The 70928-nt window shown below is 47.1% G+C and overlaps 2 protein-coding genes across 7 annotated transcripts in view; one reads left to right on the top strand and one right to left on the bottom strand.

Moving 5' to 3' along the window:
- LOC146333956 (CUGBP Elav-like family member 5) overlaps positions 1-12313 on the top strand; it is a 126584-nt gene extending 114271 nt beyond the window's left edge. Inside the window, exons 8-12 of the mRNA XM_084825399.1 lie at positions 1095-1241; positions 2673-2735; positions 5099-5182; positions 6866-7009; positions 12186-12313. Of these exons, the coding sequence (XP_084681525.1) occupies positions 1095-1241; positions 2673-2735; positions 5099-5182; positions 6866-7009; positions 12186-12313 (566 nt within the window). The remainder of the gene's footprint in view (positions 1-1094; positions 1242-2672; positions 2736-5098; positions 5183-6865; positions 7010-12185) is intronic.
- Positions 12314-34075: 21762 nt separating this feature from the next.
- LOC146333955 (BOS complex subunit NCLN-like) lies at positions 34076-66057 on the bottom strand. 6 transcript variants are annotated; one of them, XM_084825323.1, is made up of 15 exons: positions 65510-65877; positions 62215-62405; positions 57114-57258; positions 55512-55606; positions 50717-50797; positions 49374-49477; positions 49165-49253; positions 48144-48283; positions 46734-46924; positions 44317-44404; positions 43481-43519; positions 43197-43360; positions 41200-41253; positions 40392-40470; positions 34076-38301 (listed from the first exon to the last, which is right to left on the bottom strand). In XM_084825323.1, exons 1-15 carry the CDS (start codon positions 65694-65696, stop codon positions 38242-38244), a joined length of 1707 nt encoding a protein of 568 aa, XP_084681449.1. In that variant the 5' UTR covers positions 65697-65877; the 3' UTR covers positions 34076-38241. The 6 variants fall into 6 exon arrangements, with proteins under 6 accessions (XP_084681449.1, XP_084681450.1, XP_084681451.1 ...); XM_084825324.1 differs by having other exon boundaries at positions 46746-46924; XM_084825325.1 differs by lacking the exon at positions 40392-40470 and having other exon boundaries at positions 65510-65878.
- Positions 66058-70928: the final 4871 nt, after the last annotated feature.

Below are 70928 nucleotides of genomic sequence, written 5' to 3'. Positions count from 1 at the left end.
TGAGCCATGGGGGCTATCCTTGTTCCAATATGAGCATTGGAGGATTTTTTTAAAACCTGGATCACATGACTGGATCGCGAAGCAGGAACAAGTCTTCTCCCACCCACCCAAAATATTTCAATTTTTAACTTTGTGTGTTGCCCCTGATCGATTTTTCCTGTGGACAGGGCCAGCCCTACCATGAGGCAGAGAGAGGCAGCAGATTTAAAGGGGCAGCAAATTGTTAGCTATTGGGTTTGCTAGTATTGTATTTTTACTGCTAGAGATGAGGAAAGGCGCTTGTAGGATTTTCTGCCGCATGTGTCCAAATAATGTGCCTGGTTTGCATCCTATGCACCTTGACTTGGTGGGGGAGGGGCACCATTTGCTGTTCCGTCTGAGGCAGCAAAATGCCTTGGACTAGCCCTTCCTGTGGGTCAATGGCTGCTGATAGGGAAAAGGTTCCCTGCCCCAGTGCTAGATGGACAAATAGTATGCCCTGGTATAAGGCAGCTTCTGATGAGGAAAGGTACATTTGGATTGAATCAGGGCTATTGCTTAGGCCTGGGGCCATGGGGACTCCAGCCTGAATCTATTTCCCATGGCCCTGGATCTGTTCCTCCAAGCTCTAAATGTCCATTGTTGCCAGTGGAATTTTTTTTCTCAGTTTAATTGCCATGCAGGGGGCAATTTTTAAGGGGGATTGTAACTGGGGAGAGAAGAGTTAATCCCCCTCCCCACATTCTGCAATGGCCCCCCATCTCTCCACCAATTAAGCTTAGCAAAACATCCTTCCATTGCTCCCAATGGGTGGTTTATCCTGAGCTTAGCTGATATGTAGAGGGGGATTTCTAGGAGGGACACCATTGGGGTGCAAGGGGTTTACCTTCCTTTTCTTGTGCACTGTAGGACCCCCAATTCCCCCCTCCATTTGGTGATTAAGCTTGGGGGGAACCTTTCACTGATGCCAGCAGAAAGAGTGGTCCCAAATCTTTTTAAGTGCCTAGCAACACTCTGAATTGAATGCAGTGGGGTTGAGTCCCAAATTCCCCCCATAGCTGTAAAAAAAAGTTGCATCCATCATCAGCCTTTCTTTTCTTGTCTCCAATCTGCAGGGTTACACTTGCCTCCTCTTTTGGGCACAACTGCTGTTCCGGGGCTGGTCACACCCATCAGCAACAGCTTTGCTGGAGTGCTGCCGGTCCCTAGCAGCCATCCCACCCTGGAAGCAGTCTATGCGAATGGGCTTGTGCCCTGCACAGGTATAAGGGGAATCTTCTGCTTCACCAATCAAGAGCAGACTTGGGGTGCTTCCAGATGGAGGGCTCCTAGCACTAACCGTCAAAAGACATTGTACACCTTTTCCCCCCTCTTGGGTTTTTTATTGTAGGAAAAAAGGCATGGTTTATAGATTAAGTATTTATTTAAAGTATTTTCCATAAGTCCATCAGAAGAGCCCTGCTGGATCAGACCCAGGGTCCATCCAGTCCAGCATTCTGTTCACACAGGGGCCAACCAGCTGTCAACCCACAAGCAGGGCATGAGCGCAACAGCACCCTCCCGCCCATGTCCCCCAGCAACTGGTGTACACAGCCTCGCTGCCCCTGGCACTGGAGGCAGCACCTAGCCGTCAGGACCAGTAGCTATGGACAGCCTCCTCCTCCTCCAGGAATGTGTCCACCCCCCTTTTAAAGCCATCCACATTGGTGGCCATCACTGCATCCTGGCCTAGCGAATTCCACAGCTGAACTCTGCGCTGCGTAAAGGGGGACATCCTTTTACCTGTCCTGCATCTCCCACCCATCAGCTTCATGGGACGACCCCGCTGGCTTCTCGCATTTTGAGAGAGGGAGAACAATGTCTCCCTCTCCACATTCTCCACACCAGGCATAATTTTGTACACCTCTGTCAAGTCTCCCCCAACCCTCCTCTTTTCCAAACTTTTTCCCCTGCTCCTCAGGTTAGAGTGGGTTATATAGAATCTGTAAAACGAGACAGTCCCTGCCTGCAGGCTTACAATTGAAAAAGGCACAACACACAAGGAAAAAGAGTGGGGAGGGAAGAGGAAAAAAATTGCCTCAGCATGGATGGTGGAATGGCCCCACTTCCCCCCTCTCAACTTCCTTAGCACAGCCTCTCTGTCATCATCTGGAAAATCCCATGAATGGGGCAGGCAGTTGCACCATAAAAGCCTCGTCTGGAAGCACCCTTAGTCTTATTTTGGGAGAACAAAGTATAAATTTATCTGAGAGCCACCAACACTGTGATCCAGGGATCCATATGTGTGCCATGCTGCACTCAGATCTCTGGCGGGGAGGGGCTTCCCCCTTCATGGCAAGGCAAACATGGAAATGAATGCAGAAGCCATTGTGGGTGGCAAAGACCCCTCATCCCCAAGCAAGCATCCCAACTTGGAGGATTGGGGTGCAAATGCACCCAGGAGATCCCCAAATGTATTATTATGATCCTTTGCTCCTGATAGTGCCCCACTATTCTAAGAACTTTGCCCCTAGCAAAAGTTACTTAAATAGAGTTTTGGATTCAACTGCTTTGTTTGAGCAATGGAGAGAAATGTCATTGCAAATCCAGGTCCAGTTCTGAACTCCCTGGTTTTAATTTTTGGGAGTTCCAGCTCATTTGAGTCACATGATTTCCCTTCTCCTCCTTTAAACAAAAATTCTCTCTTGCTTTAGCCCAGAACCCATTGGTAGCAGAGACTCTCCACCCAGCCTTCACTGGAGTGCAGCAGTATGCAGGTACCTTTGCTGATAGAATACTCTTCTTTTGACACTGTTGGGGCTACTTTACATAAATCACTCTAATAGTAAACTCTGATGGTTGAGTGCTGACAGGACTGGAGCCTAAAATAGGACCACTGAGAAACAAGGAGGAGATGTCAACATGATGGGGAGATATCCGCATGCTTGGGAGAACCTGAGGTTTGCAGAAATACAACAAATCATTAAAAAAAATCTAAGGGATTAAAAACCCTACCCCCACCTGCCCAGCCCAATTAGGCCTTAGCATGCTCAGCTGCCATTGGAAAAGAAAAACAGAAAAAGCAGGGATAATGCACTGCTTGACCTCCATACACCTTATAGTATCCTGGCTGGCTGGAATCCTGAACAAATGCATTCCTCTGGGTTGAAGATATGCTGCAACATTTTGTTGCAGGTGCCACTTCTTCCCTCTAATAGTGAACACAGATGGTTGAGTGTTGACAGAATTAGAGCCAAAATGGGGCCTCTGAGAACAAGAGTGAGGTAACTCAGGGGACCCCATGGTATGCCAAAGTCCAAAACATTTTGAAAAAACAAAGGAGGGGGGACACTCTACACCCACAAGAAAAAACAGCCCAATGAAGAATGAACATGCTTGGAGGCCTCCAAGAGCCACAGAATGTTAAGTGTCAGTTGGAAAAGAAAAACAAAAAACTGAGAAGGGCCTTCTTTAGCACCAAACAGTTTATAGTGTCCTGGAGGAGGGAATGTCTGGCTACCTATCTGGCCAGCAACAAAGGCACTCCTTTTAGGGGCTAAGGGTATATTGCAGCATTTTGTTGCAGGGCCCCACTTGCATTATTTGATTTTCTTGTGGTGATTCTTTCTGCTACAATGTGTGTAGCCAGCACCTCCTGTTGTGCTAAGCAATTACTTGAGCAATAACATCTGTGCAGCCCAACCCCTTACATGGAAAGTCTTGGTGATGGCGTTCTGGTGGTTTGGAGGTGTCCCAGTAAGGGACACCTCCAAACATCCACTGTCCGTCACTGAGAGTTTCTGTGCAACAAGCGGGGCTGTACATATGTCATTGCTCAAATCACCTCTTTTTGGTGTCTCCTTTCCACCTGAGCCATACAGGTTAATGTGGATCCCATTGGTTGGTCAGTGGGTGGACTTCTACAGTGGCAGTTCTTGGGCTATTAGGTTCTTCCCTGATTCATGCAGGGTGGGGGTCAAAATGGTTGGGGTACTTCCATACAACTGAGAAAGCTGATATTTGGTCCACAAGTAGATCTCCAGATAACTAGACAGATCTTTAAGCAGAGGCATTTGTGCATGGATACGCAACATGGGGCCCTCCAGATGTTTTGGACTACAGTTCCCATCATTCATTCATTCATTCATTCATTTACAATATTTATATAAAAAGGTAAAGGCGTCCCCAACCAGTCGTGTCCGACTCTAGGGTGCGGTGCTCATCCCCGTTTCTAAGCCGAAGAGCCAGCGCTGTCCGAAGACGCTTCCGTGGTCATGTGGCCGGCATGACTGAACACCCAGGTGCACGGAACGCTGTTACCTTTCCCGCCGAGGCGGTACCTATTTACCTACTTGCAATTTCTTGCTTTCGAACTGCTAGGTTGGCAGGAGCTGGGACTGAAGACGGGAGCTCACTCCGTCACGCGGCACTCGGGTCTTGAACTGCTGACCTGCCAACCTTCCAGTCTGCAGTTCAGCGTCTTAACCACCAAGCCACTGCGGCCCCACAATATTTATATACCACTCCACATTAAAAGATTTCGGAGCAGTGAACAGCAAAGATACAAAAATAAAACTTCATGTTAAAACAATCAAAACATTTTAAAAGAAACAAATTCTGAACTTAATAAACTGTGGCCAGTCACTGCAGGAAGGCCTCTCAAAATAACAATGCCTTCAGGAAGCGCTGAAAGCAACACAATGTTGGTGCCTGCCTGACCTCCAGAGGCAGGGAGTTCCACAGGAAGGGGGCCACCATGCTGACAGCTCTTTCCCTGACCGTAGTATACATGACCTAGGAAAGTCTGAAACAGTGACAAGTTTATGGATCTCTGCCTGTAGAATGGAAGCTGAATATACTACCAACAGCAAGGATGGCTATAGCACTTCCTGGGTGTTCTAAATGCCTCACACGCATTGGCAATCCATATCACAGGCCTGTACGGTAGGCCACTAGTATCCACAGACAGGGGCTTGAAGTTAGGAGAACAGCAGCAGCAGCTCACCTCAGATTACCTCAATGAGTTTATGGCCCTTGTGGGGTTTGAACTGGTGACTTCCAGGGTTGTCAGCGCAGTCACTCAACCCCAACACTACAGTAGCTTCCATGAACACTGCCTTTCCTTTCTTGCCCCATGCAGCCGTTTACCCAGCCACAACCATCGCCCCAGTAGCTCAGGCAATTCCACAGCCACTTCCAATAATTCAGCAACAGCAGCGAGAGGGTAAGTCCACTTCTGGGTACAAATGCGTGGGGCATTGAAGGGAAGGGTGGGTAAAAAAGACCAAGTTGGCATCCCACTACTACCACCACGACTGGGTGGCTCAGCTTCCTGTCTTCCCAGGGAGCTGTCCAGCAGGTCAGAGGGCAGCGTTTCCTTCCTGTATAGCAGGGCTGCTGTCCAGCTAAAGAGTCACTGGGAGCTGGGCAGGATGAGGCACTGCTTCAGCAACTGTTGGTCACCAGCTAAGCAGATTTATTACTGGTCCTGCTGACCCATGGAGTGTTGGCAAGGCCCTAATCTGGAGCATATGGCACATCTGGCTTTCTCCTCGTGAGCAGGCCTTGGGGTTGGGAGGCCTCATGCTGCCAGACAGGTACACAGACTTGCCACCACCTCTGCTGTAGGGGACCTTGGAGAAGGAGACCATGCTGGACCTGAGGAGTGGGTGGGACCTCTCAGGGTGTGAAGTTTCCCCTGAATCGGCACCCTCCCTAAGCAGGGCATCTTCCTGGGTGGTGACATTGGGGGAAGGCAACAGGCAGTGTCCCCTGACTCCCCCTATGGGTTTCAGACAGCAATAAAGGCCTCCTCCTAGGAGATCCCATCCTGTTCCAGGTATGTCCTAAGTGAGAGGTGGAGAGGCATGACAATTGGGGCACATTGTGGAGAAAAGGACCCCCCACCCCTTACACACACAGGCACGCGCATGCACACACACTTATTTAAGCTTTTTGTGACATTTCTCGACACTTGCCTGCCACATCGGCTTAGCAATTCCTGCTACAAGGCTGGTGTGTCTGGTTGCTTTTTTAACAGCTGATCTTGGTCCTCAACCTCTTTGGGTAAGGGTCAGCGGAGGCTGGTGGCTCTGATGTCAGTAGGGTGGTGAATCTGCTCCAGGTTTCAGTCAGAACTCTGAAAGAGCTCTCCAAGGTGCAAAGCAGGAGGAGCTCTCAAAGCACCTTGGATGGCTCCTTTAGAGTTCTGACTGAAACCCGGAGCAGATTCACCACCCCACTGACACCAGCCTCCACTGGTAAGGGTTTAATGGGCCTTTGCTCTGCTGCAACCCCTAATTTTACACTTTTATTCTAGCCTTTCTCTGCATAGCTCAGGGCAGTGTGCATGGTTCCATTCCCCCCTGCCCTATTCTGTCCTCACAATAGTCCTGTGAAGTAGGTTGGCCTGAGAGAGAGTGCAACTGACCCATAGTCACCCAGTGAACTTCATTGCTGACCAGGAATTCAAACCTGGGTCTCCCTGGTCCTAGTCTGGCACTCCTAGAAGCACAGAAGTGGAAGGTTCCTCAAAGAACATCTAGTCTAACCCCATGCCAATGCAGGATATCCAAAACCAAAGCATTCCTGATGGGTGGCCATCCAGCTTCTGCTTAAAAACCTCTAATGATGGAGACTCTGTCACCTTCTGAAGCAGTCTCTTCCATGGTCAAAGAGCACATACTGTTCTTCCTAGCGCTTAGTTGAAATCCCCTACTGTGTAATTTTAAACCTGTTGGTTCGGGCCTTACCCTCTGGAGCGACAGAGGACAAATTTGCTCCATCATCTTTGTGACAGCCCTTCAAATATCTGAAGAAGGAAATCATGCCTCCCCTTAATCTTCTCTTCTCCAGGCTAAACATACCCAACACTAACCATTACACCATACTGCCTTTCTATCTACAGGTCCAGAAGGATGCAATCTCTTTATCTACCACCTCCCTCAAGAGTTTGGTGACAATGAGCTGATGCAAATGTTCCTTCCCTTTGGGAATATCATCTCCTCCAAAGTGTTCATGGACCGGGCTACGAACCAGAGCAAATGTTTCGGTGAGCAAGCCAAGGAGGGAGGGAGAAAAATAGTGTTGGTGTGTGTGTGTCGGGTGGCAAGGCGGTGGGCACAGACTGGCAGACCTGGAAGACTCCCACAAATGCAAAACCGTCTTTTGTGCTATTGCAGAAGCCATATTAAAGCAAAGATAGCTGTTGGGTTGTGTGTGACCTCACTTGTCTGTGGCTTCACCTTTTGGGGGTTGGAGATTTGATAATATCTCTGCATCAGTGGAAAACGTGAACCCTTTATATACAAATAACCTTGATAGCCTTGGCAGCAGCCCCCCTGGGTTGAAAATACTGTTGGTGAATGCCAGGTTGGTGAATGGTACGACAGCAGCCACCCAGGACTTGATCCTGGATGAGCATGCCGACCTGGCATGTATTACAGAGACCTGGTTGGATGAAGCTGGGGGTGTTAATCTATCTCAGCCTTGTCCCCCAGGGTTTTCTGTAGTACAGCAGGCTAGACCTGGGGGGCAGGGGGGGCAGAGTTGCAGTGGTCTATCCTGATACTATCCCCCTCACCAGGTGCCCTGGACTACACTCTACTGGGTTTGAGTGTGTATACTTAAAAGTGGTTGCCCGGGACAGAATAGGGATTCTGTTGGTGTACCACCCACCCCGCTGCCCAACAGTCTCCCTTCCTGAGCTAGCCGGGGTGATCTCGGTGGCGGTGAGTCCCCTTGGCTTGTTCTGCTGGGAGACTTCAACATCCATGCTGAGGCTGCCCTGTCGGGAGTGGCTCAGGACTTCATGTCCTCCATGACGACCATGGGTCTGTCCCAAGTTGTTTCTGGCCCCACTCATACAGCAGGACACACTCTAGACCTAGTTTTCTATGCTGGGCAGGATGACGGTGATCTGGGTGTGGAGGAACTTTCTGTTGTTCCGTTATCATGGACAGATCACTACCTGGTGGGGTAGTGGAACTCAGTGCCTCTGCAGGGGTGGGGGACCGATTAAGCTGGCTGATGGATTCAGATGGTTTCCTGAGGGCTCTTGGGCATTTTCCTACTGCCTCGGCAGGCGATTCTGTCGAAGCCCTGGCTGATCTCTGGAATAAGGAGATGGCCAGGGGGTGGACACAATTGCTCCTGAGTGTCCCCTCTCACGGAGTGAAGCCAAACCAGCACCCTGGTTCTCTAGGGAACTGGCAGCGATGAAGCGAATGAAACGGAGACTAGAGCAACGTTGGCTGAAAACTCGGAACGAGTCTGATTGAACACGGGCTAGAGCTTATTTGAATGCCTACTCTGTGGCAGTGAGGGCAGCAAAGAAGTCTTTCTTTTCTGCCACCGCTGCATCTGCAGGGAGCTGGCCAGCGGACTTCTACATCCTGGCCCATGTGATAAAAATTCTGACCACTCAACAGCCCTCTGTGAACAATTTGCTCAGCACTTCGCTGATAAAATCGCTCGGATCCGTTCTGACTTGGATGCTGTAGTTGATGCAGATCCTGTGGATGTCACTTTGGCTCCTGCTTGTTCAGTGTTGATGGATTCTTTTCAATTTGTGCAGCCTGAGGATGTGGACAGGATCCTTGGAGCGGAGAGAGCCACCATGTGTATGCTGGATCCTTGCCCCTCCTGGCTTCTTAAAGAGGCCAGAGGAGGACTGGCTGAGTAGATAACGGGAGTGGTTAATGCCTCTTTGGAACAAGGTATTGTTCCATTATGCTTAAAAGAGGTGGTTGTGAAATCTCTGTTGAAGAAGCCTTCCCTGAATCCCACCATACTAGAAAACTATCGTCCAGTCTCTAACGTCCCATTTTGGGGCAAGGTATTAGGGCATGTGGTAACTTCCCAGCTCCAGGGGTTCCTGGATGAAACAGATTATCTTGATCCATTTCAATCTGGTTTCAGGCCTGGGTATGGGACGGAGACAGCTTTGGTCGCCTTGGTGGATGACCTACGGCGGGAACTGGACAGGGCGAGTGTGTCCCTGTTAGTTCTGCTGGACCTCTCAGCGGCATTCGATACCATCGACCATGGTATTCTTCTGGGATGCCTCACTGGGATGGGGCTTGGGGGTACTGTTTTACAGTGGCTCCATTCCTTCCTAGCGGGGCAAACTCAGAAGGTGGTGTTGGGGGATGCCTGTTCAACTCCGTGGCCGTCAGCTTGCGGGGTCCCTCAGGATTCTGTTCTGTCCCATCCCCCATGCTATTTAATATCTACATGAAACTGCTGGGAGAGGTTGTCTGGAGTTTTGGAGTTCGGTGCCACCAATATGCTGATGACACCCAGCTCCACTACTCCTTTCCACCAGATTCCAAGGAAGCTGTTACTGTCCTTAACCAGTGCTTGGCATCAGTAATGGACTGGATAAGGGAGAACAAATTGAAACTTAATCCAGACAAGACAGAGGTGCACCTCGTCAGCCAAAAGGCAAACCAGGGAATAGGGATTCAGCCTGTGTTGGATGGGGTTCCACTCCCCCTGAAGACTCAGGTTCGCAGTTTGGGGGTGCACCTGGATTCAGCCCTAAGCCTGGATGCTCGGGTTTCAGCAGTGGCCAGGAGTGCCTTTGCACAGTTAAAACCAGTGCGCCAACTGCGGCCATTCCTGGAGATGTCTGATCTGGCCACGGTGACACATGCCTTAGTTACATCCCGTTTGGATTACTGCAACGCGCTCTACGTGGGGCTGCCTATGAAGAGTGTTTGGAAACTGCAGTTTGTTCGAAGAGCTGCTGCCAGACTGGGGCTGGTTACAGGGAGCATACAACTCCCCTGTTAAAACAGCTTCACTGGCTTCCGGTCTGTTTCTGGGCACAATTCAAAGTGCTGGCTATGACCTATAAAGCCCTATACGGCTCTGGTCCAGGTTACCTGAAAGACCATATCCTCCCTTATGAACCTGCCCGTGTCCTGAGATCCTCTGGGGAGGCCCTTCTCTAAGTCCCACCACTGTCACTGGCACATTTGGTGGAACCCAGGAGAAGGCCTTCTTGGTGGCTGCCCCACGGCTGTGGAACACCCTTCCCAGGGAGGCTAGGATGGCTCCCTCCTTGATGTGTTTCTGGAGGCAGACTAAAACATTCTTGTTCCAGCAGGCCTTTGGGACATAGTTGGCACCTGGGGGCAAGCTGCTAAAATGCTGTTTTAAAATGCTGTTTTAACGTTTTAATATAATTTTAATTACATTGTTATTTAATTTATATTTTAACTTTTGTGTATTTTCATTTGTTTTAATTGTATATGTTTTAATTTTTGTAAGCCGCCTTGTGTCCCAGTACTGGGAAAAAGGCGGGGTATTAATAAATATAATAATAATAATAATAATAATAATAATAATAATAATAATAATAATAATAATAATAATAATAATATAAAGATAGGTTTCTGAAAAATGTGGGTTACATTTCATAATTCTATAGACCAGCCTTTCCCAACCGAGTACCCTTCAGATGTGTTAGCCTACAACTTTCATAGTTGATGGGAATTGTAGTCCAACACATCTGGAAGGTGTCTGGTTAGGGAAGGCTAATGCAGACTCTAAAAAGGAGTCATACAGAAGACTGGAAAGTTCGAAATCTCTATTTTGTCATCAATTTTCATAGAATCAGAGAATAGCAGGGTTGGAAGGGGCCTACAAGACCATCGAGTCCAACCCCCTGCTCAGTGCAAGAATCCAGGTCAGAGCATCCCCGACAGATGGCTGTCCAGCCTCGTCTTGAATGCCTCCGGTGTGGGAGAGCCCACCGCCTCCCTGGGGAATGGGTTCCATTGTCATACTGCTCTGACAGTCAGGAAGTTTTTCCTGATGTTCAGCCGGAATATGGCTTCCTGTAGCTTGAGCCCATTTTAGTAGACTTATTAAAGGTTCTGACTGAGTGTAGAAAAGGAACATTCTCTCTTATACTGTATTGGCTCTGCTGGCTAGGGCTGATGGGAGCTGTAGGCCGAAACTTCTGGAGGGCCACAAGTTGCCCACCCCTGTTGCATTTCAATGCTAAGTATTTAGGGGACTGTAATACTCTGATTTTGTCAGCTGCAATTATATAATTCCCTCTAATGCCACATTTAAGTGGTAAGTGCAGACAGGATTGGATCCAAAACAGGGCCATGGAGAAAAAGAGGGCAGTATCAGCATGCTCTGGGGAACCCTGAGGTATGCATAAATACAACACCCACACACAACTTAATTGGACAAAAAAATACACCCCAAAAACATCTCAATGAACACTGAGCATGGCCAATCCCAAAGGATGTTGATTATCAGTTGGAAAAGAAAACAGGTCCTATTTATTTTGATGGAGTTAACTAGGCTGAATCTACACATAGCAATTATACCGTTATCATACCTCTTGGTACACATGACATGAATGGGCACCAATAGTTATGATAACGGTACGATAACGGTATAACTGCTATGTGTAGATTCAGCCTAGGACAGCAGTCCTATTTTAATTTCCAGTCTAGAACTTGTTTATAATGTGCATGTGAATATTGTCTTCAAGTGACCACAGCTGTCCAGCAACAAGGGCCAGACAATCTACTTGTTGCAGAGACAAGCATTGGCCTCTATTATTTATGAGGTTTTTTGACCCCACTCTTCTTCGGAGGTGCTCAGGGAAAGATACATGGCTCTTCCCCTGCCCCCATACACACGTTTTTAACCTTCACTATGAATTAAGTTAGACTGAGAGACAGTGAGTGATTCCCCCCCGCCCCGATTTCTTGTATGCCTGCAAATCTTGGGGTTCCCCCAGTCCAGCTGATACCTCTCTCTTGGGCGTGGATGGTGCAATTTTGGCACTATTGGGATCGGCACTTGGAGAATTGAGTTTGCTATTAGTCTATAGGATATTTTTTAAAGGAAGAAGGAGGTGGAGTTTCCATCGCTGTTCAGTTGCACCAGTCCCAGTAATTCCCAACAGCCTTCAGAACCCCCAAAGTCTGGCATTATCTGGAGCAGCAATAAGTGGAACAAAGGAATTCAGTTTGGAGTGGATTATAGGACCCCAAGTTGGATTCTCAAATGCCCAAAGACATTCAGTATGTGCCTGTGTGTCAGTTTTTCTGTCTCAACAGGGGCTCAGCATTCTTGAGGGCAGAATCTCTAGGTGTATTCCTAAAGAAAATTAATTGAAGCATCACACACACACACACACACACACACAGAAAGGGGGGACGGCTGTTGTTGGATAGTTCTCCCCTCTCTTTCAGGTTTTGTGAGTTTTGACAACCCATCGAGTGCCCAGACAGCCATCCAGGCTATGAACGGATTCCAAATTGGCATGAAAAGGTTGAAGGTGCAGTTGAAACGGCCCAAGGATGCTAGCCACCCCTACTGATGGGTGCGTATGTGGATTTGCAATGGGAACTGTGCAATGCAACCTTCCAAATGACTTTTCTCCTGCTTCCACTAATGGGCAGTGAACACGAAATGGCCCACTGTGCAAAAATGGTTTTAAACATCTCTGTGATGTTCTAGAGATCTCATCCAAGGCTCTGGCCCTCAGAGGTCATTGGGTAAGTCAGTCAGCCTGTCCACGGAGTCCAGACGTCCTCCCAACATTGGCCAAAAGTAACCTTCTGCCAACCCCTACTGAGTTACAGAGAGCAGCAGGTCAGGTCTCTTCCTTTCATAAGAACATCAGAAGAGCCCTGCTGGATCAGGCCAGGGGTCCATCTAGTCCAACATTCTGTTCACACAGCGGCCAACCAGCTGCCCATGGGAAACCCACAGGCAGGAGAGGAGTGCAACAGCACCCTCCCGCCCTTGTTCCCCAGCCACTGGTGTACACAGACATCCTGCCTCTGATACTGGAGGTAGCACAGAGCCATCAGGACTAGCAGCCATTGATAGCCATCTCCTCCAGGAATTTGTCCAACTCGGCTGTATAATTCAAAGCCAGCATGTGGGGTTGAGAGATGCTGACTTCAGCATCCCCAAGACTAGAACACATTCATAGAATCATAGAATAGTAGGGTTGGAAGGGGCCTGTAAGACCATCGAGTCCAACTCCCTGCTCAATGCAGGAATCCAGGTCAGAGCATCCCTGACAGATGGCTGTCCAGCCTCGTTTTGAATGCCTCCAGTGTGGGAGAGCCCGTCACCTCCCTAGGCAATCAGGTCCACTATCGTATTGCTCTGACAGTCAGGAAGTACTTCCTGATGTTCAGCCGGAATCTGGCTTCCTGTAACCTGAGCCCATTATTCCATCTCCTGCACTCTGGGATGATGGAGAAGAGATCCTGGCCTTCCTGTCTGTGACAACCTTTCAAGTCCTTGAAGAGCGCTATCCTATCTCCCCCCCAGTCTTCTCAAGGCTAAGCATGCCCAGTTCTTTCAGTCTCTCCTCATAGGGCTTTGTTTCCAGTCCCCTGATCATCTTTGTTGCCCTCCTCTGAACCCTCTCCAGTTTGTCTGCATCCTTCTTAAAGTGTGGTGCCCAGAACTGGACACAGTACTCCAGATGAGGCCTAACCAGTGGTGAGTAGAGGGGAATTAGTACTTCCTGGGATTTGGAAGCTATGCTTCTATTAATGCAGCCCAAAAGAACATTGGCCTTTTTTGCAGCCACATCACATTGTTGGCTCATATTCAGCTTGTGATCAACAACAATTCCAAGATCCTTCTCGTTTGTAGTGTTTATGTGCCGTGTATCCCCCATCTTGTAACTGTGCATTTGGTTTCTTTTTTCTTGGTGCAGAACTTGGCATTTATCCCTATTAAATGTCATTCTGTTGTTTTCTTCCCAGTGCTCCGGTCTATCCAGATCACTTTGAATTTTGTTTCTGTCTTCCAGGGTATTAGCTATCCCGCCCAATTTTGTGTCATCTGCAAATTGGATCAGCATTCCCTGCACCTCCTCTTCCAAGTCATTGATAAAAATGTGGAAGAGCACTGGGCCCAGGACTGAGCCCTGTGGCACCCTGCTCGTTACCTCTCCCCAGTTTGAGAAGATCCCATTGAGAAGCACTCTTTGAGTCCCATTCTGTAGCCACCTGTGGATCCACTGGATCGTTGTTTCCTCTAGCCCACTTTGAGCTAGTTTGCTCATCAGGATATCATGGGGCACTTTGTTGAAAGCCTTGCTGAAGTCGAGGTATATTATGTCTACAGCATTCCCACAGTTCACAAGGGAGGTTACTTGATCAAAAAATGAGATCAGAGTTGTCTGGCAGGATTTCTTCTTGACAAATCCATGTTGGCTTCGAGGAATCACGGCATTGTTTTCAAGGTGCTTACAGATGGATTGCTTTATCATCTGCTCCAGAATTTTCCCAGGGATTGATGTCACACTGACTGGTCTGTAGTTCCCAGGTTCCTCCTTTTTACCCTTTTTGAAGATAGGGACAACATGAGCCCTCCTCAAGTCATCTGGCACTTCCCTCGTCGTCCATGATTTCTCAAAGAGAATAGACAGCGGTTCTGAGAGTTCTTCTGCCAGTTCCTTTATTACTCTAGGGTGCAGCTCATCTGGCCCTGGAGATTTGAACTCATTCCAAGTAATTAGGTGTTCCTTGACTGTATGCCTATCGATCTTAAGCTGCAATCCTGCCCCTTCAGCCTGTACTTCGCCTTTGCCAGGAGGCTCATAGACCCTCTTTTGGGAGAAGACTGAGCCAAAGTAGGAATTGAGCACCTTTTCTTTGTCATCTGTTATCATTTTGCCATCCTTATTTAATAGTCGAACCACCATTTCCTTCCTCCGCCTTTTACTATGCACGTAGCTGAAGAAAGCCTTTATGTTGCTTTTGGCATCCCTCACTAACCTCAGCTCGTTCTCAGCTTTAGCCTTCCTGACGCCATCCCTGCAATTCTGTGCTACCTGCCTGTACTCTTCCCTTGTTGCTTGGCCTTCCTTCCACTTCCTCTACGTGTCCTTTTTTGTTTTCAGGTCATCGCTAAGCTTTTTGTGAAGCCACATTGGCTTCTTCTGTTGTCTTCTGCCTTTTCTTCTGGTTGGAATTGTTTGTAATTGTGCCTTGAGAATTTCCTTTTTTAAAAGCTCCCACCCATCTTGGACTCCTTTTCTCATTAGCGTCACTTGCCATGGGACCTTACTGATCATTGTTCTGAGTTTATTAAAATCAGCTTTCCTAGAATCCAGGGTACAATCCCACGCGGCAAGGAGTCTCCCCCTCCTCCCCCTCTTCTCTTCCTGTTGTCGTAGGCCTGGGTTTCAGGGCCTCTGCTTGGCTGACCTTCAGCCTCTTGCTCGCGCTCCTGCGGGGTCCCCCGCACTTCTTCCTCCACAGGCTGCCCCCCAGTCTCATCCCCAAGTACCTGGGACCGGCTCCACAGCCCCACTGCCTCCACTGCCGCCGAGCGACGTCTAGTTCTTCTGCTCCTAACAGTCCCCCTTTCCCAAGGAGTATCCTCGCGGCATTTTTCCTCGCCTCAGCGCCTTCCTCTTGTGCCTCAGCTTGCTGTTGCTCTTCTGGCTTCTGCTCTTTGCTTTGCTGCCGCAGGTCCACCGCTCTGTCCAAGAGCTCTTCGTCTTCCCTTATTCCCCGCAGGGTCGGCAGTCGCCGCTCCGGTCCCCTTCCTTTCTCTTCCAGCAGCGTGATCAACTGCACCTGTTGCGCGTGTGTGCCATGCTGGCCTCGGGCACGGAAACAAACACGGCACAGGCCTTGCAGGTCACCACCACCACAGAGTCTTGTCCTTCCGTAGCCTCTTTTCCCCTTTTTGTGTCTAGCTTTCTGATGGTACTGGGACAGCCTGTGCTGTGTCCTCTGTTCACTGGAGGTTAACAACGGAGTCCCACACTTCGCCTTTGTCTCCTCTTCCACTGCAACTCCCCTGGCCAACTCCTGTTTGCTCCCCCTGTCTGCTCACTCTCTGGGAGCTTCCTTCCTTGTATAGCCCCTAGACCAGCTGCAGCAGCTGCCTCTGCTCTGCTCAGCTAGGAGACAGGAAATAGGAATTTCATGAATTGAAATCCAGAAGTAAGAAAATAAAAAGAGCTGTGTTTGATCAGACCAAAGGCTATCTGTTCTATTATTGTGTTCCCACAGTGGCCAACCAGATGCCCCAATGGGAAGCCCAAAAGCAGGACATTAGCACATAACACAGTCCTGCACATGTTCCTGCAGCAACTGATATAGCTGTCAGGACAAGTAGCCACTGATAGCCTTCTCCCCCATGAATTGTTCTAATTCCCTTTGAAAGCTGTCCAAACTGGTGGCCAGCACTACATCCTGTGGTAGTGAGTTCCACAGTTGAACTCTGCGCTGCATGAAGAAGTCCTTCCTTTTATCTGTCCTGAATCTCCCACCAATCAGCTTCATGGGAGGACCCCGTTGGGTTCTAGCATTATGAGAGAGGGAGAAAAATGTCTCCCTATCCACTTTCTCTACCCCGTGCAGAATTCTAAACACCCTCTATCATGTTCTCCCTCATCTCTCCTTTATTTTAAGCTAAAAAGCCCCAGCTGCTGCAGCCTTCCCTCATAGGCGAGATGCTCCAGCCCCTTGATCGCTTTAGTTGCCCTTTTCTGCCCTTTTCCAGTTCTGCAATATCCTTTTTGAGGTGTGGTGACCTGAACTGTACACAGCATTCCAAGTGTCTCTGCACCATCAATTTGTGTAAAGGCATTAAGGGCACAATCCTATGTATGTTCAAACAGAAAAAAGGCCTTCAAATCCCAGCATGCCCCAGCCAGCAGGTAGGCCCTTTTTCTGTCTGAACATGCATAGGATTGTGCCGTAAGATATTGGCAGTTTAATTTTTGATTCCTTTCCTACTGATCCCAAAGTATGGAATATGACTTTTTCACAGCAGTTGGACACTGCTGGCCATCACTGGACATCGATGTTGGACATGGATGGAAAATAACAGCCAGAAGAAATAGTCACTTGATTTGTTGTTGTTAGTCGTTCAGTCGTGTCCGACTCTTCGTGACCCCATGGACCATAGCACGCCAGGCCTTCCTGTCCTCCGCTCTTTCCCGGAGGGTGCTCAAGTTCATATTCATTGCATCGGTGATGCTATCTAGCCATCTCATCCTCTGCCGTCCCCTTCTCCTTTTGCCTTCAGTCTTTCCCAGCATCAGGGTCTTTTCCAGAGAGTTTTCTCTTCGCATTAGGTGGCCAAAATGTTTGAGCTTCAGCTTCAGTATCTGTCCTTCCAATGAGCACTCAGGGTTGATTTCCTGTAGGATGGACTGATTTGACCTCCTTGCAGTCCAGGGGACTCGTAAGAGTCTTCTCCAGCACCACAGTTCGAAAGCATCAATTCTTCGGCGCTCAGCCTTCCTTATAGTCCAGCTCTCACAGCCATACGTTACTACTGGGAAAACCATAGCTTTGATTAGACGGACCTTTGTCGGCAAGGTGATGTGTCTGCTTCTTACTATGCTGTCTAGGTTTGCCATAGCTTTCCTCCCAAGGAGCAAGCGTCTTTTAATTTCATGGCTACAGTCACCGTCTGCAGTGATCTTGGAGCCCAAGAAAGTAAAATCTGTCACTGCTTCCATTTCTTCCCCTTCTATATGCCAGGAAGTGATGGGGCCGGATGCCATGATCTTCGTTTTTTTAATGTTGAGTTTCAAACCAGCTTTTGCACTCTCCTCTTTCACCCTCAACAAGAGGCTCTTGAGATCCTCTTCGCTTTCTGCCATTAGGGTGGTATCGTCTGCGTATCAGAGGTTGTTGATAATTCTCCCAGCAATCTTAATTCCGACCTGTGATTCATCCAACCTGGCATTTCTCATGATGTACTCTGCATATAAGTTAAATAAGCAGGGTGACAATATGCAGCCTTGTCGCACTCCTTTCCCAATTTTGAACCACTCGGTTGTTCCATGTCTGGTTCTTACTGTTGCTTCTTGACCCTCGTACAGGTTTCTCAGGAGACAGGTAAGGTGGTCTGGTACTCCCATCACTTTAAGAATTTGCCACAGTTTGTTGTGATCCACACAATCAAAGGCTTTAGCGTAGTCAATGAAGCAGAAATAGACGTTTTTCTGGAATTCTCTTGGTTTCTCCATGATCCAGCGAAAGTTGGCGATTTGATCTCTAGTTCCTCTGCCTCTTCGAAACCCAGCTTGTACTTCCGGTAGTTCTCGATTCGCATACTGCTGAAGCCTAGCTTGTAGGATTTTGAGCATCACCTTGCTGGCATGTGAAATGAGTGCAATTGTGCGGTAGTTTGAACACTCTTTGGCATTGCCCTTCTTTGGGATTGGAATGTAAACTGACCTTTTCCAGTCTTGCGGCCATTGTTGAGTGTTCCAAATTTGTTGGCATATTGAATGCAGCACTTTAACAGCATCATCTTTTAGGATTTTAAATAGCTCAGCTGGAATACTGTCATCTCCACTAGCTTTGTTGTTACTAATGCTTCCTAAGGCCCACTTGACTTCACTCTCTAGGATGTCCGGCTCAAGTTCAGTGACCGCACTATCATAGCTATCAGGGACATTCAGATCTTTCCTGTATAGTTCTTCTGTGTATTCTTTCCACCTCTTCTTAATCTCTTCTGCATCTGTTAGGTCCCTGCCTTCTTTGTCCTTTATCATGCCCGTCTTTGCACAAAACGTTCCCTTGAGATCTCCGATTTTCTTGAAGAGATCTCTAGTCTTTCCCATTCTGTTGTTTTCCTCGATTTCTTTGCGTTGTTCATTTAAGAAGGCCTTCTTGTCTCTCCTTGCTATTCTCTGGAACTCTGCATTCAGTTGGATATATCTTCCCCTTTCTCCTTTGCTTTTCGCTTCCCTTCTTTCCTCAGCTACTTGTAAAGCCGCATCAGACAGCCACTTTGCTTTCTTGCATTTCTTTTTCTTTGGGATGGATTTCGTTGCTGCCTCCTGAACAATGTTACGGACCGCCGTCCATAGTTCCTCAGGCACTCTGTCTATCAGGTCTAATTCCTGAAATCTATTCCTCACCTCCACTGTATATTCATCAGGGATATGATTTAGGTCATACCTGAACGGTTTAGTGGTTTTCCCTACGTTCTTCAATTTAAGCTGGAATTTTGCAAGAAGCAGCTCATGATCTGAGCCACAGTCAGCTCCAGGTCTTGTTTTGACTGACTGTATGGAGCTTCTCCATCTTTGGCTGCAAAGGACATAATCAATCTCATTTCGATATTGACCATCTGGTGATGTCCATGTGTAGAGTCGCCTCTTGTGCTGTTGGAAAAGAGTGTTTGCTATGATCAGCATGTTCTCTTGGCAAAACTCTATTAGCTTTTGACCTGCTTCATTTTGTACACCAAGGCCATGCCTGCCTGTTATCCCGGTGATTTCTTGACTTCCTACTTTAGCATTCCAATCCCCTATGATGAAGAGGACATCTTTTGTTGGTGTTAGTTCTAGAAGGTGTTGTAGGTCTTCATAGAACCGATCAACCTCAGCTTCTTCGGCCTCAGTGGTTGGGGCATAGACTTGAATTACTGTGATGTTGAATGGTTTGCCTTGGATTCGTACTGAGATCCTTCTATCATTTTTAAGATTGTACCCCAGTACTGCTTTTCCCACCCTTTTGTTGACTATGAGTGCTACTCCATTTCTTCTAAGGGATTCTTGCCCACAATAGTAGATATGATGGTCACCTGAATTAAAGTCGCCCATGCCTGTCCATTTTAGTTCACTGATTCCCAGGATGTCGATGTTCAATCTTGCCATCTCATGTTTGACCACCTCCAGCTTACCCTGATTCATTGATCTGACATTCCAGGTTCCTAAACAAAATTGTTCTTTACAGCATCGGATGTTCTTTTCACCACCAGACACATCCACAGCGGAGTGTCCTTTCGGCTTTGGCCCAGCCGCTTCACTCTTTCTGGCGCTACTTGGAAATACCCTCTGCTCTTCCCCAGTAGTATATTGGACACCTTCCGACCTGAGGGTCACTTGATACAGGATAACAAATAAGAGTTCTAATATCCTAACGGAAGATAATTGACTCATGTCATCCATCTTTTACATCAGTCTCTCTCTCTCCTTCTCCCTCCTAACTCCCCACCCTCCGATCTCTCCTCAGTGTTTTCAACTCCCACTTCCAACTTCTCAACTGACTCTCTCCACCTGTCCCTCAATTCTACCCACCATCCCAACACACTTGCCTGCTTTCAGTCTTTCTTCCACTCGTTCATCTGTCAGAGGCTCACCTCTCTGCTGGTGGCCATCTCCACTGCACAAAATGGTTTGCATTTGTCTGCTCACCACCCAGGACAACCTTCCCTAACCTGGTGCCCTCCAGAGGTTTTCGACGACCACTCCTAGCATTCCAGACCATTGGTCATGCTGGCTGGGGCTGATGGGAGTTGAAGTCCAAAACATCTGGAGGGCACCAGATTGGAGAAGGGTGACATCAAGGGTATGTATGTGAATTTTCTGTATATAGGAAGCTCCCTTAGACAAGGTCAAGCCCTTGTCCATCTAGTCCAGTATTATCTACTGTGACTGGCAACAGTTCTGCAGGGTCCCAGGGAGAGATGGGTCTTTTCCAACACCTGCTACCTGAACTATTTTTTTTTCTAAGTGGAGATGCCAGGGATTGAACCCATGACTTTCTATAGGCAAAGCATGCATGCCACCATTGAGCTATGATTCCTTCCTAATGGCGTAGAAAAGAGGTTCCTGGTCCATATGATAAAATTCAAGAAAATACACGATAATTTTCAGGAATACTTAGGATGGGGGTACAGAACTTGTGGGCCTCCAGATATTGTTGGGCTTCAACTCCCATCATCCCCAGCTAACATGGCCAATAGTCAAGGATGATGGAAGTTATAGTCCAGCAACATCTGGAGGGCCACAGGTCTCCCACTCCTACCTTAGAACGTAAGAAGCTATTGGATCAGACCAACGGTCCATCTAATTCTGCATCCTGTTTCAGACAGTGGTAAGCCCAGATGAACCTGGGAAGGCCACAAACAGGACGTGAAGGCATGTAGCTTCATGACTAGTAGCCACTTAGTCTGCTGCATAAGTGTTTGATATTTATTTATCAATAATGTATTTATTTTATTTACAATATTTATATAGCACTCCATATCAAAAGATTTTGGAGTGGTGAACAACAAAGGTAAAGGAATAAAGCACCATATTAAAACAATTACAACATTTTAAAAGAAACAAATTCTGAACTTAATAAACCGCAGCTGGTCACTCAAGGAAGGCCTCTATTCATTTTGGAATTTATAGTGAGTATTGTTGCTGGTAATGTTTAACTCAGGGGTGAGCAGACTTGTACGCTCTACTTTGCTTTTTACTACAATTCTAAGATCCATGGGGCAAAAGACACATACATAGAATTAAAGAATTCTGAGCGTGTTTTGAGTACCAGAAGAAGTGAACTGAGCTCGCAGTCCTTCCATACACAAATCCACTCTTGGTTACCCCAAGCTTTCTGCATTTCAGCAGTATAATTTAGTATCAGAGGGGGATCATTTTATTGCTGGTTTTGTTACACAGTTGGGAGTCAGAAATCCTTGCTGATCTCCTGCAAATCACCCAGAGATCTACCAGTAGGTACTACTGTCTGCCCCCCTCCTTAGTTTAACTTACATTTGTGATATTTATGCGGAGACGCTCACTGTCCTTTGTCAACTGAACCTTCTAATTAGGGATGTTTGAGAATTTAGTTCCTATTTGCAAATCAAACTAACATGCCCCGTTCGCAATCCCGAATGTGAATACGAACGCAATGCTTGGGACATTTTTGCAGTTTCCTGAACCTGTGTTTGTGTTCAAAAGTGCACATTTCCCCCCCAAAACCTACGTTTTCACACTCTAGCCTGTGGGGGGGAATGCACATTTTCACCCTGGGAAAAATGCACATTCTAAAAAAAAGCATATTTTTTTCAGTCAGGAAAAATGTATGCTTTTAAAATGCGCATTTTCCCTGATGTGAAAAAAGACCCTCATGTTTGGGAATGTGAATGAGGTGAACTGAGCTTCGAAGAGGAATTCAGAGAATTTCAATGAGCCTGAACTTCACATGTTTGCCCATCCATACTTCTGATCTCTCCTCTCTTTACATCTAGGTGAAGATAAACACATCTTTTCCAGTTAATTTCTTTCTTTTGTTTTAAAGAGACTTCAAGAACGATTTCCCACCTTCCTTGGGTGGACCAGGAAAAAAGCCCACCCTAACAACAGCCACCACCACCACCTTGAACTCTGTCTACTGGAAAAGGATTCAGAGGATGCCAAAACAGGGCCCATTCAGCACTGTGGAGGGAGCCTCCCCAGCTAAGAACAGAGCATGTGGACCAATCAGACAACTTCATTGCACCTGTAAGGTCACCCTGGAGCCCCTTGAATGCCGGCTTATTAATTTAAAACATATGTATATAAACAGAATATATGTGTGTGTGTGTGTGTGTGTGTGTGTGTGTGTGTGTATATATATATATATATAAAAACCAGTCGCTTGATTTTTTTAAAATGTAAAAAAAAATCACACGACCAAACTTTTCTTTCTTCTTTGGCAGCCGGCCAAGAGTAAGTAGAAGTGGGATGATAGATAGTGCCTGATCCTTGAGTAAAGTTGGAGAGGGCCTTAGAAGAGGGTGTGCCCGAGGCTTCAGAGGGGAAGCACATCTTTCCTCCACTTGTGCCTGTTGCCAGGGGATAAAATGTGGCAACTGAGGCATCAGTTCTCCTGGCTGAAAAGAAAACCATACAACACAAGGCCTAGTTTTGAACACTCTGTGGATGGGGAAGAGGTACAGTAAGTGCCTTTGCAGTGGCAACATCATGGCTTTGCCCAAACGGAAAACGCAAACAAAACGGCTCCCTTTTTCTCAGCAGCCAAATATTCCTGACCAAACGGAGGGCTAACTGCTGAAACCGTTCAGCATTACAAGAATAGAAAAGAAACCTAATGTTAAGGCTTACAGCACTGCCTCCAGAAATGGACTTGAATTCTTCTGACTGTTCCACGAATATCCAATGTTTCCAGCACGTGTGTGCGTGTGAACTCGGTAACCCAAGAAGATGCAAGCAAAACGTTATTGCAGGAGAGTTCACTCTTCAATGGACAAATCAATCAGTATGCAACAGATATATGTGTGTGTATATATATATGTGTGTGTGTGTGTGTTCTCTCTCTCTCTCTCTCTCTCTCTCTCTCTCTCTCTGTCTTTCCTTCCTGCTTGGGTTTGTATCCCACCCTTTCTTGCCCCTCCATTCCCCCACCTTCAGCGGCCCCATGCCATGCTCCTTGTATTTCCACATCCCCTCTCATTCCCAGGCCCATCTCAGATTTAAAGCAAATTTAAAACACACAGTTTAGCTTCTGTTACAGGAGATCCAACACACCAAGGGTAGCCATTTGACCAAAAAAATGTATCTTTAAAAAAATGGCTACACGTTACCTCTTGTGGAGCAAGTCTGAAATATGCCAGAATTTGACTGTATACTTAAAAACATTCCTGTTACTGTGTGCATGTGTGCATCTGCGTGTGTGGGCGAGAGAGAGAGAGCGCGCAAGTATAGGTATGTGAGTGTCAAAAAGCAGTGTTCCGAGTGGTGGCGTGTTTTAGGTGGTGTCCCAAGGCAAGGCAAGCTCATTGGCAGTGCTGGTAAAAATTCAGGGCTCCTACAGGCTGCAAATGGGGGGTGGGGCAGGGTTACAAGGTTACCCTGTCACAAGGACTCTGTAGATGTGTCAGGACTCAAACTTGGCACCTTTTGCATTCTGAAAGGGTCAGCCCCAAGTTTAAGTGCCTTTTGGTACTTACCTCTCAGATGCTTAGCAGCAGGGAACACCAGGTGCCGAGGTCTGCCAGCTGCTGTCATTTTAATCTCCCACAATACCCCTGACGTAACGTTGCTGCAGGACAATTCGGGGAATTGAAACGACAGGGGCTCCCAGATCTAGCTGCCCAGCAGTCATTGGAGCACAAAGAAACTGTCGTTCCTCCCAGTATCCCAGCAACTTCCTTGGGCTGCTGAGTGTTGGTGTGGGAGGCTACATTCAAAACATGTGCTCTACCACTGAGGTATGGCACACGTTTCTGGTTTGGGGCCATAATTTCCTCCTCCTGGTCAGTTGTCAGAATGACGGGTTATAAATGTAAGGGTACGAAAATGGATGTTCAGCATTGTTACCCTCTAGCTGTGACTGCAAGACAGGGTGGGCTGTAACTCAGCAAGCAACACCTGACGGAGGCGGTGGGGGGAGTGTTGGAGGCCAGAACATACGAGGCTGGGCGGCAGGTGCTGGCGGGGCGCTAGGGGCAGGCCATGCCAGGTAAGGGGAACAGGGGGGAGATGCGTAATGCCTGCCCCCTGCTCCGGGCCTGCCCAGAGCCAAAGGATGGCTGGGGGAGGCGTGACTCCGTCCTCTGGCCTTCGTCTGCTGCTCTGCAATGCCAGGTCTGTTACACAGAAAACCTCCCTCATCCGTGACATGATCCGTGATGAGCGTGTGGACCTGGCATGTATTACGGAGACCTGGCTGGCCGAGGCCGCTGCTCCAGCTCTGGCGGCCATGCGCCCAGCCGGGTTTTCGTACGCACAGCAGCCGAGGGCTGGGGATCGGGGAGGGGGAGTGGCTGATATCTACCGGGAGCCCTTGGTCGTCACCAGACCCCCTCTGCGGGAGACCAAGGTTGCGGAGCGCATGTACTGGAGGTTGGGCCCGAAGGGCAGTCTGGGGATTCTGCTCGTGCACCGCCCACCCCGCTGCGCGACCGACTCCCTGGCCGAGGCGCTTGAGGTGGTCTCTGACATGCGTGTGCAGTCCCCTAACTTACTGGTGTTGGGGGGCTTCAACGTACATTCAGAGGCCGTCCTCACGGGGGCGCCTCGGGACTTCATGGAGCCCATGGCTTCCCGGGAGCTGCATCCTATTCCAACTGGGCCCACCCATGTGGGCCCACCCGGTCATGCGCTAGACCTTGTGTTTGTTTCTGGAGAAGCGGGGAGTGATCTGGAAGTCGGGGGTATATCCACCCCTCCACCCCCCGTCATGGTCAGAGCACTCTCTGGTGACGTCGGGCTTCTCGGTCCCACAACCCCTCCGCAGGGGTGGAGGACCCAGTAAATGGTCCGCCCCAGGCACCTTATGGATCCGAATGGATCCCTGGACGCGCTTGGGGATTCTCTGGGGCACGCCAGCGGCCACTCGGTCGAGGCCCTGGTGGGTGGCTGGAATGCCGCCATCACTGGGGCATTAGATCGGGTGGCTCCGGAACGCCCTCTCCGCCTGAACGGGGCTCGGGCTGCACCATGGTTCAATCCGCGGTTGCGAGCCCTGAAGCAGGAGGTGAGACGGCTGGAGCGCCGGGGGCGGACGTCTCGCTCCGAAGACGATCGGACACGGGCTAGAGCTGTATCTTCAGCCTATCACGGGGCGGTGAAGGCAGCAAAAGGGAATATTCTGCCGCCTCCATCGCGTCCGCAGAGTGCTGTCCCAGGAGGCTGTCCCAGGTGGTCCGGAGCCTGGTCGGGCCAGCGGCTCCGGAACCGCCGGAGCATTCCAAGGCCTCCTGTGAGGCCTTGGCAAGGCACTTTGCGGATAAAATTGGTCGGATCAGGAGTGTTACTCCGTGCGCCATGGATACAGTTAGCGAGCGAGAGGCGGCCTGTGGCAAACCGGTTGTGTGGGATCGGTTCCAGCTTCTTCCTTCTGATGAAGCGGGCAGGGTGCTGTCATCTGTAAGGCCGACCGCCGGCTTCCTTGATGCCTGCCCATCTTGGCTCATTATGAGCTGCAGGGAGAGGCTGGGTGAGGGGATCCGGGCGGTGGCGAACGCCTCCCTCGAGCGGGGACTGACGCCATCAGCCCTCAAGCAGGCAGTGCTCAGACCGCTCTTGAAGAAGCCCTCCCTGGATCCCCAAGTTCTGAACAACTTTCGCCCGGTCTCGAAGCTGCCATTTGGGGCAAGGTGACTGAGCGGGTGGCGGCGATGCAGCTGAAGGCACACTTGGAAGAAGCCGATCATCTAGACCCACCTCAGTCGGGCTTCAGGCCTGGGCACGGGACAGAAACGGCCTTGGTCGCCTTGGCGGATGATATGAGGAGGGCTCTGGATAGGGGCGGATGCGCCTTCCTCGTTCTCCTCGACCTCTCAGCGGCTTTTGGTACCGTTGACCACGGCGTCCTCCTGGACCGCCTGGAGGGGCTGGGCATCGGAGACACCGTATTGCGGTGGTTCCGGCCCTTCCTCTCCGGCAGGTAGCAGAGGGTAGTGCTGGGAGAGGAGGTGTCGGACCCGTGGCCGCGCACGTGTGGGGTGCCACAGGGCTCCATCCTCTCCCCGATGCCGTTTAGCATCTATGTGAAGCCGCGGGGGGCGATCATCGGGAGGTTTGGGCTGCGGGCGGTGTCATCCACGTGCGGCTGACACGCAGCTCTACCCCTCGTTCAAATCCTCACCAGGGCTGGCCGTGGAATCCCTGTCCGAATGTCTGGAGACGGTGAGCGGCTGGGTGGGGAGGAACAAGCTGAAGCTGAACCCTGACAAGACCGAGGTGCTTTTGGTGGGAGACAAGGGGAGGTCGACCTGGGGTTGAGTGGGGTGCGGCTACCCTTGGAAGACCAGGGGGTCATTTTGGACTCCCAGCTGGCCATGGAGGCTCGGGTGTCAGCCGGGAGCGGAACAGCGCCGTACCAACGCCATCTGGTAGGGCGCCTGCGCCCCTACCTTCCCAGCCATCTGCTCCCGTCGGTGGTACACGCCCTGGTCTCCTCTCGTCTAGACTGCTGTAGCGCGCGCTACGTGGGGTTACCCTTGAAGAGGGTTCGGAAGCTGCAGCTGGTGCAGAACGCGGCGGCTCGCCTGAGTAAAGGCAGCCGCCGGCGAGATCACATCACTCCGGTGCTGAAGGAGCTGCACTGGCTACCAGTTGTTTTCCGGGCCAAGTTCAAGGTGTTGGCTTTGACCTTTAAAACCCTATATGGTCCCGGCCCAGCCTACCTCAAGGAGCGGCTCCGGCAACACCAGACAGGCCGCTCAACGAGACCAGCCTTGCCTGGCCTTCTCTCTGTCCCATCAGCCAGGACAGCTAGGCTGGTGAGGACGAGGGAGGGGGCCTTCTCTGTGGTGGCCCCCACGCTGTGGAACTCCCTCCCTAGGGAACTCCGCCATGCCCCCTCTTTAATGAGCTTCCGCCACGCATTAAAAACATGATTGCCCAGGCAGGCATTTGGGGTGGGGTAGGGTATTTTAGAAAATGTTTTTATTGTAGAATTTTATTGTTTTAAACTGTTTTGTTGTACGCTGTACATCGCCCAGAGTGGCTGGGTGACCAGCCAGATGGGCGATTGGTAAATTTAATAATAAATAAATAAACACACAGGTCCAATCACCAGCGTCTCAAGGGTGGACTGGGTGAGACCCCTGTCTGAAATGCTGGAAAGATGCTGCCAGTCAGTGCAGGGAATCCTGAGCTAGATGGACCAATGGTCTGATTCAGTCCAAGTCAGCTTCCTATATTTCAATTAGCCGTTTATTCAGGAACATGAGGACTGGAATCTTTGTTTTTAGGGAAAAGACTATAGCTCAGTGAGCAGAGCACATGCATTTCATGCCAGAAATCCCAGATTCGTTCCCTGGTACCTGTAAGTAGGACTGGAAAATACCCCTCTCTGAGACCCTGGACAGTCAGTGTAGATCAGCGCTGGGGACTGTGTGGCTTTCCAGATGTGGTTGAACTACAGCTCCCATCATCCCTTGACCATTGGCCATGCTGGCTTGAGCTGCTGTGAGATGGAATCCAACATCTGGAGGCTTACAGATGCCCCACTGATGGTATAGAGTAGGCAACACTACTGACCTAAACGTACCGATGTATCCTGTTTGGAAGACTTACAGGGCAATCCTATATGTGTCTACTCAAAAGTAAATCCCATTGAATTAAATGGGACTTTAATTGCACCCAGATCCAGTAGTATTGGCACAATGCTCTTATTTTTCCTAACCAGGTGCCTTCCTGATAGGTTGGACTGCAACTTCCATCATGTCAAGACAGTACAGCTGGGGGTGATGGGACCTGTCATCCAGCACATCTAGGGGGCACCAGGTTGTGGAAGGCTGATCTTGAAGGTCAGTTTTTATCTGGGTCAGAGAAACATCTGCCAATATACCCAGCCAACCTCCATAGACATTTCAGCAATTTGGCTTTTACAAACAACAAGCATTAAACAAATAAAGACACCCTGCACCATATCAGTGAGCAGATGGTTGGTGGAAGAGATGCATTTAACTTGGGAGATTGAACACCCCCTCCCACACACACAATTCCCTTTATTAAAAAACTGCAACTACATTTAAAAGGGCATTGGGGTTTGTTTGTTTTTTTACTTTTCAGACACAAGCAAAACATGTGATTCCATGGGAGTGCGGAATGTGGGATTGGCCACAGACCTCATTCTCAGCTTCCTGAGAATCTGTTCATTTTTTTAAGAAATGAGCAAATTTCTAGCCTTTATTGTCACAAAAGGTGTGTTTGGAAGTGTGTGATGCCTGCTGAAACGTCAGAAGCCAGAGAGGTAGCCAAGTAAGTTTTCCATTGTGCAAGGGAGAGGATTGCCTCACAGAGCAGTCCTACACCAGTTTACTCAGAAGTCCCACTGTGCTCAGGGGAGGTTCTGAGCAAGCTTTCCTAGGCATTGCAGTTTTGGTGTCCTTGCCCATCCCATGTGGTGAAAATTGGAATAAACTTATGCAAAATAGCTTTAAAAATGGCAGAATAACCTATGCAACAAAATTGTGGGGTGTGGAGGGGGTGGCATAATTTCTCCTAGTTCATGTGATCTCAGCTTTTTCTTGGTGCACAATTTTGGATGTTTTGCTCAGGTTATACCCAGCCCTGCCCAAACCCATTGATTTGGGTTTGGGTTTGGGTTTGGATTTCAGTGGGTTGACACACTCCTGACTTTGTGCTAGCTCAAGGCTATAGATCAGGGCTGGTGTGTAGCATTGTGGTGAGTAGGCCTAGTGATGAACCAGGAAGATCCCAGGTCATATCCAGCTCTGCCAGGAATGCAATCGGTGGGCTTAGACTAGGCACTGCTTGCCCAGCCTCTGTTGTTCCATCTGCAATACAGGGATAACTTACTTCACAGCAAGCGGCGCAACAAAGGGGCTTAAATCACTGCGTCTTCCCCTCTCTGCCAGGAACCAAAGTGCAAACTTTGGCAGATACAGTGGGATTCTTGACTTCATTTCTTTGAGCCGCACCCGGATATCAGAAGCAGCTTTTTAAAGTGCCCTCCCTTTCCAAAGGGGCTTGCTATGCAGCAGGTGTGTGCCTGTGCCGTTCGAGAAACACCAAGTCCAAAGCAGCATCTCACCACCCCACCCCTTGGACACCCAGCACTAATTGTGCAGCTCTTGGATGCTGGCCCCTCTGTAAAACCAAGGAAAGGAAAGGTTCCTCCTGTGCAAGCACCGGGTCATTCCTGTCCCCTAGAGGGAGGCTGCTTGCACTGGCGTTTTCATGGCAGACGGTAGCGGGGTGGTTTGCCATGGCCTTCCCCAAAAGCTGGTCTAGCACACTGGCAAAGAGATTACAGTTGTAATCCTATACACGCTTACCTGGGAGTAATTTATATGCACTGCAATTTATGGACCAGAACATTTCTAACGGTGCAATTCTATGCATGTCTACTCGGAAGTAAGTCCCAGTGACGTCAATGGGATTTACTCCTAGGTAAGTATTGTAAGATCAGTCATGTATGCATTAGGTAGCCTTAAGAAACCAGTATTCTCTCAGCCCTACAATATTTGATGCAGCAAAGGGGGAAATAATTAGTTCTGAAGTACCTGAGAAGGACGTAGTTAGGGATGACGTAGGATTGGATCCAGACTTAGTCATACTTAAGAGTAAACCCACTGAAATTAATGTGACTAAGGGCACAATCCTATGTAGGTTTAGACAGAAAAAAGTCCTACAACTCCCAGCATTCCCCACCCAGCATACTGGCTGGGGAAATGCTGGGAGTTGCAGGACTTTTTTTCTGTCTAAACCTGCATAGGATTGCACCCTAAAGTTAAGCATGACTAACTTAAGTTCCACTGATTTCAATGAGTCTACTCCAAGTGTGACTACATCGGGATCCAGCCCATCGTGTTTGTGAACTCCTTTGGACGCTCAAAGAAGAAGAGAGCACTAAATAAACTGTTCAACGTTATTAAAGACAGATGCAGTATTCAAAACAGCCACCAACCATCCAGGTAGATTTTGCGAAACAAATGCTGTGTGCCAAAATGGTGGTAGTTTTCTTTTTACACACCTTAGTGAGGGAGATTTCAGACCCTGTCAAAAACGCAAGTTACTAGATCTCACCAAGGAGAATGTTCCCTACCCCCAGTTTCACTTCACCTGTCTACCGCTCATTTGGCGGCATGGGGTGTATATTTGGTCTGTTCACTTCTTGGAATAGCAGGCAAAGAAAGAGAGAGAGGCTGCATGAAGCAGTGTGAATTATTTGTGAGGTGTTTTTTTTTCCTGAAGTCCACATTTACAGCTGTAAATACAGGGTTTATTTAAATACTTAATCATCAATTCTATGTGATTTGTACAATGTCATTCTATTTCTGCTATGGAGTAATTTCATGATGGCTGAACCTTAATTTTGAACTTGAAAAAGAAAAAAATATATAGATATGCCTATAACTCCGCCCCCCGCATCTCTCTCTCCACCTTAAAAGGACATTTGAAATATTAAGCTGAGTGAGATGAAGAGGAAAATAAGCACACAGGATAATCTCTCTCTCTCTCTCTCTCTCTCTCTCTCTCTCTCTCTCTCCTCTTCCCTGAACCCCACCCCACCACTCCACCCCTCCATTTAAAATTATTGCTGCCAACCCCTTCAAATGTTTGGAGGTGAAATATACTAATAGACTTCTGTGTCCAGCTTCCTGCTGTGCTCTTAAGAATCTTATGACTTTTACTGAATAAATCTGAATTTATTTGAATAAATCTGGACTGGACTTGAATGGGATCTGATTTAGTGGGGGTTTAAAGTGTGTGTGTGGGTGGTCCCGGGGGCCAAATCCAGGCCTCTAAGAGTCCTGATCCAGCCCTCTAGGGTTTCCCAGAAGTCCTCCCACCCCCGGCAACTATTGATTATTTGGTGGTTTCCTGACTTTTGTGCAGTTTTTTCCCCCATTCTAAAAGGTTGGAATTCCTCTCCTAAGGCTTAGTGACTGACAATAAGACAAAATATGCTGGGGTTTTCTTTGTATTTTTGGCCCCATCACCTTTGCCTTTGGCCTTGCCCACCACTGGATTGTGGCCCCTGAGAGCTTCTCCAAAATTGAATTCAGCCCTCGGGCTGAAAGAGCTGCCACACCCCTAATTTAAGTTTTTTTTTTCTCTTAGAAGTGTATTATTCTTAGAGTCACAGCTACTTTAAATTTGTGTGTGCCCATGTGCGCATCCGGGGTGTGTGTGTGTGTGTGTGTGTGTGTGTGAGAGAGAGAGAGAGAGAATGTGGTTGAGTTTCGATGAGAATTCCAAAGCCTCACCTGCAACCAAAGCTACCTCATGTTGTCAGAACAGACATTGCTTTAAATTGGTGTCTAGCAATTACATCTTTTTTTTTCTTCTATTTTTATTTGAGAGTAGGTGCAAGGCTGCTGATCTGGATCTTAAAAGCCCCAAGTGCTAGGGTCCCAATCTAGAGTCCCCCCTATGCCTACTGTGGAGTAAAAAAATGAAGTGGTGGTGGGGAAGCCATTGCTGCTGGACACAAATTTAAAGTAATGTCTGTTTTGGCCCTTCGGCCATGACCCCCCACCCCAAGCAGGTGAGATATAGGGCCCCAGCTTCCACAGAGATGGTCCCTCTTCATATGCTCAGAGTCACTAGAAGCTGGGGTATTTGCAAAAGAAGGAGGAGCAGCTGTAGTGACCTTGGGAGAGGATTTTAAATGTTACACCACCTCTGTGAAGCATAGGTACAGGTAAGTGCTTTTGCCAGGAGCAGAGACCTAAGGCTTAAAGCAGGAGTCAACCTTTTTGGACCTGTGGGCACATTTGGGAATTTGAGACCATGCTGTGGCACCACCACAAAATGCCTAACCAGTGGACCACCGCGTTGGCATCTTTCTGCCGTGGCTATGGATCTTAGGCTGCATCTTATTCAGCAAAAATGGTTTCGTGTCTATTGGACACTGCAATGCCTATTTAATAAGGGATTGTCTAATTCAGCTAATTGCTGGTGGTGCAATACAGTGAATGCTTCTTTTAAACATATCTTTTGGCATATGTCCAAGAGTTGCTTCTTTGGCAGGGGGAGGTTACTACACAGATGAATTTTGTACTGGAACAGTCTTTAATATTCACTGATGTACACGCTCTTTTAAATTATTTACCTGCTTCACGGAAATTAACAAATGGTCCACATAAATGGATTCTCTGCACCCTTTTGATATCAGCTAAAAGACTGATCTTAGAACATTGGAAGGACTCACCTCCTGGATTGAGGACCGTACAACACTTTCAATATTTGAACGGGTGGCATATAGACACCACCTTCGAATGCATACTTACATGGATATTTGATCTACTTTTTTAAAGCCTATGTACAATTGCTAGAAAGCTGCATGCATGCCATACAAATCCATGTATATTTTTAAAAATGGGGAAACAAATCAAAAAGAAAAAAATTGGGGGTGCCTGACATTGGACTGCAGGTGCCACACTGGGGATCCCTGGCTTGAAGCAACTGTTGACACTCAGAAACCAAGAGTCCCGGAAGGCCAGAAACCAGGTCCTAAAACTAAGATTTGCTGGAAGCAGCTGCCCTCTTACACAGCAGCAGGAGCCAATCAGCCACTTACTAGAAGTCACCTGACCTTGGGGTTACTGGAGAAGGGGCCTCTAGGAGTGGTCATTTTGGTGCACTCAGGTAAGAGACTCACCTTGCTAACCCTTCGCGTGGCCTGAAGGTATGTGTTACAGTAACTTTGCTGAAGCTACAGCGTGATCTGGGTCTGACCCATGCCTGGATAGGAGAGGGTTTTGTTTTGTTACAATATTTAAGAATTGCCCCACTGGAAAGGACCAAAGACCCATCTGTTCCAGTTTGCCACAGTGACCAACCAGTTGCCTCTGGGAGGCCCACAAGCAGGAAACAAAGGCAAGAACCATTTCCTGCATGTCCTTCCTAGCAGCTGGTATTCAAAGGTAGATTGCACCTGGACCTGGAGGTTCTAGATTAGTCCTCATGACTAGTAACTCTTGATTGATTTGTATTCCATGAATGTATCTATACTATATTTAGTTATCATATACAGTTATATATTATAATTATCATGACTAATAGTCATTGATGGACCTTACCTCTATGAAAATGTCAAAGGCTGCAATCCTACACCCATTTACTTGGGAGTAAGCCCCTGAACTTAATGGGACTTACTTCTGAATAGACATGTATAGGATTGCACTGTTCAGCCCTTTTTGAAGCCATGTAAACAGACAGTTGCCACCGCATCTTGCAGGAGCGAATTCCACACACACTAATTATTCCTTTTTGGGTGTCCTGGATCACACCACCCAACAAATTTCATCAGGTGATCCTGGTAACATGAGACGAGGTGGAGAGGGGAATCTAATATCCACTTTCTCCATGCCACACATATAGTTGAATACCATTCTTTTCAACATTAATAGTTCTCAAAGCAGTTCACAGAATAAGATTTACAGGCAAAGAAGTGGGGCTTTGTAAGGGAAGGCCGGATCTCTGGGCCCAATCAGCCCCCCCTTGATCCACAGCGCCCCCCCCCAGTCCCTCACAGCCAGCTCAGCTTGGCCTGTGAGCACTCCCTTCCCAGAGGAGGACATGGTAGCCACTGAATTTAGCACTGGCCCAGAAAAGAAATAGCAGCAAGGATTTTGAGGTAGATGCTTATCTACTAATAAGGCGTAAGGGAATGAGAAGAGAGGCAAGACAGAGTACAGTTTAGCTTTCCCCAAACATCAACTCCCCGTTTGGAAACCCAGCACAGACTAAAACAAGAAAAGCCTACATAACCCTAGTCTACGCACACCTCCGAGCAGGATCCTTAGTTAATGCCAGCGCTCCAACACCTTCCACCCGGACCCGACGGAAACCAAAGGACCAAGAAGAACGGCTGCGGCTCTCTTTTTATCCCATTCCAAACCCAGTCCCTCACTCTGTCATCCCCCCTCCCTTTTATTACTCCCTGATGGGAATGTAATAAAAACAGAGGCTGTGCTTCTGACAGTCGCATTTATTTATTTAATTTCTGTACCGCCCAATAGCCGAAGCTCTCTGGGCAGTTCACAAAAATTAAAACCAAAAAGCATACAGTAAAACAATATAAATATTAAAGCATTAAAACCACAATATAACAATATAACCAGAATAAAACCTAGCGGCTAATGCAGAGATTTAAAATACAGTTTTAAAACAGCAAAGCTAAAAGCCTAGGAAGCTAAAGTGCTAAAACACTGGGAAAATAAAAAGGTCTTCACCTGGTGCCGGAAGGAGTACAATGTAGGCGCCAGGCAAACCTCTCTAGGGAGCTCATTCCAGAGCCGGGTTGCCACAGCAGAAAAGGCCCTCCTCCTAGTAGCCACCCGCTTCACTCCCTTTGACAGGCGCTAGCGGAGAAGGGCTGCTGAGAATGATCTTAGGGTCTGGACAGGCACATATGGGAGGAGGCGATCCTTCAGGTAGCCTGGCCCCAAACCGTTCAGGGCTTTGAATGTTAACACCAGCACTTTGAATCGGGCCCGGAAATGGTGCCAATGCAGCTGGAAAAGGACTGGCGTAATGTGATCTCGTTGGCCAATCCCTGTTAACAATCTTGCTGCCCTAGTTTGGACCAGCTGAAGTTTCCGGACCGTTTTCAAAGGCAGCCCCATGTATAACGCATTGCAGTAATCCAGACGGGAAGAAATGTCTAAGCAATGTACAAAAATACAGCGTAAGATCATAATGAAACACTGCATATTATTATTATTATTATTATTGTTATTATTATTATTATATACAGAAGACAAGTTTACCTTCCTGGGAACAGGCACTGAACACCTAGATGTGTTGGCAGCTGCCTAAAAGTCACCAACACTTTCACTCGTGACCAGAAACAGAGTGGTATCCAGTATCACTCATTTAAGCACTAGTGACATATGTTCGCTGTAGCTGGGACCAGTAAGTGTGTTTTGTACTAACTGAAGTTTCCAAACAGTCGTCAAAGGCAGCCCCATGCACAATTGCATTGCAGTAGTCTATCCTGGAGGTCATCAAGATGTGGGCCTCAGCACCTTGCCCATTTTAGGGCATAATCCTATCCAGGTTTAGACAGAAAAAAAATCCTACAACTCCCAGCATTCCCTGACAAGTTGAATTTTGAGCAAGGATGCCCTGAATTCAGATCTCTGCCACAAATATTCACTGGGGAGCTGCCTAACCTCCTACTTCACAGGGTTGTTGTGTGGAAAAGAGGGAGAAAACTGACATTATGCTGCCATTCAACTTCTGGGGTGGGATAAAAATGTTATAAATAAAATGAACGGGAATGTTTCACAAGGCCATTTTAAATTCTTTCCTACCCATTAGCAAATTTGATGGAAAATGAACTGGTATTTAAGAGCAGTTTTTAAGGATGCATCCAATTTGCTAATGGGTAGAGGATTTATAATGGCCCGTGTTATTCATGGTTGGCTGACTTCTTTTGCACTCTTACAGACGTCCTAGTATTGGGTTTCCTCACTTCATTACGTATTTTATTATGAAAGCCCATTCCAGATTTTGTTAAGATGTTACTGTAGTGGACTATTTATCAATAGCATCTGAGTTCAGAAGACATTATGTATACTTTTGGATATTGGGGCTGGAGAAACATTACCATTTTATGGATTTGACACAGGAACAACAAAGAGCTAAGCCTTCTCTGTTATGGCTCCAGAAATACAAAACCTCCTCCCTGAAGTAAGAAGAGCTATCTCTTTATTGAGCTTTTGGATAAGTTATAAAACCTCTTAGATGAAGCCTCAAGCTGAACTGGTCTTTTTTCTCCCCTGTAGTCTTTAACTTATAATGAGTTTATTACTGTTACTTATTTCACAGTATTTATAGTTGCTTTTGCTGTGAGCTGCCAGGAAAACTGATATTACAAGTATTTTAAATAAATATCAATAATATATACACACTCTGAGGTTTGTTTTTTTTTCCCAAGCTGTTTTGATAGAGACTTTGTCTTTGATGTGCTTACCTTGGGACTCACAGTCTGATTAAAGGCTCCTCCTTTTGATGGGGCAGCCTGCATATATGGGTAGCATTGTTTCTTTTAATTGTGATTTTTAAAAGGTTTGGTATTTATGTTGGTTGCATGAATCATTATGTAAGGTAAGGAACACTTGCACAATGCTGGATTCTGGCCCTGAGGAACAGCACCTACTCAAAACAGGGAGAGCTCTGAACTTCCCATGGAGGGAGCAATCCTATGGCTGCTAGACAGCAGCTAGATGGCCATAGGATATGCTGTTTTCTGGGAACCAACCATGCTCAGAGGTCAGTTCCCAGAAAACCGACCTCCCCCACCATCCGCACTACCTCAGAGGCAGCGCGGAGAAGCCCTGTGCTCAGAAGAGGTGTGTGGGGCATCTGAAAAGGGGCTGGGCTGGGGGCATTGAGAGCAGATCTCTGTGTACAACACATCCTATGTGGTGTACAGCAGCCTCCTCTCCTGCTTGGCCCCCCTGCAGCTAGACAGCTGAAATCAGCTGTCTAGCAGAAACAGCAGGGCAGGGGAGGTGTGGAGGGAATGATTCCCCCCGTGCTTCTCCTGCCTTGCTTTGGATAGGCAGCCACCTATCTAGACAGGATTGCACCCTAAGTTGCTGATGTTAGCTGTGGCGTAGGGTTTTTCGTTGACTCCTTGCTGTTGAAGGGACATGTGTGTTTTCTTCTTCTTGCATTATGGACTGTAAAAGTCCAGGTCAGAGATAGCACTGCTCCTGTAACAAATCATGGTTTGTTGGAGCATGAACGAGCTACTTCCTCCTTCCTGAGCATTTGGCAGCAGCAGTGACTTCATGTTTTGTTAAATCAGTTTCCCCATGGTGCACAAACCAGGAAATACTCCCTGGGTTTACTAGCTTATCATGGTAAGCCCACCAGCACCAGCAGCTTTAGATTTTCTCCCACCTGTCCTGAAACAATTGAAGTGTGCCCCTCCCCCATTTCTGCAGCCTGTAAATGGGGCAGCAAATGATTGTGTGGGAAGATTTTGGCTCTGTGCTAGTTGAGATGTAATGCTGCTGTTGCTACAACCCAGGGCACTCAAATGCTCATTACTTTCCCATCCCCTCGCACACTCTTTTGGGTATTTTTTTTAAATTCTTTTAACGGGGTGGTTGCCAACACATGGGGTGACAACCTAGGGGGTCACCATATTCCCCCACAATGCTTATCTCAAAATGACATTACATCATGATGTAGCATCGTTCCAGATGCATTGTGGGGGAACACAGTGGACTACTGAACCATTGCAAGCAGGGCTATTGCTGTTTGGATAAACTATGTTTACAGGGGTGTGGGGTGAGATCAGTCACTGTCCCAGTAAGCCCTCCTAGAGATTGTCCCCACCCACTTTTTACCAAATAAAAAGTCCTGTACAGAACTTTTGGCTCAGCTCTAGCCTTCACAAGGCTTCAGCTACCTTGAGCACAAGATAAAGTAGGCTTGAAATAGAAGAAAATACATTGAAGGTGCCCACAGAGAAACAGGCAGAGCTAACTTCCTGCCCCTACCCCCTCCATCGGGCAAAGACCTTAAAAAATTCTAGCTGGCATTCACTTGAGTCAGATGCTGTAAAATCAGAGCCAAGTATGCTCAGAAAAAAACCTCTTAAGTAGTTCTCTTTAATTTACACATGCACATCTTTAAAAAGCAAAACCAAACAACACAACCCCCACTTCAAGTTCTCCATTTGACAGGCAGGCCCCATGCGCAAAGTTCTGCCCCCAAAGCTTAGAACTATGGCACATGTCATTTGCATCTTTTATAGCAGCTTTGAATTTATGGAAACGTCTTTGTTTGGAGGATGATTTCGGGGGGGGGGGGGGAGAAAAGAGCCACCCCAATATCTGATCATTCTGAAAGGAGTGGTGTACATTTGCAGTCCTGTCCCAGGGAAGGGGTGGGAGAGGGGAGAAATGTAGGTTTGCAAAAATGCAGGGGAGTTGAAGTATGTTTTTCAATTCAGCTTTTGCTCTGTGTTCCAGTGTAGTAAAGGAGAACAGGGAAACGAGCAGCAGTAGCATCTGATGCAAGAAGAAGAGGTGGTCCTGAAGGGCTCCCTCTGACAGCATCACTTTGTCCTTTCACTGCTGCTTGGATTTCAGGGATAACCTCTGCACCAGCTTGTAAAGGAGACTGAAGTGCTAAAAAAAAAAAAGCATAAGCAGTAAGATAGTGAATGGATGCCTTGAGTTAAAGCTGAATTAGATTGAAGCCCGGGGGGGGGGGGGGGGGCCTGAAAGATTTCAGGGCGGGGGCTGTTCAAGTCTGTAGCAGTAAAACAGGCACCTGTGGCATGTTAAAGAATAATATATTTATTGTAGGCACATACGTTTATGTCACAATCAAATGTGTCAATCTGAAGGTAACACAAGGCTCGCTTTAGCATAGCTTGATATTTTTCCTCCTTGTAAACACACAGACGTTTGCTTCCAGTTAAGGAGGCTATTGGATTGAGGGGTTTTAAGAGAAAAAAACATGAGTATAAAATGCGGAATATTAACCTGGCTTTTGGGGGCCAAATACAAGAGCTTTTAATCCCCTTTTCAATTCAAACAGGAGTGTCAAGCACAAACGTAATTCTCTCAATGAATCAATGAGGGTTGAACGTTGGCTGGATTGCACCTCATTGCCTCAAAAATTAGACTTGTTAGGAAGGATCCAGAAAACCATGAAGAGTAGTTCCATGAATCCAGTGGGAGTTCAGATTAATTTTTCCTCAAAGGAAAAGCCAATATCCCCGACTCTTCCCATATTGCATGGCAAGCCACATCTGAAAACCAGAGAGGAGTTTCAGAAGCAATTTGATATGGCCAAGTGGAAAATGAGCTGTTCAGAGTTTAAAATTCCACTGGTGTGAGCCTCCACTGGTAAGTTTAAAACTCCACCAGCCTAGTGCCCTCCAGATGTTTTGAACTACAACTCCCAACATTCCTAACTATTGGCTATGCTGGCTGGGGCTGATGGGAGTCCAAAATGTCTGGAAGGCACCAGGTTGGGGAAGGCTGCTATACACATTAGGAATGTGTCCCATTTAAATCAATGGGACTTACTTCTGAGGAGACATGTATAGGATTTGCGCTGCTTGCTACTCTTTGGCTACTGGCTACTGACCAGAAATTTTACAAGGCAAAAAACAAAAAAAGTTTTAAAATAAATCAAGCTTCAGGTTTTAAAAATCTGCAAGTTTTTAATATATATGTGTACAGAGCTGTTTCAATTGTATTCTATGTTGACCAATTCTGAGCACAATGAAATCAAGCACCTCGTATGTAAAGGGTCACTGACAAGCAACACCAAATCTCCTAAGGTTGCATTAAAAAACCTAAGAAAAAAAAAGTTCTAAGTTATCACAGTGGCAGATTTTTTAAAAATCTTTCATTTTAAAATTGCAAATAGTTTATAGGCTTTAAAATGAAACGTTGAGGGAAAAGTGCAGACTTCCCGTGTTTCTTCGCCCCTCGCCCCATCCGCAAACTCAACATTTCTCCCAATTTCTAAACACTGAAAAAAGAAATGGTTAGAAATTACGGGGCAGCGTGGTGTAGTGGTTAGAGCAGGGGTCTCCAACCTGATGCCCCCCAGATGTTTTGGAATACAACTCCCAGAATTCCTGACCATTGGCCATGCTGGATGGGGCTGATGGGCACTGAAAGTTGGAGAGGGCTGCATTAGAGTGCTGGACTAGAACTGGGGAGATTGATGTTCAAATCTCCACAATGATTAGTGGTTGACTACGTGCCAGCCACTACCTCTCAGTCTATCCTGAAGGGAAGACTTTTGAAACGATTACAAGAGGCAAACACCTGCCCTGCCCTGCCCTGATTTTTCACTAGGCCTGGACTGGACTGGGGATCATGAGGTAGGGGCAGCATGTCATGGAGGCCTCAAGCTCTAGCCCCTAAACACAGAGCTTTTTGCAAAGTAGGTGCAGGTTCTCAACCACTTCTCTGTAGACATGAGGACTAGAAATTTTGAAATGGCTATGTGCACATTTGTTAATCTAATAAAAGCCTAGCAGACAGCCTCACTCCTGAAAATGGCTGATAGAGGCTAGGACCAAACTTAAAATATAGCAAAAGAAGCATTTTAGGAGACTCTGTAAAGCTCAAAAAGCATTGTGGGGAGAGCAGGAAGCTGCTTTGGTGCCTCATTTTGCAAAGCATTGCCTGCACTTGTGAAGAGGGATTTCTTTAAAAGGGAGCTGGAACAAGCCACCATCTGTTGCACTCACTTGGACAGCTATGTAGGCCACTCCAAGGTAGGCTGCTATGCACAGTGCCAAGAGGAGATCGAAGATGGCTGGCTTGACCCTGAAAAGCAAACACCATGTTCGTACATGTGCACACACACACACACAGTTACTTGAAGCCTAACATGTACACATCTTAATACTTCCCCTGAGAGAAGGATTAAAAGTGAAAAAGGAACAGGAATACCAACTCACCCTTTCAAGAAGATGTTTCCCTCTGCCTTGAGCCATTTGTTTGTGTGGGTGCTACTTAGAAAGGCCCATTCAAGCTCTTCCCAGAGTGTCCCCTCATCCATCAAAGAGGGGATCATTTTTCCTCTAGAAAGACAACGATCTAATTCCCAGCTTCTACCTCCAGATTTTCTGCTGAGTCTTGAATGTGCTCAGGATCAGACGTACCAGCCATCCTTGGGAAGGCCAGCTTCTCACCCTCTACTACTCTGTGTGTGGAGGGGAGGGTGGGAGGGAGGGAGGGAGGGAGAGGGAGAGCTTCTTCATGGTTCCTTCCTGGCTGGTAAAGACTCAACACCTCTCTCTTGAAAGAGGGACAACTTCTTTCAGCTCTAAGGCAGAGGACAAACTGGCCACAGCATGGCGAGCCAAAGCAGGAAGGAGCCTGAGAAGAGTTTATAAGTAGTGTTTCCCTACTCTTTTCTAGGTCAACAGGATGACATTAATAGCTCTTCTCCTCACCTGCCAAGTCCTGAAGCACAGCCCTCTGGAATATTCAACCCCATAGTCTCAATGGCCGGAAGAAGAAAGACCACAAAATAAGGTCACTTGTACTTACCTATAGGCATTCATTACTTGCTTCAACTGGTCATAGAAAACAAACTCAGGATCCCTGTAAATTTGTTTTTTTTTAAGGGAAGAGGGGGAAAATGGAAGAATTTAATGTTTAAACATAGCTGTGATGTTTAGAGGTACAACATAAGAGTATGAGACTGCCCTATACCTTGTCAGCCCATCTGACCTAGAACCATCTACTCCAATTGAAACCTCAGAGAGCCACTGTCAAAATAGATGAAGGTCTTTCCTATCCTTCCTACTTGAGATCCTTTTGAACGGAGATGAACCCAAGATCAAACGTGGGGCCTTCTGCATGCAAAGTACCTGCTCTACTGTGCTGCCCTACCAAGTCAAACCACTGGTCCCTCTAGCCTAGTGCTGTGTCACCCTGGCAGTGGCTCTCAGGCAGAAAAGGTCTTTCCCATCATCTACTATCCGTCTGTTTTAACAGGAGATATTGGCAACTGAACCTGGGATCTTATGCATAAAATGCATGGGCTCTACCACTGAGCTATATAACCCTTCCCCAAGTAATGATAAGAAGCTGCTTTGGTACTGAACCCATCTAGACCAGTACTGTCTACCTTGACTGGCAGCAGCTCTCCAATGGCTCAGGCAGACTCCTTCCCCACTCTGCCAAGACCCTTCTGGCTGGAGGTGGTGGGGACTGAATACAGGATCTTCAACACGTGGTTTACCATTGAGCTACAGCCCCATAAAAACCTCAACTTCATCATTTTAATTGGCAAGTACACCTTGGCCAAAGTTTACTTAACAATTCCATCTTATGCTGGTGTCAGGAATTCTACTATATTATTCCATTCCACATACATGAATCCTAACCTTTCCTTAAAAAGATCACTCATAGTATCAATGACTTCTCTCCCTTACTATAAAATAGTAGGCTCACGTTCTTGAGATGTACAGGGATTAAAATTGAGCAACATGCCTTCTGAAAAAGCCTTCCAACAATACTGTGGCCAAAGGAAGCATTGCACCACAAATTTGGAGATTATTTTATTTGTATTACTAGGCTGCATTTCAAAATTTTAAAAATCCAAAGTGAGTAAGTAACAGGGCAGAGCAAAAATTAAAGTGCAGCAACAAGCATCATCAGCATCTAAAACCTTCAAATACACATTCCAGCCAGCCAGATAAACAAAAAAAAAGTGGGAAAACCTCCACTTAAAAGACTGAGTATCTTCTTTAGCTAAAGGCGACTTGAAATAAAAAAAAAGTCTTAAGGGCTCGCCTGAAAATGAACAGGGAAGTGGCCAACTATATTCTGGGGAGGGACCTCCACAAATGAGAGGCCACCACTGAGAAGTAGCAAGCAAGCCAAAAGTCACACTCTGCAAGGAAATAGAAGGCCAAAAAGCAGGCAGTGGGGAAGGTTAAGGTAACCCAGGAGAAAATTCTGTTCAAGACCTAAATACTAGGACCATCTAAAGCAGGAGTAGGCAATGCACACCTGGACATGTTTCTTGGCACCCACTAAAGTGCCCTATCCCTCCCACTTATTTTTTTTAAATTAACTTTTTTAAAAAATTAACACATTTTGCTATGAAATAGGTACCTGTTGGTCCTGGAAATGGTGGATTCAAAGGAGTGGTTTAGTGTGTTGGGGCTCAGACCCCACCTCTGCCTTGTACTCAGTCTTTGGGGCAGGTCCTTTGTCACACCTCCCATGGCAGCCATTTCGTGGTAGTGCCCAAAACAGTTTCTCAAATTACCATATGTACTCATGGTGCAAAAAGGTTGCCTAACCCTGATCTAAAGTCTTTACCAAAGATGTTTTACTGAGCCACCTTCTCCACATGGACCACCCAGTATCCTTGCCTCCAGCCGGGGCAACTCAACATTGTCTATGTGCACATGTGTGTCTGTCAGGGGGAACATTGAGCGTGGCAACAGTGAAAAAGAGCACCATAATGGGGGCATGTTTAAAAGGGTAACCTGTTCAGTGCCAAGGAAGACCTCCTCTCCACCTACCCTTACCGCTTGTCTGCCTTCACGTGATGCTGCTTGACATCTTTCAGGTAGCGGCTCATGTAATACTCTAGAGTGTTGATAAAAGTGCTGTCTTTGTCAACCAGCTGGGAGGCCCTCGGCTGGCTGGTGAGCCAGTCCATCACTGACTCCATCTGTTCCTGCTGGATTTGCTGCAGAAGCAGGGAAGAAATGGAGAGGCAGTCGGACCATTCTGCAGGTTAAAACCCACGCACAGCCCTCCAGCTCCTCCCTGTCCGATGGCAACAGGTCCCACTACTAGGCATGCTTACCATCTGTTCTGTGAAGATCTGGAGATCAGCAGGCACTCCCTAGTGAAAGAGAGAGAATGGAGAGACAACGGTGAAGGCTGAATACAATTTTCCATTTAAAAAGTCCCTGACATTTTCTAGGTACTGTACAAAGATTAAAGGACAAGACTGTCACTCCCAGCAGGCTTGAAATTTTGCAACCCAAAGGGAAAAAGGGATGTGGAGGGAAGAGAAAAACAAGCACGCTCAGCCATCAAAAGTTAAAAGTTACATCATAGGTTTTACAAGTCCAACTTGCAACAAAATGTTGCAGTGCTCCTGTTCAGTGTGCCAGCCAGCCAACCATGCCTTCTTTCAGGATACTCCATTCCATCCTCTGCCCCCTTCCCCATTTTTATCCCCACCCCCACCCCTCAACAGTAGCATTCTGTGGCTACTGAGCGCATTCAACCCTCATTGGGCTGTTCCGTTTTGGTTTTTTTATTTGCCCCTTTAGGTTTTTTGCCCTAGAGATTATTTCCCCTACTTTTGCAAACTTAGCCACTACAGCTCAGCACCCAAGTGCACTGCTAATATACATGATAATGAACAGCTGGACTAGAGGCACTTCAAGGAGGAGAGTAGCCACAAGGCAGCTCGTCCCTCAGGAGAGCAGATGGAGTAAGCTGTGCTGTCCCATCTCTCCCTCTGCTGCAGCAAGGGGGAATGCCTGCTAAGAGAGCACCGTTCTGGGAGGGGAGGAGCCAAACAAGCCAATGAGTCAATTGTGCCAAGAGCCACTGCTCCCTTTGCTGTAGTTGGCGGATGCAGCAAGCATAAACTGGCCAGGGGAGAGCAGGTGTAGAGGAAAGCTTTACCTTGTCTGTTAGGTTGTAGATTACCCGTGTCAACGCCTCCACAATGATGCGGGTGTTGCGGGTTAGTATTTTGGGGTCCACTCGTGCTCTGCAAGGGGAAAGACAGCAGCTGTGTCAGAATTACCTTTCCTTTGGAGGGAGGAAGTGGAGTAGAGATTTTACGGGGCAAAGGCATCTACACCATCCACAAGATCACCGTTCAAACAGCTGCCTCTAGGTTTCTATTTAGAACCTGCATCAGACAGGCTTCTGTGGGCAGCCAGTTCCCACTTGGTTCCAAGGTCTTAAAAACTGGACAGCTTGACTGCTTTATTTATGGGAAGGAAGCTTGCAAAAAGAAGCAAGGCCCACATGACAAAGACCAGGAAGCTGGGTTTGCAGGAAAGCCTGGTGAGCATTCAGTAAGCAATGCATGTGAGGGGAACATTACAAGGTGCACATGCTGGAGGGACTTCTCCCTTCAACAGGTGCTGACAAGTAGATGTTCTTTTAGAGGGACACCCACCCACGTAAAACATGGCAGGGAAAGGGCAGGTACTTTTTTTGAGGTTTGAGCAAGTGCACAAAGGTTCCAACATGTTTGCATCCCCACTTCCAAAACTTCACTTTAACAACTAGCTGATCTTATGAGAAATGAGGTGGTGGAATTCTGGGTGATACCACTCGTGTGCATCTGTGTGAATGCCCAATTTTTGAATGCCCTTCCGCACTAAAAGCTCCATATTTGTAGAAAATTAGTGCATCAGGGAGATCTAAACCTTTCTCCCCAAGATGCTAGTTTACAATATGCAGGGAGAACTAAATGATGACCCCTGAACTCCCACCCACAATCTAAATGGTACAGTCTAGAATGCTATCACCTCCATTTACCTCCTCAAATCTGTGTAACTTTAAGAAAGGACTTTAGTCCCTTCACACTATGATTTAGTCCCTTCACACATGAAGAATTTAAATTAAGAGAAAAATACCAAGCTTTTCATACAAAATGCTTCATCACAGTGTCCACCCCACCCATGGCTGCTCTGCCTTTTGCTAGGAGGTGGGGAGTAAGAGAGGGAAGAAGAGAGATACAGACAAGCTTTGCACTGCCAACTCAATGTGCATCCAGCCATGCAGCCTCCCTTCCCAGCCAGAACTTGTGAAATTCACTGTCACAAGACGTGGCAACAGCCATCAGTGTAGGTGTGTGTTGTGGTTTTTCTTTAAATCAGACCCACTCTCTGCGAATTTGTCTGCCAACAGCCTATTAGCTAAATGCAACCTCCATGTTCACAAGCAGTGTACTTTCGAGTACCAAATGTTGGTGACCAGACACCGCAGAAGGAGTGTTGCCTTCATGCCCTGCCTGTGGGTTTCCAGGAGGCATCTGACTGGCCACTGCAGGAAGCACCATGCAGAACTAGATGGACTTTGGACCTGATCCAGCAAGGCAACTCTTGTATTCTTGCTAAGGAATTAGAAAAATTAATGGGGGGCAGGTAGGGGCGGCTAAATGCAAAAGAGGACAGCTCCTGCCCTTGTAATAGTTGTGCACAACAGGGCCGGGCTGGCAGACTGTAGACTGGGATATACTGGTAGATCTCCAAGTGATTTACAGCAGATCACACCAAGAGTTTCCAACTCCCCACGGTTTAATAGTGGTGACAACAAAAAGCCTTCCCCCACTCCAAAGTTAGGCTGCTAAAATCAAGACGTAGGAGTAGATTTGTGTGTGGAAGGATTTGTGCACGAGCTCCAGTTCTAGTAATGAAAACAAATTCCTCAGCCAAGGATGTGCTCAGAGGCACGTGTTTTGCAATTCTATGTCTGCCTGCTTGAAACAATATTTTGCACCTGGCTCCAGCTGGTGCTCCTGGAGGTTCTAGGGAAAAATAAAGTTGATCCTGCAAGCCTGAAATCTGCCCACCCCTGATGTGGAAGAGGGAATTTCAGCAGGTGTAGCTTGCACGACAAACTCCCTCTTCTACTCAAGTATTAAAGGTGTGGGAGCCCTGTCCTCCTTCACATTTGGCCAGCCTAGGGACAGGTTTATCGATGGCTAAATGAAACCTCCACATACACCAGCACTCCACCTCTGGGGACTGGATCAAGAACAGGGGAGGACTGCTGCCTTCATGCTCCTGCTTGCAAGCATCCCAGTGGCATTCTAGCCAGCCCCTGTTGGAAACAGGATGCCGGGCTGCTTGGGTGTTTGATCTGTCATGGCTGTTCTTTTACATTACCTTTGCCATAGACCAGGCAAGATTCTTGGGAAGGTGAAAGGCTTCTCTATTAGAGAATGAGTAGTTCAAGAGCTCAGGCTTCATTTTCTAATGCTCAAGAGCAAAGGGTGTTTCTCGGCCAGAATGTGGAAGCAGAACAACAGCAGAAAGCTCTCTCCCCTCACCACTCCCAGCACCTTATTGCAGCCTCCTCACCCAGTAGCTGACCTCATGTCCATGATGCTGTTGCGCAGACTGTCTCGGTGACTCTCGAGGTGGGAAACTGTGAAGGCAGGCAGGCGTCGGATGGCAAAGCGCTCATGCTCCCAGGCCAGCATGTCTTCTGCCAGGTTGATTTTCTTGTGCACCATGGAGAACCTCACCTCTGGGAACTGTCTGGCAACTACCTGGGGGTACACAACCAAAACAAGAAAGTCATTGAGCAATTCATCTCCAGGTTCCTCTGCAGCAGTTTCACAGGGGCTATGTTTGGCATCTCCCAGCCTATATGAGCCTGTCCAGGACCTTTGTTTCATTAGAGAGGCCCACTGCCATCTGAGGTAAAATGGGTGGTTTCTAAGGAGGGAGCCTTTTGCCTGTGGCACTCAGGATGTAGAACAGCCTCCTGAAAGAAGCATGCCTGGCCCACTTGCCACCTGCTGTTTTAGGACGGCGGTGGACACAATTCTATTTAAGTGGGCTTTTCTTTTTTTAGAATCTTGATATATTAAAACAGTGTTTTAATGTCCAGAGGGGCAGCCATGTTAGTATGTTGCAGCAAAAACAATGAAGCATCCTGTGGGACCTTAAAGACAAACAAATTTATTATGGCCTAAGCTTTTGTGAACTACAGCCCACTTGATCAGGTGGAAGTGCATCTTGCATTTGATGAAGTGGGCTGTAATCCAATAAAGTGTATGCCATAATATATTTGTTCATCTTTAAGGTGCGACAAGACGCTTCATTGTTTCCATTTAATTGTCGCTGATTGTGCTGATTTTATTTTTAGACTGTATTTTGTACCACTTGGATTTTCATAAGCCACTCAGCATTCCATGGCCACTCAATCCTCACAGGACTCTTTATGGGGTGTTTCTACCCACCCATGGATTGTTTATCCTACTGTAAACCTAGGAGTTCCCCCAAGCCTCCTGGTACCTCCCTCCTGGACATGGGTAGTAGTTCTGTTTTGGTTGTATATGAAATACAACTTGCAGCGTGAAGATAGACATAGAGGGAACAACAACGTACTGGAATATTGAATGATGGTGCAAAGGAATATTTAAATGGCTCGGGATGATGGGAGTTGTAGCCTAACACATCTGCAGGACACCAGGTTGGGGACAGGTGCCTTAAGGCATCTGAGTGCCAGTTTAACAGTTCTGAAGTGCCCTTAACAGCAGTCTGTGGTTATTTCTTTAACTGCCACTGGGAGGAGCTATTGCTCATTCTTCTACTGCTTAGGAACATGCTGGTTATAACGACATCTGCCTTATTTCCCCCAGAAGGAGGAGTTCTCTTTAGCCAGACCAGGTTGCTACACCAGGGAGCCACACTACTTTATCTGCATTTGTTAGCTCAACTGCTACTGCCACTACCTTGACAAACACTGTTCCCTTTGCTTACCTGTTCCAACTCCTTCAGAAAAGCATGCTGCAGGGTCCCCTCCTTTGGAGGCTTTGAGATGTACAGGTGAAGGCTGTTCCCTCTCCCCAGAGTGTCCAGGCAGAGGACAAACACCACATTGTCCTGCAGCAAACTGGAATCTGAAATAAGACACAGCCAGGGCTATGAAATTATTTTATTTTATATTTATTACTTTTTTATACTGCCCAGTAGCAGAGGCTCTCTAGGCAGTTAACAAAACCATAAAATACAACTTGACAAGACATATTAAACTTCCAAACGTTTAAAAGTACCATGTAAAAGCATAGTAAAGTTTAGATAGGTTAGCATGTTCATGCAGTCTTTGAAGTGCACTCCACATTTCTTTCACTGTACTTTCATTTCCAATGTGAATTAATTGATCAACCTCCACTAGAAAGCTTATTGTAGCTCTCATCTGCCAGTTTTTGCTTTCCCACACTTCTGCATCATTTGTTGGTCTTTCTGTGATTATCGCCCCCCCACATATCCTTCATCCTTGGACAATAATATTTCCAGCTAGAATTTCCATAGGTGATAGTTCCCTCCATTCAAGTTGGCTACAGAAGATTTGAGATCTGAGCTACTAGCCATGAGATCAGGTTTTTTTAACTGCTCTGTCACTGTCTTTACAATCTCTGTTTCCTCCTAAACCTTGTGTCCAAACTTTTTTTCCTATATTGCCTCTGCTGGGCCCATAACTGTTGTAACTCCAAGTATTATGGTCTTGGGGACTTCAAAGGATCATGGGGCATGCAAGAAGGGGAACCTTCTCTGCATGCTCTTGCTTATACAGCATGAAAAAAACGTGTGATTGCTGGCTAAGACTAGGGCTAGTTACATGAGCTACCCTGCCTCTTATCTACAAATGAGCAAACAGTCTCACTCCCTCAGTACAGATTCATAAGCACCCACCTAACACCTTTTTCTTTCTTCCTGGTCACCTCACAAGCAAAGCCAGCACCTGCCCTAGAATCTCCCAAATATAATAAACCTGTCACACCTGTGTGATCCAAGTTGTCATCCAGCCACCTCTTGGTCCCTTGATAATTAAACTTGCCACCTCCAGATGCAAAGAACAGAAGATTATACCTGCATTATTTGAGTGCAGGGAAAAGAGGATGGTTAAACTCAGATTTGTCAATGGACACCCATTGTCAGTAAAAGGCCTCCCAGAAGAGAAACTGCCTCCTACCACCACACCTTTCTTACCCAGCATGGGTCCGTTTGTAGGTGTAGAGGTGAGAGAACAGCCTGGCCAGTTCCAAGAGAACAGAGACGCCACTGCCATTGGAGTCAGCACCATGGGAGAGCCACTGGAAGGGAATGAAGTCCAATGGTAAGGGTAACGGGGATGGATTTGCGGACCCAGCAAGTCAGGGAGATGTGGAGGACAGGAAAAGAGATTATCGCAAAGCAAGCCACATCATCCCCATAGATTTACATGTACAGGCAGCAAGAAGTCAGAATATTTGCCACATATTGGTGCTATGAACATCCGTGGCTTTTATGAAAGCAAGCAAGCATTCCTTAAATTAAACAGAGAAGGGCTGTCAACCACAACAGGCAGGAACAGAATCAGAGGCAGCCTGCCACAGAACACCAGATGCTGAGAACAAACAATATGGGAGGGTGCCTGCCTTTGTGCTCTGCTGGTGAGCTTCCCCAAAAGGACCCGACTAGCTCTAATTAGATGGACCACTGGTCTGACTCTGTAAGTTCACTGGAACAGAAGGGAATCTGAAGATGGCTTAGGCCATGAGTGGGCAGACTTCAGGCTTGGCGGATCTACTTGGATTTTTTTTTTTTTTAAACAAGAACCTCAAAGCCCACCAATCAGTGACAGATGCAAAATGGTGGCTGTGGTAGTGGTAAGAGTTTTTGCATAATTACAATTAAGGACTACTTCAGTATGAGAACTGAGTCCACATGCCTTTCAAACAGAATATTCACACCTGGTTTTCCCCCAAGCTTTCTTCATTAGAGCAGTCTAATGGGGGGGGGGGAGCTTAGTTCTTGCTATTGTGATATCACTGGGAGTCTAACTCTCGCCAATCCGCTGCAAGTCACCATGAGATCAACTGGCAGATCCTAATCTACATTCTGCCCACCCTTTGTTTAGGCCACTAGTCTTCAACCGGTGGTTTGGGACCCATGCCCAGACTGGGTGCTGGTCCAAGACGATTGCACCACCAGGACCACTACAATTCTCTGTTTGTTTATTTGGAGGGGGTGGGGGTTGTCTCAAGCAACTAAGAAAAAAGAAAGGAGAAAAACCCAGGGAGGAGAAAGCAACAATGCAAAGTATGAAGACTGAAGACTGTTGACTCAGGCAATTTCCTTTAGCCTTAATGATGCGAGTCTTTCTCATGCTCTGCATTAAACTATATGAAACAGATTACAGACCACTAGGAACAAAGCTCGGTCCACACAAAGTGTGCCCAAATTTAAGGAGCAGCTTAGTATAACATTCTAGGTAGTTCAAGAAAGTGAACCAACCTGCACCGTACAGAAGATGCCAAGACATGGGACGCTTGCTAGTGTGGGATACTCACCGGGGCAACTCCAAAGGAATCGTAGTGAGCTACTACTACAATAGTAGGCAGGTCTTCTCCTCCCAGACCAGTCAACCGCCCCTGGCGAGGGGGATGAAATGTTTAAACAAAGGCCACTTCTGCTGCTGCAACATCTAGGCCAAATCAGCACAAGCCACAAGACATCCCTCCATCATCAAACCATCTTTTTGCTACTGTACATTGCTCCACATTTCCCAGGAAAGCAGTATATAAGCATCTAAACACCCTTACACTGGCTTCCTGTCTGCTGGATTCAGCATAAGCTCCACCATGGCCTTGCCCCTTCTCTCTCTGCTCTTATATCCCTATAAATCCTTGGTTGTGACCTTCACTCCGGCAATTCCACCACCCTCAGCTGTTCAAAGACCTCCTGCTCCATCAAAAAAAATTATTTTATTCCTTGCAGACTTGTATGCTTGGATTGCTTACTAGAACACCTGTGTGATGCCTCCTCTCTTACTTCTGTCAGATACCTCCTTGAAACCCACCTTTTCCTGAAGTCTTTGGCACAACCCCCCCAGTGCCCATGGCCCTGCAGCAAGCAAACCCGTAATCAAGCCTAAGCAAATGTTACTTGAACTATTGCACATGCTTCCCCAGCTTATCCCTACCTCCACTTCCCTCCCTCATTTCCCCTGCATCGAAGTTTAGATTGTAAGCTCCTCTTGTACTCTGTAAAAGCGCCACACACACTACTAGTGCTACATAAATAATCATTTTAATTAATAAAGAAAAGGAAAGCAGAATAAGAGCCCAGCTTGTGAACAGTAGTTAAGAACAGACTTGAAGTGCCTGCAGCTTTGGTGTGGAAGCCCAAATCAAGCACCTCCTCAGGCCTGGAGCCCTGGTTAATAGGTTCATTCTGAGGAAGAGGGAAGTGATCCCTTAGAAGGGACCCATTCCTCGGAAGACGAACAGATACCCTCTCACACCGAGGATGTGCCTCTGGGGGGAGGGGGGGCTTGTGGTAGTGGGAGATGCGATCATTAGACACATAGACAGCTGGGTTTGTGATGGGCGTGTAGCCTGCACAGTGAACTGCCTGCCTGGTGCGATGGTTGCGGATATCATGTGCCGTCTAGATAGCCTAGCAAATAAGTGCTGGGGTGGAGTCAGTGGTCGTGGTCCATGTTGGTACCAGCGATGTTGGGAAATGTGGCCGTGAGGTCCTGGAAGCCAAACTTAGGTTGCTAGGTAGGCGATTGAAATCCGGGGCCACCCAGGTGGCTTTCTCGGAAATGCTACCTGTTCCACGCACAGGCCCAGCTAGACAGGCAAAGCCAAGGAGCCTCGATGCCTGGATGAGACGGTGGTGCCGGGAGGAGGGGTTCAGATTTCTTAGGCACCAGGGAACGTTTTGGGACAAGCCGGGCCTGTACAAGAGGGACGGGCTCCACTTGAACCAAAATGGAACCAGACTGCTGGCGCTAAACATAGAAAGGGGGGCAGAGCAGCTTTTTAACTCAACCCTGGGGGAAAGCCAACAGGAGCTGGGAAGCATCCGGTTTGGGTTAAATCATCCCAAAGGGATGAAGATGAAAATGTTTTTGAGTGCCCAAATGCAGAAGGGGAGGAAATGAGCCAGGAGCACATGGCAGAACATAAGAGCCCATCAAAGGGGCCAACGTCCCATGGCAAAAGAGGCACACGCCAGAGGCACCTGGGGAGGGACACCGTGCATAGGTGCTTCTATGCAAATGCTAGAAGCCTCTGCGCCAAAATGGGAGAGTTGGAGTGCTTGATTTTAAAGGAAAACCTGGATATAGTGGGCATTATAGAAACCTGGTAGAGCGGAGAGAACCAGTGGGATACGATCATCTCTGGATATAAACTCTACAGGAAGGACAGGGAAGGGCGTACTGGGGGAGGTGTTGCCCTGTACGTCAGAGAGGGCACAGTGTCAAGCGGACCAGAGCACCTACAAGGGGTAGGCTCTTCCACAGAAGCACTGTGGGAGACAATCCCAGGCTCCAAAACTAATTTACTGCTAGGAACATGCTATCGTCCCCCAGACCAGAATGCTCCAGAGTTAACTTGAGATGGAGAACGAAATCAGGGAGGCCTCCAAACAAGGAACTGTTGTAGTAACGGGCGACCTCAATTACCCCCACATTGATTGGATAAATGCATGTTCCAGTCATGACAAGGAGGTTAACTTTCTCGATGCCCTAAACGATTGTGCCCTAGAACAGTTGGTCATGGAACCGACCAGAAGGGAGGCAACCTTGGATTTAATCTTAAGTGGTGTCGCCCGGGACCTAGTACGAGATCTAAGTGTTGCTGAACCACTTGGAAACAGTGTTCACAGTGCTATCGGGTTTAATATCAATTTTTAAGTGGGAAATGGCCCAGGAAGTCCAACTCAGTCACATTTGACTTCAAAAGAGGAAACTTCTCTGAAATGAGGGAGCTGGTGAAACAAGCTAAAAGGGGGAGTCAAGTGGATTCGATCCCTTCAGAATGCTTGGAGATTACTCAAAACCACAATAACGGAAGCCCAGCTAAAATACATGCCACAGGTTAGGAAAGGCAGCACCAAGTCCAAGAGGTTGCCGGCATGGTTCACGAGCAGTGTTAAAGGAGCTATTGGAAAAAAGAGTGCTTCCTTCAGAAAATGGGAGTCTTGCCCAAGTGAGGAAAACAAAAGGCAGCACAAGCTGGCACAAAGGCGATGCAAGCAGACAGTAAGAGATGGAAAAGAGCATTCTGAAGAGCATATCGCTAACAACATCAAGGCCAACAGTGAAGAATCCTTTAAATATACCAGAAGCAGGAAACCAGCCAGGGAGGCCGTTGGACCGCTGGATGACAATGGAGCGAAAGGAGGACTGAAGGAGGACAAGGAGATTGCAGAGAGGCTGAATGAATTCTTTTCACTCGTCGTCACTGCAGAAGATATAGGACAGACACCTGTGCCTGAACTGATGTTTTCAGGAAGGGAGTCTGAGGAACTGAGGCAAAGAGTGGCGACAAAAGATGAAGTTCTCAACCTTACTGATAAATTGAACGCAAATAAATCACCGGGCCCAGATGGTATCCATCCTAGAGTGCTCCAAGAACTCAAAGATGAAATTGCTGACCTTCTAACCAAAATATGCAACATGTCCCTAAGATCAGCCTCTATACCGGAGGACTGGAAGATGGCCAATGTAACACCAATGTTCAAAAAGGGATCCAGGGGGGATCCAGGAAATTACAGGCCTGTTATCTTAATGTCTGTTCCTGGTAAATTGGTTGAAGGCATTATAAAAGATAAAATTAGTAAGCATATAGAAGGACAAGCCCTGCTGAAAAAGAATCAACACGGCTTCTGCAAAGGTGAGCCCTGTCTCACTAACCTTTTAGAGTTCTTTGAGTGTCAATAAACATGTAGACGGGGTGATCCGATAGACGTTATTTACTTGGACTTCCAAAAGGCTTTTGACAAAGTCCCTCACCAAAGACTCCTGAGCAAACTTAGCAGCCCTGGAATAAGAGGACAGGTTCTCTTATGGATCAGTAACTGGTTAAAGAACAGAGAGCAGAGAGCAGGAATCAATGGTAAATTCTCCCCATGGAGGGAGGGAAATAGTGGAGTCCCACAGGAATCTGTATTAGGACCAATGCTTTTCAACCTGTTCATAAATGATCTGGAATTAGGAGTGAGCAGTGAAGTGGCCAAGTTTGCGGATGACACCAAATTATTTAGGGTAGTGAAAACAAAAAGGGATTCTGAAGAGCTCCAAAAGGACCTCTCCAAACTGGGAGAATGGGAATCTAAATGGCAAATGTGGTTCAATGTGAGCAAGTGTAAAGTGATGCAAGTTGGGGCAAAAAACCCCAACTTCAAGTATAGCCTGATGGGATCTGAGCTAGCGGTGACTGACCAGGCAAGAGAGCTTGGGGTTGTGGTGGACAGCTCGAGGAAGATGTCAACCCAGTGTGCGGCCGCTGCAAAAAAGGCAAACTCCATGTGAGGCATAATTAGAGAAGGAATTGACAATAAAAACTGCCAATATCCTACTGCCCCTATACAAATCTATGGTGCGGCCACACTTGGAATACTGTGTCCAGTTCTGGTCACCACACCTAAAAAATGATACTGTAGAGGTGGAAAAGGTGCAGAACAGGGCAACTCAAATGATCACGGGGCTGGAGCATGTCCCCTGTGAGGGAAGGTTGCAGCAGCTGGGCTTGTTCGGCTTGGAAAAAAAGGAGGGTCAGGGGAGACACGATGGAGGTGTACAACATTATGCCTGGTGTGGAGAACGTGGAGAGGGAGACATTGTTCTCCCTCTCTCAAAATGCGAGAAGCCAGCGGGGTCGTCCCATGAAGCTGATGGGTGGGAGATGCAGGACAGGTAAAAGGACGTCCCCCTTCATGCAGCACAGAGTTCAGCTGTGGAATTCGCTAGGCCAGGATGCAGTGATGGCCACCAACGTGGATGGCTTTAAAAGGGGGGTAGACACATTCCTGGAGGAGGAGAAGGCTGTCCATGGCTACCAGTCCTGAGGGCTCTGTGCTGCCTCCAGTACCAGGGGCAGCAAGTGAGTTGCTGGGGGACATGGGTGGGAGGGTGCTGTTGCACTTATGTCCTGCTTGTGGGTTTCCCGTGGGCAGCTGGTTGGCCCCTGTGTGAACAGAATGCTGGACTAGATGGACCCTTGGTCTGATCCAGCAGGGCTCTTCTTATGTTCTAGCTCTCACTGGGTTTGCAAATCTAATTAGGTAGACTGTGCTTAAGAATGTCCCCTTTGCAAAGCATTCCATGCCAAGAAGTGCTTTCAAACTCACCTCCACACTTGTGATGAGCCAGTCACTAACTGCTTTGCTCTGAGCCCCACTGGTCACCATTTGGAAGCCATTGGCAGTTGCAGCATGCAACAGAACTAGGAAGAAAACAGTGATATTTAAAAAAAAGAAAGAAAAGCAGGCAGTTTGCTATTTTGCTCCTGAAGTTTGTACACATATGAGTGTTAACACTGGATCACTTCAAAGAAACTCAAACAGGAGATAAGATCGCTGGCAATTCCTCCAGTTTTCTAGTTTAATAATTTGCCTGTGAATGGTAAGAATTATGGACAGCCAATCAGTGTTTTTGATCACTGTTAAGAACAGCTTGGTTCCTAAGACAGCGTCTCTCAATTAAACTAGATGTTAATTTATCATGTCTTTTTGTTTGATTTGGCTGTTCTGGTCTTCAGTATTGTATTTTAAAAAAATGCATATACTTAAAAGGGGGGAAAAACAGGCTTGTAAATAGTCAAGTGATTATTTATTCAAAATAAAGATTTCCTCCAGGTGACCAGATGGGGAGAAATGAATTGGAAAAGGGAAGCACTGCTAGGTAGGCAAGCGTTTCTGTTGCTGAGGCTTGGCACCCTACATACTCAGTGACCATGAGGATACAAACATCAGGCTGTCCTTAGCAACACTTGTTCTTCATCCTGCACATTCACTACACTTACATAGGAGTGCAAAAAGAACAGACTATTACGTCCAAAACTTTTCAAATTGCCTCCCACATAAAAGAAAGACATGAATTTGAGCCTTTACGTTATATACTTTGGACAGATATTTTCTATCCACAGTTACACTTGACCTTTTCATCTTTAAGGTAATTACAGATATACACAATATAACAGGAATATCAACACAACGGTTTAGAGAAGGAAACCCTCTTGTTTATTTAATGAATTGTTTTTCTACAGAAGTATCCACAGTAATGAAAACAATTAAAAAATAAAAAAGAACCAACTATAAAAACATAGAGCAGCTGCAATCAATAAAACAGCAGGTAATAAAACCAACAAGCACTGAAACAATAAACCAGGAGAACAAGTCACGTAGGGCACAATCCTATGCATGTTCAGACAGAAAAGTCTGACAAGAGTTGTTTAGACAGAAAAATGTCCTACATCATACGATTGGGCACTGCTAAGGCTTTTTAGGGCACAAACAGAAATATAGGAAGCAACTTTATGCCAGGTCAGTCTGTTTGCGTGGTTATGCCAGAATTATCTACTATTTTCTCTGGCAGCAGCTCTCCAGGATCTAACAGTGCCTACTCAGAAGTCCCAGGTAAGTGGCCACAGGATTTCAGCCTCAGGCAGAGTAGGGTCTTTTCCCTTATCTGCTCACTCACCTGACCCTTTTAACTGGAGATACCAAGAATTAAATCTGGGACTTTCTGCATGCCAAACAGGTGCTCTGTCCTTGAGCTATGGCCCCTTCCTTATGCCACTAGGAAAGGCACCTGTTCAATCTGTCTGGGGAGGATGTTCCAAATATGAGCTGCCACCACCAAAAAGGTCCTTGAAAGATGATCTCAGAAGGTCCTGTGGAAGGAGGAGGTGGCAACCTGTGGGTACCCCCAGTGCTCTAAGAGAGGCCTACCTTCAGCAGCTGACTGTGAGCCTTGCGATGCAGAAGCTGCCTGCGTTTGCTCGTAGATGGAGAGGAGCTCTTCGTCCTCCTCAGCAAAGTAGACTGGCACAATGGTTTCCATGGCCAGCATTTCTGGCTCGATCTCCATGAATTGCTGAGGAGGAAGAGTAGAGACAAACATTAAGAGAAAGTTGGGCTTGAAAACACCACCACCACGCACAGGGGGTTCATACCTACCTTTACTGAATAACTGAAGTTTACTCCCGCATTAAACTTCAGGAACACAATACTTTAGTAGTGCTTCTACATCCACTTTGGTGGGAGCTGAACAATGGGGGACCCTTCTACTGGGTCAGACCACTGGTCCAAAAACTTGCTTATTCCCTGTCTTTTTTATACATTGTGAGCCACACTGGGCTCCAATTCTTGTGAAAGAGTAGGGCACAAATTTAGCACCAGGTCTCCCAAGGTTTCAGGCAGAGAAGAGGTCTTTCCCAGCCCTGGCGCGATCTTTTAATACTGCATTGAATCTTAGCCCTTCGGCAAACAAAGGAAGTGCTCTACCACTGAGCTATGGTCTCTCTCCCTAAAACAGGGTTTAAACTAGAAACAGGAAGCTACCTATTAACAGATCAGATCACTGACTGGCAGCAGCTCTCCAGGGCTTCAGACAGGAGTCTTTCCCATCTCTCCTACCTAGAGATGCCCAGGATTAAAACATGGCTTTTCTGCATGCAAAGCATCTGCTCTACCACTGAGCTGTGAGTCCTCCCCCAGAACTACTGCCTTTTCTCTTTGTTTTGGCTGTCAGGCTGGCAAGGAAGCAGCTATACCATTTTTGCTCGTGCTGAGGGATGGAAGATGCTGCATTTGAAAAAAGTACTGTATGGCATACTGGCCAAGTATGCCATACTTTTTTAAAAATATGCCATAAGTATGGCATACTGGCATACCTGCTCCTTTTCAACCATAAAGACTCCCAGAGTACCATATGCAGAATCAATAAAAACCAAGGCAGCCCCTGCCCACAGGCTTACAGTCAAAAAAGGCACAACACAAAAGGAAAAATGGATGACGAGAAAGGAGGAGAAAAAAGCAGACAGGTACCAATTCTTAAAGTTAAAAATATTGACCAGCGGGGATGGAAACAGCTCAGGGAGGAGGAGCCAAAAGGAGCTGGCTTGTCAGCAGAGCTGATGGGAGTAGCCCTGCTTCTCTCCTATAGTGGTGGTGCTATAGTAGGGACAGGGAGGGGGGCACCGACCCCCTTCCCCTCTCCACAAACAAATACCTTTATTTTTAACTACAAGCAAGTGCGGCACATCTGCTGCCACATGCCTGGCCAGTCCTCCTCTTCGAGTTGGCCTTGGAACTCCATGTTCTTCCTGAGCTAATACTGAGCATAAGCGCTGGGTGCACATGCTCAGATGCTCTGCATTCATTCATTTACTGACGTTGGCTGAGAAGCAGGGCATCCAGGAGAACTGCTCTGTATTACTACCAAAAATGGTCACGATATGGCTCTCCTGCACTTGCGCAGGACCCAGATTTTATTCTGAAAATGGGTATCAATGCTGGGTGCCCATAGCCAAACAGATCTGGATTGTAACTGGAAGAGGCAGGACTTGTCTGAGTGAAGCAACAGAACAGGGCCACCTTTTTATCTCCTGCTGCTGCAAGCCGCTGGTCTTGATCGCGGGGCTTCATCAAGGGAAAAATGCTCCTGTGTGCCTGGTGAGGGGAGGGGGGCATTGGGTAGCTGCAGGCTAGAGCTGGCTGGAACAATGGGGGAGAGGCTTAGGAGTGATCTCTGCATGTGGTTTTGGTGTGTGAGTGACGGCTAAGCTACACTTAACTGAACCTAAGCTTTTTTTTTTTTTACTTTAATGTAAATGTCTGGGGCCCAATCTGGATCAGTCCACCACACACAGGTAGGAAGGATTAATTCTTCCCACCCAGCCTCTCCCCACACCCTCACTTGGGGGCTAAAGAAAAAAAGATTGTAGCCAATGGAGTTTTTTCTCTCTTTTTTAGTCTGTGCATGGGGCCAGGGGGTGGGGTGCAATTTAGGGGGGGAAGCACCTGGGTGGGAAGTTTTAGCCACACCCACCCACACACGGTGGTCCCAATCCAGATCAGGCCCCATGCACTTAATGCTGTTTTCTTTAAAAGTTTTCTTCAGCCCTGAGTGTGTGAGAGAATTGAATATTGGTGCCCGGGTGGGTGCCCCTTCGCTACGTTTTAGAGGTAGTTAGCTCTGTGGACATTGTTGTTGTTCAGTCATTCAGTCGTGTCTGACTCTTCGTGACCCCATGGACCATAGCACGCCAGGCCTTCCTGTCCTGCGCTCTCTCCCGGAGTGTGCTCAAGTTCATATTCATTGCATCGGTGATGCTATCTAGCCATCTCATCCTCTGCCGTCCCCTTCTCCTTTTGCCTTCAGTCTTTCCCAGCATCAGGGTCTTTTCCAGGGAGTTTTCTCTTCGCATTAGGTGGCCAAAATATTTGAGCTTCAGCTTCAGTATCTGTCCTTCCAATGAGCACTCAGGGTTGATTTCCATTAGGACTGACTGATTTGACCTCCTTGCAGTCCAGAGTCTTCTCCAGCACCACAGTTCGAAAGCATCAATTCTTCGGCGCTCAGCCTTCCTTATAGTCCAGGTCTCACAGCCATATATTACTACTGGGAAAACCATAGCTTTGATTAGACGGACCTTTGTCGGCAAGGTGATGTCTCTGCTTCTTACTATGCTGTCTAGGTTGGCCATAGCTTTCCTCCCAAGGAGCAAGCGTCTTTTAATTTCATGGCTACAGTCACCGTCTGCAGTGATCTTGGAACCCAAGAAAGTAAAATCTGTCACTGCTTCCATTTCTTCCCCTTCTATATGCCAGGAAGTGATGGGGCCACAGGCCATGATCTTAGTTTTTTTAATGTTGAGTTTCAAACCAGCTTTTGCACTCTCCTCTTTCACCCTCAACAAGAGGCTCTTTAGATCCTCTTCGCTTTCTGCCATTAGGGTGGTATCGTCTGCACATCGGAGGTTGTTGATAATTCTCCCGGCAATCTTAATTCCGACCTGTGATTCATCCAACCCGGCGTTTCTCATGATGTACTCTGCATATAAGTTAAATAAGCAGGGTGACAATATGCAGCCTTGTCGTACTCCTTTCCCAATTTTGAACCACTCGGTTGTTCCATGTCTGGTTCTTACTTTTGCTTCTTGACCCTCGTACAGGTTTCTCAGGAGACAGGTAAGGTGGTCTGGTACTCCCATCACTTTAAGAATTTGCCACAGTTTGTTGTGATCCACACAATCAAAGGCTTTAGCGTAGTCAATGAAGCAGAAATAGACGTTTTTCTGGAATTCCCTTGATTTCTCCATGATCCAGCGAATGTTGGCGATTTGATCTCTAGTTCCTCTGCCTCTTCGAAACCCAGCTTGTACTTCCGGTAGTTCTCGGTTCGCATACTGCTGAAGCCTAGCTTGTAGGATTTTGAGCATCACCTTGCTGGCATGTGAAATGAGCGCAATTGTGCGGTAGTTTGAACACTCTTTGGCGTTGCCCTTCTTTGGAATTGGAATGTAAACTGACCTTTTCCAGTCTTGCCGCCATTGTTGAGTGTTCCAAATTTGTTGGCATATTGAATGCAGCACTCTAACAGCATCATCTTTTAGGATTTTAAATAGCTCAGCTGGAATACTGTCATCTCCGCTAGCTTTGTTGTTACTAATGCTTCCTAAGGCCCACTTGACTTCACTCTCGAGGATGTCCGGCTCAAGTTCAGTGACCGCACTATCATGGCTATCAGGGACATTCAGATCTTTCCTGTATAGTTCTTCTGTGTATTCTTGCCACCTCTTCTTAATCTCATCTGCTTCTCTTAGGTCCCTGCCTTCTTTGTCCTTTATCATGCCCGTCTTTGCACAAAACGTTCCCTTGAGATCTCCGATTTTCTTGAAGAGATCTCTAGTCTTTCCCATTCTGTTGTTTTCCTCGATTTCTTTGCGTTGTTCATTTAAGAAGGCCTTCTTGTCTCTCCTTGCTATTCTCTGGAACTCTGCATTCAGTTGGATATATCTTCCCCTTTCTCCCTTGCTTTTCGCTTCCCTTCTTTCCTCAGCTACTTATAAAGCCTCATCAGACAGCCACTTGGCTTTCTTGCATTTCTTTTTCTTTGGGATGGATTTCGTTGCTGCCTCCTGAACAACGTTACGGACCTCCGTCCATAGTTCCTCAGGCACTCTGTCTATCAGGTCTAATTCCTTAAATCTATTCCTCACCTCCACTGTATATTCATAAGGGATATGATTTAGGTCATACCTGAATGGTTTAGTGGTTTTCCCTACGTTCTTCAATTTAAGCTGAAATTTTGCAACAAGAAGCTCATGATCTGAGCCACAGTCAGCTCCAGGTCTTGTTTTTACTGACTGTATAGAGCTTCTCCATGTTTGACTGCAAAGGACATAATCAATCTGATTTCGATATTGACCATCTGGTGATGCCCATGTGTAGAGTCGCCTCTTGTGCTGTTGGACATGCCTGCCTGTGGACATGCAAAGGAGTATTTCTCACTCAACTTGGACTTGGTGCAATTTGCTGAGTTTTGCATTTGCAAGGTTTATTACCCCAGTTAGTTCTCTGCCTCACAGAATAATCCTGGGGCCTATTCTAGGGTCCTGAATCAGTTCGCTCTAGCCTGGCTCAGTCGGGTCTCCCCATTTAATAGTTAACAATTTTATGAATCACTTATATTAAGAGAAATTTCTAAGCGATGTACGGGGCACAAGATTGCCTACTGGGGAATGCCTGTTGAAAAAATTATGTTTTCCGTAGGCGCCAACAAAAAAGAAGGGTTGGCACCTGCCTAATTTGTATTGGTTGGGAGTTCCAGAGAGTGGGGGCTGTGACACTAAAAGCCCTATTTCGAGCCATAAAAGACCAAACGTCTGAAATCTGGGGTACCACCAGGAGGGCATCTCCTGATGAGCACAGCAACCGAGCAGGCCGGTAGGGGATCAGGAGACCCGGACAATACCAAACTCCTGCCTAGAACCCTGCTGGTGCGTACGCACCATTATCACACTGCTAGTCTCAAAAGAATGCTTACCCGGATGACATCCTGAGGCACTAATGACATGCTCTGAGGCAGGATGATCACCACAGCACCGGCTGACTGGCGAAGAGCCTTCTGGTACTGTTCATAGGAGAAGTCCATCAGCCGCATCATCACACAGCGGCGGCTCAGCACATCCGCCTCCACTGTGCGCACCTCTGTGTTTAAGACAGCATTTCGGGTGCCTATCAAGAGCAGATAAATAGACCTAGTGAGTAGTCATGTGCTTACCCTGGATCCACAGACATGTTCTACAAGAGAACTTTAACCCCAAGGAACCTTGCTAACTGCTTAACTGGTATACCACTCCCTGAGCCTTTAGGATTCAAAAGTAGGACTTTGTACAGTAATTGACTCCGAACGTCTCAGCTAGCAAGGGTTGGGACAAACAGAAACATTTAGTGATATTTTTAAAAAATCTTTCCTGCCTCAACTCTGAATGGGCTTAACCAATACAGGCAGGTTTGTCTTGCCAAAAGGGAGCAGATAAGAAAAATTTTGGTGGAAACCACAGACTAGGAATGCTATGCACCACCTTCAGTGTGTCTTGCCCCAGGAATCGCCAACAATCTGTGCCCATGCTGTGCGACACCATGAGAGCATCACACTCTCCAATGAGGAGTTATGACTTAAAGCTACAACTCTGCATAGCTTCCACTGGCAAGCGAAGCCATTTTTAGTATCAGAAAGCCTTCCCTGGCTAACTGCCTGTTACTTGGTTAAGGTTGATGCTGGTGCAGTTTTAACTGTCTTTATGAATTTTAGTTTAAACCATTTTAATAACTGCACTACCTTTGCCAAGTGCATTTTAGGCACCATTTTTATTTTTGTGTGTTGCTTTGAGTCTTTTACACCACTTTAATTTTTTCAAAGTAGTTTTACAGAACAGCCAGGCTAACAAATAGATATTCAACTTTCACTTGTGGAGAGTATGAATGTCCTCTGTAAATTGGGATGAGCTGTTGGGGCTTTCAGCTTGTAATTGACATAACCCAAACATAGCAGGCAATATAGCATATAAATGCAGGACAGTAACTTGGATAGTAACTTGGAGAACACATTCTTAAGAATGAGCAAAGGGACAAATGTATAGGTATGGTTGATTATGCAGTTGCAGAATGATTCTGCAGTGTTTCCTCCACAATTTTCCCCAACTCCTTGACAATCCTCCCCAAGAAACAGGAAGGGTGGTGGTAGCATAGTGATAGAGCACATGATGTACATGAATAATGCTCCGGGCTGAATCCTGGCATCTCTAGTTAAAAGGGAGCAGGGCTGGGAAGGACCTATGCCCCGAACCCCGGAGGGCTACTGCTAATCAGATTAGACAATACTGAGCTAGATGTGCCAATGGTCTGACGCAGTATAGAGAAGTTTTATAAGATCACTTGGAACCATTCAAAGGCACACAATAAACTCTGCGTTCCATTGTCTATCTCCAAAGGTCATTCCCATCTTCTGCAAAAATCCTTCTTGTACATCCTCATGGGGCAGGTGTAGCTCTATAAACCTGGCACTCATTTTATTTTTTATTATTTAATTTATTAATCGCCCATCTGGCCAGTCACCCAGCCACTCTGGGCGATGTACAACATACAATAAAACAATAAAATTCTACAATAAAAACATTTCCTAAAATACCCTACCCCACCCCAAATGCCTGCCTGAACAGCCACATTTTTAATGCACGACGGAAGCTCATTAAAGAGGAGGAATGACGGAGTTCCGTAGGGAGGGAGTTCCACAGAGTGGGGGCCACTACAGAAAAGGCCCTCTCCCTTGTCCCCACCAGTCTAGCTGTCCTGGCTGATGGGACAGAGAGAAGGCCATCTGAGGCTGATCTTGTTAAGCGGCCTGTCTGGTGTTGCTGGAGGCGCTCCTTAAGATAGGCTGGGCCGGAACCATATAGGGTTTTAAAGGTCAAAACCAACACCTTGAATTTGGCCCGGAAAACAACTGGTAACCAGTGCAACTCCTTCAGCACTGGAGTGATGTGATCTCGCCGGCGGCTGCCTTTAATCGGGTGAGCCGCCGCATTCTGTACCAGCTGCAGCTCACTTCTGAGATTAGTGTTCTGCTTGGAAATTTAATTTGAGCGGCTACCTGAGTATTCAGTCTGTAAAAACAGACACAAAAGACACTGACTGCTGCCTCTCAGAGGGCAAGTGAGTCTTGAATAGTGGCAAATACAAAGGGGACGGGGGCTTCTAGGTACTCCTGGCCAGTTGGGTAAGAGCTGAATTCATCAGAGCAAGTGGAGCCCAACTGCGCTCAAAGCTGTATATATTCCCATATAACTAAGGCTGCAATCCTGTCCAGATTTGCCTAGAGGTATGTTAAGCTTTACTTCTAATAAACACATAGACTTGGGCTGTAAGATGTCTGTAATTGACTGACAGCTCTAATACACTGTAGCAATAGTAATTACTCCTGTCCACTAGAATAGGATGAATAAAAACTTAAATAAACTATATAAATGTTCCTGTGTGAATCCCAGCCCCCTGTTTGTGGGTGGGGTAGGGGAACAGTATAAGAGATTAGTAGTACTTCATACTGCATGCACAACAGTATTTAATGCTATAAAGTTTTTCAATACAGCATTAATACTATACAATTGTAGTATACATGGGAGGCTGACAAGAGCATTTATTACATTTTTATTACAATGCCAAGTATCCTCTCCTCCAGCATATTCCAATCCATCTCCCCAGAACTTACACTCAAAAGTAGCAGATGCATAAAACACACATAGACAGTTCTCAAAGAATCGAACATCACTTCAGACAAGCTTGTTCTGGATCCCAGAAGGATGCCATTAATCACTCCAACCCTATAAAGTGACTATCCCAGCAGAAATATTAAAATCCTAAATTAAAACACCACAGCATCCACTTTCTTCAGCTGATCTGATGTGAATCAAAAGGCTCAGCAGAAGAAGGTGGAAGCCTAAACACTTCGCTTAAGGCTTTACTATTTCTGCTACGTCACGGTATATAAAGTGCTGCATCACACGTATGGTCCCTTCAACGTCGCAGTCTCCCATCCCCCCAAAAGAGCTATTAGAGGGCGTAACGACATCACAATAATGCACATTATAATTATGCACATGGTCTCCTCAACCTCCCCCCCGATCTCTCCCCCTCAATGTATTCATTTATTTAAATGCTCGCCCTTCCTCACATTTCACCCCCTCATTAAAGCGAGGGCTCTTGGCGAGGGCCTCCTCAGCAGGCCCCCGCCCACCCGCGCTCCCTTCTCTCCCCTCAGGCTGGCTGGCTGACTGACTGACCGTAGGGCTGCCCCCCGAGTTCGTACTGCTGCATGCGATAGACGGTGAACTCGTGGGCGGCCGAGGCCGGCGGCGGGCCGAGGAGCAGGAGCAGGAGAGCAGGCAGCACCAGCAGGAAGCTCAGCGGCAGGCATGAGGCCTTCAGCAGCACCGAGCCCAGTACCTCCTCGCCGGCCTCCTCCAGCATGATGACGGCGGCGAAAGCGGGCTGCGAAGGGACAAGGAGCGAGAAGGACCAGAAAACTCGCCTGGTCCGCCTCACAATAGCCGCCACAGCGCGCGCGGCACGCCGGGAAGTGGATACTACCGCCTCCCTCGGAGTCGCCTTTTCCGCTCACACAGAGAGCGCGCAAGGCACGCGGGGAAATGGAGTCCCGCACCTACCGTTGCTTGGCTTTTTCAACGTAGCGATTGTTATAATTATTACCTCAAAGAGGAAGGGGAGCGCGCAAGGTACGATGGGAAGACAGAGCTAACAGGTTTCAACCACGCAGGGCAGGCTGGGAAATGGAATCAAAGTTCCCCCTTCTCAGCTTTTCCTTCATAGTTCTTCCCCCTACCTCAGAGCGCGCGCAAGGCACGATGGGAAATGGAGTCCGTCACATGTTCCTCAGCTATTTCTTCCACAGTTTTTGCGGGCAAAGCGTGTTGGGATTTTAAGACTTTGGAGGGGAGGGTGCAGTGGCTGATGGAGGAGAAAAGGACACAAAACCTTCGCTTTCTTTAGCTTCCTACCCTCGCAATGATGGACGGGAAAAAAGGGCCACCCAAGACGGACAGGTCATGGCAGAGAGTTCTGACAAAATGTGGTCCACTGGAGAAGGAAATGGCGACGCACTCCAGTATTCTTGCCAAGAAAACCCCATGGAACGTATCACAAGGCTGAAAGAGATGACGCCGGAAGATGAGCCCCTCAGGTCGGAAGGTGTCCAATATGCTACTGGGGAAGAGCAGAGGGTATTTCCAAGTAGCACCAGAAAGAGTGAAGCGGCTGGGCCAAAGCCGAAAGAACACTCGGCTGTGGATGTGTCTGATGGTGAAAAGGAAGTCCGATGCTGTAAAGAACAATATTGTTTAGGAACCTGGAATGTCAGATCAATGAATCAAGGTAAGCTGGAGGTGGTCAAACATGAGATGGCAAGATTGAACATCGACATCTTGGGAATCAGCGAACAAAAATGGACAGGCATGGGCGAATTTAATTCAGGTGACCATCATATCTACTACTGTGGGCAAGAATCCCTTAGAAGAAATGGAGTAGCACTCATAGTCAACAAAAGGGTGGGAAAAGCAGTACTGGGGTACAATCTCAAAAACGATGGAATGATCTCAGTACGAATCCAAGGCAAACCATTCAACATCACAGTAATTCAAGTCTATGCCCCAACCACTGAGGCCGAAGAAGCTGAGGTTGATCGGTTCTATGAAGACCTACAACACCTTCTAGAACTAACACCAAAAGAAGATGTCCTCTTCATTATAGGGGATTGGAATGCTAAAGTAGGAAGTCAAGAAATCACCGGGATAACAGGCAGGCATGGCCTTGGTGTACAAAATGAAGCAGGACAAAAGCTAATAGAGTTTTGCCAAGAGAACATGCTGATCATAGCAAACACTCTTTTCCAACAGCACAAGAGGCGACTCTACACATGGACGTCACCAGATGGTCAATATCGAAATCAGATTGATTATGTCCTTTGCAGTCAAACATGGAGAAGCTCCATACAGTCAGTAAAAACAAGACCTGGAGCTGACTGTGGCTCAGATCATGAGCTGCTTCTTGCAAAATTTCGGCTTAAATTGAAGAACGTCGGGAAAACCTCTAAACCGTTCAGGTATGACCTAAATCATATCCCTGATGAATATACAGTGGAGGTGAGGAATAGATTTCAGGGATTAGACCTGATAGACAGAGTGCCTGAGGAACTATGGACGGAAGTCCGTAACATTGTTCAGGAGGCAGCAACGAAATCCATCCCAAAGAAAAAGAAATGCAAGAAAGCCAAGTGGCTGTCTGATGAGGCTTTACAAGTAGCTCACGAAAGAAGGGAAGCGAAAAGCAAGGGAGAAAGGGGAAGATATACCCAACTGAATGCAGAGTTCCAGAGAATAGCAAGGAGAGACAAGAAGGCCTTCTTAAATGAACAATGCAAAGAAATCGAGGAAAACAACAGAATGGGAAAGACTAGAGATCTCTTCAAGAAAATCGGAGATCTCAAGGGACCGTTTTGTGCAAAGATGGGCATGATAAAGGACAAAGAAGGCAGGGACCTAACAGAAGCAGATGAGATTAAGAAGAGGTGGCAAGAATACACAGAAGAACTATACAGGAAAGATCTGAATGTCCCTGATAGCCATAATAGTGCGGTCACTGAACTTGAGCCGGACATCCTAGAGAGTGAAGTCAAGTGGGCCTTAGGAAGCATTAGTAACAACAAAGCTAGCGGAGATGACAGTATTCCAGCCGAGCTATTTAAAATCCTAAAAGATGATGCTGTTAGAGTGCTGCATTCAATATGCCAACAAATCTGGAACACTCAACAGTGGCCACAAGACTGGAAAAGGTCAGTTTACATTCCAATTCCAAAGAAGGGCAACGCCAAAGAGTGTTCAAACTACCGCACAATTGCGCTCATTTCACATGCCAGCAAGGTGATGCTCAAAATCCTACAAGCTAGGCTTCAGCAGTATGCGAACCGAGAACTACCGGAAGTACAAGCTGGGTTTCGAAGAGGCAGAGGAACTAGAGATCAAATCGCCAACATTCGCTGCATCATGGAGAAAGCAAGAGAATTCCAGAAAAACGTCTATTTCTGCTTCATTGACTACGCTAAAGCCTTTGATTGTGTGGATCACAACAAACTGTGGCAAATTCTGAAAGTGATGGGAGTACCAGACCACCTTACCTGTCTCCTGAGAAACCTGTACGAGGGTCAAGAAGCAACAGTAAGAACCAGACATGGAACAACCGATTGGTTCAAAATTGGGAAAGGAGTACGACAAGGCTGCATATTGTCACCCTGCTTATTTAACTTATATGCAGAGTACATCATGAGAAATGCCGGGTTGGATGAATCACAGGTCGGAATTAAGATTGCTGGGAGAATTATCAACAACCTCCGATATGCAGACGATACCACCCTAATGGCAGAAAGCGAAGAGGATCTAAAGAGCCTCTTGTTGAGGGTGAAAGAGGAGAGTGCAAAAGCTGGTTTGAAACTCAACATTAAAAAAACTAAGATCATGGCATCTGGCCCCATCACTTCCTGGCATATAGAAGGGGAAGAAATGGAAGCAGTGACAGATTTTACTTTCTTGGGTTCCAAGATCACCGCAGACGGTGACTGTAGCCATGAAATTAAAAGACGCTTGCTCCTTGGGAGGAAAGCTATGGCCAACCTAGACAGCATAGTAAGAAGCAGAGACATCACCTTGCCGACAAAGGTCCGTCTAATCAAAGCTATGGTTTTCCCAGTAGTAATGTATGGCTGTGAGAGCTGGACTCTAAGGAAGGCTGAGCGCCGAAGAATTGATGCTTTCGAACTGTGGTGCTGGAGAAGACTCTTACGAGTGCCCTGGACTGCAAGGAGGTCAAATCAGTCCATCCTAAAGGAAATCAACCCTGAGTGCTCATTGGAAGGAAAGATAATGAAGCTGAAGCTCCAATATTTTGGCCACCTAATGTGAAGAGAAAACTCCCTGGAAAAGACCCTGATGCTGGGAAAGACTGAAGGCAAAAGGAGAAGGGGACGGCAGAGGATGAGATGGCTAGATAGCATCACGGATGCAATGAATATGAACTTGAGCATGCTCCGGGAGAGAGCGCAGGACAGGAAGGCCTGGCGTGCTATGGTCCATGGGGTCACGAAGAGTCGACTGAAGGACTGAACAACAACAACAACAAGGTCCAGAGAACAGAAACGTAAATTAACCCTTTCACCCCCCCAACACAACATTTATAATTTAAAATTTTGACATAAATCAGATTTTATGTCATTTTTATTATATTAAATCATAAGGCTGTGACCACAGCCTGTGCGAGACTGACAATGGAGCCTGCAAGGCATGCTGGGAAGTGGAGGCTGTCGCCTTGTGTCCATAAGAGCAAAAGACAACCAATAGGCCATCTAGTCCAGCATTCTGGTCCCACAGTGGCCTATGTGAAAGAAACACCATTAGCTAAAAGTGAAACTGCTCGTAGGCAGGAGTTTGGGACAAGCAAGCATGATTATGTAGATTGTGTGAGACAAGCATGAATCTGATGAGTAGCCAATAAAATGAGTTTCTCTGCCCTATGCAGTATTTTGTATCCAATTCACTGTTGCCAAATGTGTCTCTGTCTGTATCCAAGTATAAATATCCTAAGGAATTATTTTTTTATTAAGAATAATATTCTTCTAAATTATAATTATATTGTTGTTGTTGTTGTTGTTCAGTCGTTCAGTCGTGTCGGACTCTTCGTGACCCCATGGACCAGAGCACGCCAGGCCTTCCTGTCCTGCGCTCTCTCCCGGAGCGTGCTCAAGTCCATATTCATCGCATCGGTGATGCTATCCAGCCAGCTGATCCCCTGCCGCCCCCTTCTCCTTTTGCCTTCAGTCTTTCCCAGCATCGGGGTCTTTTCCAGGGAGTTTTCTCTTTGCATTAGGTGGCCAAAATGTTTGAGCTTCAGCTTCAGTCTCTGTCCTTCCAAGGAGCGCTCAGGGTTGATTTCCTTTAGGACTGACTGATTTGACCTCCTTGCAGTCCAGGGGACTCGTAAGAGTCTTCTCCAGCACCACAGTTCGAAAGCATCAATTCTTCGGCGCTCAGCCTTCCTTATAGTCCAGCTCTCACAGCCATACATTACTACTGGGAAAACCATAGCTTTGATTAGACGGACCTTTGTCGGCAAGGTTGTTGCACAAAATGCTAGTTTCGCCCCCTGGAGGCGAGTCCAATTTGCCCCAAAGAGGAGAGTCAACTTTAGGCTGGGTCCAACTCGATTTTATTGTTTGCAAACAGTTCGACAAAGGAGCTCACGCTCAAAGCAGAGTCGACCCTGGGCGACCTCCACATTACAGTTTTATCACCTCAGCTTGCATTCCTCAGCCAGCGTGTCACTTTGATTGGTTGCTAGCAGTTTGCTTGGCAACCTTATCTTAGGGTTGCTGTCTGCTCATTCCAGGCATGCGCAGCTCTTACAATACTACGTGCTGCTTAAGGCACATGCAATGGCTTTTAGGTTACATTTTTACTACAATTCCCCCCTCAAAAGGCTTTTCTCAAATTTACACTCTCTTTGGTCCAGCAGTGGACTACGCACTTAAAGGCGCAAACTATTATCGCTGTGGCATTGACGGTTTTCTCTAAACAGCAAGTGAGGCCTGGGACGCCTTTGTTCTAGCTACTAGAATGTTGACAGCAAAAGCACAGTTTT

Source organism: Heloderma suspectum, chromosome W (assembly GCF_057233095.1).
Source record: "Heloderma suspectum isolate Gila_16-S chromosome W, 16-S_ref, whole genome shotgun sequence".
NCBI lineage: Eukaryota > Metazoa > Chordata > Lepidosauria > Squamata > Helodermatidae > Heloderma > Heloderma suspectum.
Note: the sequence above shows the minus strand (reverse complement) of the source record. Positions and strands in the feature narration are given on the sequence as shown.

What these genes read in the sequence shown, in the direction of transcription:
- LOC146333955 (XM_084825321.1), bottom strand. Translation starts at nt 65,696, where the DNA reads ATGCTGGAGGAGGCCGGCGAGGAGGTACTGGGCTCGGTGCTGCTGAAG. An exon ending in TGCCTCAGGATGTCATCCGG is followed by an intron (nt 57,259 to 62,214) that starts GTAAGCATTCTT and finishes CTTCCTCCTCAG; the next exon opens with CAATTCATGGAGATCGAGCC. An exon ending in GGCTCATCACAAGTGTGGAG is followed by an intron (nt 50,798 to 55,511) that starts GTGAGTTTGAAA and finishes CCCCCTCGCCAG; the next exon opens with GGGCGGTTGACTGGTCTGGG.